We start from the raw sequence: 63,151 nt of genomic DNA, 5'->3' as shown, positions 1-63,151 counted from the left end.
TAAAGCACTGAACTTTGGGCCACAGCATCCCTTAGTTAGAAGTCGATGGCACCTGCTAGAGGTAGGGTAAGGGAGTGTCCTGTGGAACTGAGTTGAATGATACACCTCCAGCAACAGAATGGGAGAGAGAAACAATAATTTCGCTAAATTACATCTATTTTTAAAATTAGCATCAATACTGCTTAAGAATTTATGGGAATTTCTTTTTTGGCACTCAAGGGTCTTTTTTTTTCTGTGCCTATTTAAATGATATATTACTAAATTATTTTGAAGACGGTTGCCTGACAAATTGTAGCAGCTGCACTGCTACCATCTAGTGGACAATTAATGCAATTAATCATTCTTTGGCTTGACAGCTTCCAAACAAATCATTGTGACGTTAATGGATTCTGTTTTTGAATGGAACACTGTTATAGATAATTCAACATATTATGCTAGATATGGAATCTTCTCTTCCTTGAATCTACATGGAAAACAATGAGGTAATGTTTTGTTTTATGATTTTAAAGTAAGCAATGCCCTCAAATTATAATCTAAATACATATTATTATATTTTAAAATTTGAACTTTGCACAGTACTCTCCAACATTACTAGCACGTTCAGTTTTAATTCTGGAAAACTTCAAGTCATGTTTGACATACAAGTCCCTGGTACCTTCTTGTTTCACTTCCAGTCTGCTTTCCACACCGTAGCCTGGCTGGTGTTTAAAAAAACAAAAAACAAACTCTTATCATGTCATTTACAATTTACATCTCCATTGGCTTCTCATTGCTCTTTTTTTATTGAATGAAAGATTCTTTAAATTCTATAGTACTTTACAGTTTTCAGAAGTTTCACACACTTGATTTCATATAATCACATAATAACCCCTTTTTCCCCCATCCCTATATTGCCCCTTCCACATTCCCTCTCCCCACTGGTAACCACTAGTTTGTTCTCTATATCTGTGAATCTGCCTACTTTTTTTTTTTATTCACTAGTTTGTTGTATTTTTTAGATTCCATATATAATGATATTGTACAGTATTTGTCTTTCTCTGTCTGACTTATTTCACTCAGCATAATGCCCTCTAAGTCCGTCCATGTTGCTGCAAATGGCAAAATTTCATTCTTTTTTATGAATGAGTAGTATTCCATTGTATCTATGTACCACATCTTCTTCATCCATTCATCTGTTGATGGACACATGTTGCTTCCATATATTGGCAATTGTAAATAATGCTGCTGTGAACATTGGGGTGCATGTATCATTTCAAATTAGTGTTTAGGGCTTCCCTGGTGGCGCAGTGGTTGCGAATCCTCCTGCCGATGCAGGGGACATGGGTTCATGCCCCGGTCTGGGAAGATCTCACATGCTGCGGAGTGGCTGGGCCCGTGAGCCACGGCCGCTGGGCCTGCGCGTCCAGAGCCTGTGCTCCGCAGCGGGAGAGGCCACAGCAGTGAGAGGCCCGCGTACCACAAAAAAAAAAAAAAAAAAAAAAAATTAGTGTTTATATTTTTTTGGATGTATACCCAGGAGTGGAATTGCTGGGTCATATGGTAGTTCCACTTTTAGTTTTTTGATAAACTTCCATACTGTTTTCCACAGTGGCTGCACCAATTTACATTCCCACCAACAGTGTAGGAGGGTTCCCTTTTCTCCACACCCTCACCAGCACTTGTTATTTGTGTTCTTTTTGATGATAGCCATTCTGACAAAGTGTGAGGTGATATCTCGTTGTTATTTTGATTTGCATTTCCCTGATGATTAGTGATGTAGAGCATCTTTTCATGTGCCTGTTGGCCATCTGCATTTTTCCTTTGGGAAAATGTCTATTCAGTTCTTCTGCCCATTTTTTAATCCGGTTGTTTATTTTTTTGATGTTGAGTTGTATGAGCTGTTTATGTAAGTCCGGTATTAACCCCTCATCAGTCAAATCATTTGCAAATATCTTCTCCCATTCAGTAGGTTGCCTTTTTGTTTTGTCAATGGTTTTCTTTGCTGTGCAAAAGCTTTTAAATTTAATTAGGTCCCATTTGTTTATTTTTGCTTTGGTTTCCTTTACTTATTAATCTATGACAAAAGAGGCAAGAATATACAATGGAGAAAAGACAGTCTCTTCAGTAAGTGGTGCTGGGAAAACTGGACAGCCACTTGTAAAAGAATGAAAGTAGAACATTCTCTAATACCATACACAAAAATAAACTCGAAATGGCTTAAAGACCTAAATGTAAGACCGGATACTATAAAACTCCTAGAGGAAACCACAGGCAGGACACTCTGTGACACAAATCGCAGCAATATTTTTTTGGATCCGTCTCCTAAGGCTTCTCATTGTTCTTAGATCAGTTCTTCCAAATCCTTAACATGACCTCTAACCCTGCCTGATATGATCCCCAACTCCCTCCTCGGCCCTTTCACATTCCCGTGTTCCCTCAGTTCTCTGAGGTCCACCCTCTCTTGCTTTCTTCTTACAGCTTCTGCATAGTTACAGGGCCTGGAAGGGGTGCTCCCTTCTTCTAGCTAACTGGGAATCATTCTTCAGGCTTTAGCACTTCCTGAGAAGAGCTTCCTCCTCTACGTCAGATAGGTAATATAAATTAAATCACTAATTATTACATAATTAGTTAAATAATTATTTGTTTCATGTCCATCTTCTCAAGTGGCTTATACAACCATTGAGGGCAGAAATGTTTTCTTTCTTTTTCATTGCTCTGTCCTCAATTGCTTAGCAAAGTGCTTGGCATGTGGTACACAGCTCAGAAAATAACTTGAGTGAGCCGACATGAAAGCTAAACCATGATTGGATCGTTTCACCTATACCACATTTTACAGTCCTGGATTTCCCCTTACATGTCTTCTTCCTCATCAGCACCTCACTATAACCTGTGCATGTCTGCAGTCTGCCAGGGTTGGCAACACTCCAAGGACTTTAACTCCCGTATGGCTGACCTACATCATTGGTTGTACATGGCTTGCCTTAGTCATTCGTTCACATCTTTTTTCCCCCAAAGAAGTAGACAGTCTGTCAGGTTTTTCAATTGTAATGGTTCATTTTTATTATGATCAATATTAAAGACCCAGGTAGTTTAATAGACCCAGAATCTTAAAAGAAAGAGGAGGATCTGGAAAACATCTAGGCAAACAAAAGTCAGAATTCAGGATAGAAAAGAAACAAAGAGTGCGCATTTAAAGATAAGGCTGTTAGTGCTCTGGGCTAGTACAGATGTTCCAGGACATAGCCGGTAATGTATTTGATCGCCAGCATTGTCTCCTCACAGGTTGGCCGGATCTGGGATTCAGGGAGGGCAAAGCCATATCTGCCTTTATCCCGGAGTTCAAAGGTGAAGGAATATTTGATTCCTTGGTCATAAGCCCAGTCATCAGAGCCCCCAGCAGCAGGATCTGAAATGAGCAAAGAGAAGAAAGAAAAATTTTAAATCTAGGAAGGAGATTTTAAAAACCCCACTAGCTTTCTTTTATAATTACAAATGTTTTACTGCACAAAACAGTATAGGTAGGCGAATTTTCTAGTAAACTGGATCACAAAAGCTACGGGGGCTGTTTTAAAAATTTGTCCCGTCTTACCTCTAAGTCTACTTAGTGGGAGTGATGTGTTTAATACCCCAGGAAGTATGTAATTTGTAATATATAAACTTCTCAGAGTGCTTGTATGCTGAGGTAAACTGTGCTATGTAGTGTGTAATCTGTTTACAAAATATATACAGTTTCTGGGAAAAGGATGTGTATCTCCTAGAAAAATAAGGAAAACTGCATGATGACTGGTAAGAGGAGAGGACTCCAAACCCTGCTGAAACTGTGCTGAGTGATGAAACTGGAGCAGTTGAGGGCAGGGCTGTGCCTTCATTTTTGTTTCTTCAGGGTCTAGCATATGGCCTGGCACAGTTTAGGCATTCCTTCAGTTATTCATTTGGTGACAGTTATGATGTCATTCATTTATTCAATCACTCATTTGTTCATTCATTCATTCAGTCAACAATTGTACAGCTCTCACTTAGTAGTAGGCCATGTGCTCAATCAACTCTGGAGATGCTAGGACAAAGGAAAGACATGGCCCCTGCCCTCCAGGGGCTTACACTGTAATGGAAAGAGAAACCTCATTGAACTTGCCTGAAGAAAACCTACAAGAAGTTCACCATATGTGAATAGGTGCAATGTCACTGTGGGTTATTTCTGATAGAACCCCCTTAAGAAAATAGTATACCCCATCTGATACAGAGAAGTTTAATAAAGGACAAGAATACAGGAGACTGTATTCTACATGAAGCTTTTAGAAACCCTTCAGGATTGGAGCCTCTCCAACTGCATTGAAGCCCCCTTGATGATGGGACTGGCCTTTTTTCCTTGTATTTCTGGTCCTTTAAGACCTGGGGCAGAAAGAAATCGTGCAAAGGCAAATATATGTAGAAATTGAAAATGGGGCCTGCAGAATGCGCCTTCCCAGCAAATCCGAACTGCAGCCCCAAGGCTCTGGGGTCTAGCCGCTATCTAACGCTTTTGCCACTTGCTTGCATCCCTTGCAAATAGTTTGAGCCTGAAGTAGCCTTTCGAAACTGCCATCTGTTTAGCCAGGAAAACCTTCCCTCTACTGCTTTCCTCCAGCAATTGTCCTTCCAGATAAAGCTTCTGTGTCATCATCCTGGGAACTTATTCCTGATACTGTGGAGTGGGGTGGTTAGTCTTTGGGCGTGCTCTTTTCTTAGACATCCTTCTGTCGCAGCACTTAGCTCCTGTATGACAATTAATGTTTACTCTTCCCGCTTCCCTGCTGTGGGTTCTTTGAAGATTGCTCCAGCCCTCCTCCTTCCTTCCCCCTTCCCTCTTGCCTTCTCTCCATCCTTCTTTCCTTTCTCTCCTAGCATCTGTTGAGGGCCTGGCAAGTGGTAGACGCTCAATAGATGTTTACGGAGAGCAAATGTTTCCGTGGGCTGAAAGGGATATTTCTCCTCCTTTTTTCTGAACAGGAAACTGATTACATATTTTTTTAAAAAATTCACTGTCAGGCAAAAGTCACATGCTTTAAATGATAGAAAGGAAAGACGCTGGGAACCATTTGTTGCCTTTGAAGCACGTGGGTTCTTTGCACAGTTCTGACGCCAAGACTTACAGATTGTTGAAGCTCCTGGGCCATATTTGTACTTGGTCCTGTACAGTGTGGCAAGTTCTTCCATGGCACCTTTAGCCATGCTATTCTGCAAAAGAGCCAGCAGTAAGTGAGTGAAGAAATAAAAGCACACACTGACAAAAAACCAAACATCTGTACATTATTTTTAAGACGTTGAAGACATGTAAGTCACAGTTCGGGTTAGTGTTTTAAACTTATTCAGTGCGCATCCCCATTTTCCAGCGAACTTTGTCATATGATCCAAGTGATTCTTGTGGAAGGATGTCTTCCCTAATGCCCTCCTCAAGCACTCACTCTGAGCTTCTCTTTGTCACACACAGAGTTGTGTCATATTGTGTCAATACCATTAGCTGCCCTCTGAGTTCTCAGTGACTTTTTCTGTCCTTTATCTCCGTGTCCCCAGGGCCTAGCCCAGGGTTCGTTACTTAGTGGTTACTCAGTAAATGTTTGTTGAAGCTCTGAGATGGTTAGCACTCTTCTTACCCTATTATTTGAGAATTAGGTCCTTACATTTATTTTAAATGATCGTTGCAGTAAAATCTGGGTCCTAGCTGTAAACTCTGTTGTATTCAGAGTTTATTCTTTTACTTTGTTTTCTTTTTTATTTACATAGAATTTAGTTGCTCTGTTTTTTTCCTGGAATTCTTATTTAGGCTTGTTAAACATTTTTTTTTAAACCTTAGTTCAGGCTGGAGAAATGAGGCTATAGTGATTTGTAACTGTCCCAGATACCACATTTATTGACATAGTAAAATGTCACTGTGTATGAAGAATTAGGTTATATCTAAGGATTAGTCTGGCAAATCTATCTTGTCTCTGGAGCTTGTGAGAGAAAAGCAGGAGGCAAGGAGGTCTTTGTGGTTGTGCAAAGAGATTGTCTACCTATTAGAGGCAAACAAAAATCAAAAACGTACAAAATAATTCCAAACAAAACAATGCAAAAACCACCTGGAAATAGGGCAGGTTATAAAGTGAAGATTAAGTCATGGCAGGATTATGTGAGTTGGGGTAGGAGTGTTAAAAACCACTCAAAAGAATGATTGGATAGTCGGTGCAACCTTGAGTGATAGTGTAAAAATGTTTAAGAATGGACAGTTCCAAGGAAGAGTGGTAGTTCCAGCATGGAAGATTTTTTAGACCGAAAAATGAGAGAACATTTATTTTATTTCAAAAGGCAGAACATTTGAATTCCAGAATTAAAAAAAGTAGCAAGTATTAACTTATGTTTTTTTTTTTTTTTTTTAAGAAGCAGCATCACCTTCTCATCAGACCCACTGCCCTCCCGCCCCTACACCCAGCCCCTCAGGGAGAAGGGCTGTGCACTCAGCTCCTCCCTGCACAGTAAACTCTCCAGTGTCCACTGACAAATTGTCTATTTAACTGAATCACTTTGAAAGCAAGCTTTACTTTTCTGTCTGGAGAACACAGATTTGTGAATCTGATTGTTACTACAGGAGAATTAGCCATAACTCATTCTGGCTATGAAACTAGCTATATTTCTTACTTTGGCATCATAATTGTCTTGTACATATGCCTGGAAAACTGTTGAAGTTGGTGATGACATCAGAATATTTCTGTTTCTACAAAATAGCAGCTTCCCTTAATCCTTGTTCTAATATTAAAACCAGTTCAGTCAAGTCTTAAGTCAAACTGATGAGGGCATGGCTGTAAGACTTCAAGAATTTCAGCTCCCAAAGCATCAATGCTTCATCGAAACAAGTGGTAAATTTGGAAATTTAAAAGGAATTATAAAACTTAAATCATGACTTTCTGGTCTGAAATGATGCAATCAGTTTCTTGGAACTAACTTATTATTCTTAGAGTTTTGGGACAGTAATTTGAACATTTTAGGGTTTCATTTCCCTTTTTCCCAAACTGGTAAACTAATATGTGCTTTGTCATACTGTATGGAATCTTTACTGTTGTGATCTAAAGGTATTGTTTCTGTTGTTTAATCTTATTCTAACCAACATACTAGAGTTAGGTCTTCTCTCCATCCTTTAGTATAAGGCCTGTTGCCAGTTGAAATCAGAAATAATGTGTAAACATTGCACAATGCTCAGAATACATTTAAAACCATCTTTTAGAGATGGGAAACATGGTGAGGTACTTGTTCTTTTGGTAGGCAAACAACATGTTTCCTACTGTTCTACAATTTCTTTAACTTGCGATTCATCCAAGGAAATTTCTAGTTACTTATTTTTCTGTAAGGCAGAACCTCTAATCCTAAAGAACTCTTATTCCTTCCCTAGCTACCTTCCTCAGGCTTTTCTTCTGTTCTGCTTTTTTTCCCCCTTAAACCTTGAATTCTTACTTTTAGTTAGTAGAAATAAGATTCTAATAAATTCCAGGCATGTAATGTACAGCAGGGGTCCCCAACCCCTGGGCCGTGGACCAGTACTAGTCCGTGGCCTGTTAGGAGCCGGGCCGCACAGCAGGAGGTGAGTGGTGGGTGAGTGAGCGAAGCTCTGTCGGCCGCCCCCCCATCGCTCGTATTACTGCCTGAACCATCCCCCTGCCCCACCCCCGGTCCATGGAAAAATTGTCTTCCATGAAACCGGTCCCTGGTGCCAAAAAGGTTGGGGACCGATGCTGTATAGCACTGTGACTATAGTTAACAATACTGCGTCGTATACTTAAAGATGCTGATGAGAATAAAGCTTTAATGTTCTCACCGTAACAACAAAATGACAATTATGTGAGGTAGAGGGTGTGTAAACTAATGTGGTAAACATTTTACAGTATATACGTGTATCAAATCATCACATTGTGCACCTTAAATTTACACAGTGTTATATGTCAATTACATACCAGTAAAGCTGTAAAAAAAGGAAATTCTTCAGGATTAGTTCCAAATGTGAGAAGTTATGATGACTATAGACAATTTAAGACAAGATCATTGTCTTTATCTCTTGACCTCCTGTGTGTCGGATGACCTTCAAGTCTCTCAAAATTTTTATTGGTGTAACATAAGAATTGAGTTATCTCGCAAAATTGAAGGGGCTTACTTGTGATCTGTTATTGCTTCTGATTTATCAACTTATCCATTTAGTCATAACTACCCTTAGGGCCACACAAAAATGTTTAGTTTGCCTTTCCTTAGAGCAATAACCAAGTGCTTCCTAAGCCTTCAGAGGCATCTTTTGGAAACAGTTGCTCTGCCTGTGATGCTGAGGCAATATCTAAGATTGATGTTAACTTAAAATGGCTGTTATTTTGTTCCTGTCACGGGTACCCACTGAAGGAACATCTAGTCTGTGTCTCAGCCTTGGTTCTCCTTGTCCTAAGTTGCTCTCTCATCTTGATGTCTACCTCATCACTTGTCCTCTGACCATCACCTCATCATCACATCCTTCAATGGCTCTCTCACCTTCTGTTGAAGTCTGGCTTCCTTTCTTGACATAAAGAGCCTTTGTGAGCTTGTCCCTCTCTTCTCTCTCAGGCTGCATCACTTGCCGTGCATCCCCATGTTCCTTCCGAGCCAGGTTTCCCTGAACTACTTTCCGTACCCTTCCCCGCCTCTCCTTACCTCCATGACATTGGGTGTCGTTCTCGCTTTGTAGGAAATCTCTTTCCCTCTTTGTTCACAAGGAGGCTTGCTATTGTTCTTCCAAATTCAGTCTAAATGTCATCTTCTTTGCAAAGCTGCCCCCAACTCTCTTAGGGAGCAATGAGCACCCCTTCTTTGTGAGGGCTCACATGTCTCTATCAGAGTTCCTATCACTCTGTGCTGTGATCATTTGTTTTTGCATGTTTGTCCCCTAGGTGAGCTTTTTGTGGGGGGAGGATTCTTGGCTATTCATCTTGTGTCCTCAGCGGATTGCATTAACACCTAGCACATTGTTGGTTGGTTGATTTAGTCTCTTCCTAGGGCTTCAGGTGAGCCTGATTTGGATGGGGGTGCAGAGTGCTGAGCTCTACAAAGGCTGGACTGTGACCCCCCTGAGTGGAGATTGAGGATGCTTGTGGGGAGAGTGGTGGTACCACGCAGTGATGGTTGATGGGTTACCACATTTAGACATTGACCTCTGCTGGGCACTTAACTTATTTCCTTTGATTAAAAAAAAAGTGAAGTCTGTAGACCCTTTCTCTCAGCCCCTCTGAGGCCAAGGGACAAAAAAGTCAGAGCAGACGTTAATCAACCAAAATATCATATTTTAAGTTCCAAGTATTGTAACAAAAATCCCTGGAATCAGTGTGGGTCTTTTCTTTTTTTTTTAAGAGTTCAAATACTTTTACAAATGTTGCTCATTTATCTTCCTAACATTATCTGTCCACATTCATCAACACAGAATTTTCTAGCAGAATGGAATGCCATGGGGGCAGCACGCTTGGTGGGAATGTTCCAACCAAGCTGGGTGACTGACCCCTGCCAGAAATGGTAGAGAGAGGGGTGATTCCTGAATTTGCTAAAATATTAGAGAGGTAACTCCTTTTCCTTGTATGTTTCTGTGAAAAGGGACTAAGACAGCTGACAAAAGACTGGCAGAAACAATAGTACATCAGAGAGCATGATCCATGTCTTGAAACTCTAATTAATGACATTTTCTATATAACCTGTCATTTGAGGGAGATCTTACATCCTTGCTCAGTGGGTTCAAAATAAGAACTAACATTTACATAAAACCTTAGACTTTGACAAAGAGCTCTTGATAAGAGCTAGATATTTTTATCCCCATTTTACAGATAAAAGAACTGAAACTCAGAGAGGATAAAAGAACTTGCCCAAGGGCATGCAGCCCCATAAGTGGCTGACTTGAGCTAGGTTCTTCTTGCTTTAAATCCTGTGCTCTTTTTCACTTCTCCTTGTGGCCTTGGAATACTTCAAAAGAAGTGTTGCTAGAGCTGGTTTTACCAGTTGTAAAGAACAGAAGGAAGCTAAATATAAATCAGCCTCAGAGAAAACTTTGCTTTCAGTCAAGGCCAAACATGGCCAGCCTTTATTAATCCTTAGATATGAGTTTCCTACCACGTCTTATGCATGTTCTCTTTTGTCACCTGTTTTCTTAAAAAGAGGCCTTGGTCATAGAGCAAAAGACAGAGAGAGTCTAAAATGTCACATCTAACTCAAAGCCCAAGAGACAAAGGACCAACTAGTGTAACGTTTCCCCAGGCTCTGAGCTCCAGGGGGCTGGTGAGATGAATAAGGCGAGGGTGTTCTTTTCCACTGACCTGCATTCCTAAGGAACATGTGATCAGGAAGCCCCGTCTCGTGACTGTGCTCATGGTCGTCATTGCAACCTCTACGTACACCGTCAAGTGTCATGACAGTGGGGTCTCGCCTCTTCTAATCTTCCACTGGTCCATCATTACCGTACAAGAAAACGAAAGCCCCAAACTGACGGTGGGGTATATACCAATTCAAAGGGAATTTTCTTCAGAACTTTGCTTCTAACTTGAAGTTCTGAGTTATAACCATCCCTCTGGGTGAATACGTGTGATAATGGAAGCGTCAAAATGATCTTTAGCAGCAGTTTCCTTCCTTCTGTCCTGTGATAATGGGTAGCTTACACCAAGGGACCAATGAGGAATTGAACTTTTATAAGTTTGGTGCAAAAGGAGAAGCCTCCAAGGCCTACTGAGGCAGGGACTGAGGAGAAAGCCTTTGAAACAAATATTTTTCTGAGAAAAAGGAGGAGAGTAAACAAGTGCAGGCTCTGGTTGCAAAGCCTTGAGATGAAGAAAAGGCAAGGAGTGTGGGAAGGCCTGCTTTAGAGAGCAGGGCCTGTCTGTTCTGGCAGACTCCATGGGGAGCGGGGCAATGCTTTCACTGATGGAAACCAAATTCTTTCTTTGCCTGATCTGAATACATATTTTTAAGCTCTTTAAAATTCAGGTAAAATGTGAAGCATGAGTCAGCTGAAGTTGCAAAGTCCAGAATTCCCCCCCCCCCCCCCCCCCCCCCGCCGCCGTGGCGGTGGTGCTTCTTCCAAATAAATGTTAAAAAATAAATGCCGTATGATGGGAATGTAGTCTCCCACACTTGAGATTTGCAGAAAATTGTAAGCTCTTTGTGAGGAGGTGTAGGATCCTGAAAGCCAGGGACCTTTGGCCAGGAATGAGACTTTTCTTACCTTTGCTTAAAGCAGGGTTTCTCCACCTTGGCACTTGTGACCCGTGGGCTGGATAATCCTTTGCTGTGGAGGCTTGTCCTGAGCTTTGTAGGGTGTTTATCAGTCTCCCCTGGCCTCCACCCAAGGCATGCCGGGAGCATTCCCACAGTGACAACAATCAAAAAGGCCCCCCACCCCCACCCCCGCCAGATGTCCTCTGGGGGAAGGGAAGGAGGCAAAATTAGCGTAAAGGAAAGTCAGATAAAAGATGTAATTATGTTAAAGAAGAAAGTATTTTAGAGAGAAAAACTGAAAAAGAAGACAGCTGGTTTTAAAGGTGCTCTGAATGCCTTGTTTTCCTCTGCTGACGATAGTACAAGTGTCTCCGAAGCGCCGCTGCTAGGTCACACCTGCCAAAATCACACTTTACCTGCAGGGTTGCCAGATTTAGCCAAAAATACAGGATACCCGGTTAAATTTAAATTTCAGGTAAACAATGAATGCTTTTCCGGTATAAGTCTGTCCCATGCGATATTTGTAGCATACTTAAACACTAAAAATTATTTGTTGTTTATCTGAAATCAGATCTAACTGGGAGTTCTGTATTTGACGTGGCCATTCTGTTTACCAGGTTACTGGCTCCAGGGCCCGCTGTGACACAGGAGTCATCCTGACATTAAAGTCCCTCGGTAACCTGGTTACCTCACTCCCACTCTTCCTTCGAGAGAACATTCACAACAGGCTGACCCCCTCTGCTCCCTTCCTCATGGCAGGAGCCAGGGTTTATGCTGAGCACTTAATAGGTGCTCAGTGGAATTTCTGGTAATTGCCTGATGAGTCATGTACTGACCAGGCCCTGCAGGAGAATTTTAACAGGCCAGAAAGCCACTTAAAATGTATAATGGTAAATCAGCACCCGGTCTCTCTAATCAAAGAAATTCTGCAGTTGTCATTTAAAATTTCTTTGGTCTTATAAGTGAGATTAGAAATTCTGAGAAAATTCCTGAAGCAAATGTTCTGTGCCTCCAGTCCTGCCTAAGCTGCTGGCAGCCTGCCTGACACAGGGACTGTGACCCGGTTGCTCTTGTTATTAGGCAAGGACGTGGTGACAGCAGTGATGGAGTGTGCGCATGACCCTGCAGTTGTCCACCTCCTAATCACAATATTTCTTCCCCCCTGATTTTTGTGTTTATCTCTAATCATAGTCCCGGCTTATGCTCACGTGCTTGGGTGGAGCAGTGGGTTTCTGTTTTGGCGGCTCACTAACTAAAGCTTTAATTAAGAGGTAGTGAGGTGTCTCTGGACTAGAAGGTGTTAGATTTTAGAAATGGATTTCTATCTTTTGGTCAAGTTTAATAATTTTTCAGAAATATTTACACTGTCATATTTCTCCTGGTTAATGTACGTATACTCATGCAAGTACTGGCCAGAATCATGAAGACTGGGCCCTGAGAAGTCAGGGATCTTACTTGACCAGTGTAAATCCTTAGCAATGTCCGGGGTCAGAGGTAATAATGATATATTTGCGGGATAAAAGACTTTATTTAATGAATGGTCTTTTGCAAACCGGCTGCATGGAGCACCACCATAGAACACGGCCACACAAATATGTGTTGGAAGTTGAGGCAGCTTAAGAAATTCTTCAGCATCCACTAGCTCCATGCCCAGGGCTGCCTCTACTACTGGTGTTGGCTTAACCGAGCCTTCATTGTCTAAGCTAGAAAATGAGAAAGCAGAACCAGAGAAATTCCAGGATTTCCGCCTGTGAAATCCTGTGCTTCTAATGTAGAAATGTAATGATAGACGCGTGCCCTGGATCGGCATATTTGTGTGGTATACATCAGCTTTCCATTTGGTCAGTCTGGGAAACGGGTGAAGATACTTAGTTGATTGGTATTATTCTGGGTTTCTGCTTTTGAATTTAGTACTAGTGTTATAGTAATAATTATTATTAACAGAGCCATGTGTGCCTCTTTGGGGGGAAGGTAGACCAAAGATTGGGAGCTTTTCCATGCTCAATAAATGCAAAGATATGGATAGGTTTGGGAGCCTTTTCAATTATGTCTCCTAGTTTTTATTTCCTCTGATGATGAAGAGGTCATTATAACTCAATATTTCATTACCCTTTAGAATTTTGGAAATGTAAAGATATTCTTTTTCTGGATCTTAAAACTTCCTTTGAAGATAGTGATGGCTTTATACTGAAGAAGTCAACGCTGAGGGACTGGACGTTTATGAAGTCATTGGAAGCTCACAGTGCATTTTGTATTCTTTCTTTAAATAATATATGTGTGTAAAAACAGTTTGCAGTCAGGAAAGCATTATGCATGTAAGACACTCTTATGTTTCCTCAAACTTTTTTTACTCATCTGCTGAAGATGTATTTTTTGGTAGCCTTTGTAATCCAGGCTATTACTTCTGTACTTTTACTTCATTGGTCTTTTGCATTCCCATCTCTGCCTTTCTTCCCTCTGAAGGTTGTCTCCTGATATAAGTAATTGTCAGGTAATCTACATGTAAGATCTTTCAGAAATGAAGCCGTACACATTTTCATCACGACTCAAATGTCAAAGGATTGGTACTTACGGTATGTTCTAAATTTGAACTGAGAGAGTGCTAATGTTTCTATACAGAATAATTCCCTTCCAATTATTTCACTGAAGCATTTTTTTAGCTACAAATATGATCTTATATACATGCATATATATATGCTAAAATCTGTATAAGACAAAGTCTGCTTTGTAGTCCTGTAAGAAAATTCTGAGTTATCTATAATGTGGTATGGTGCCAATAATTCATCTTATTAGTCTTTTACTATCTTTTGTTTTCTACAGTGGGGTCACATTTTTCTAGTTGAGAATTAATATGGAGGCACTAGATTTGGGTGGAACATTCATCTTTCTAGGTCAAGACTTTTAGTTTTTTAAAGTGATATCCTCATTACAAATAAAAACCATGGAAAAGCCAATATCTTTCTTCTTGGGAGACTCAAATTCTCTTTTGGCTATACATGTATTTGTGATAACACTATAGTTATGAGTTGTTCTAGCAAAATGTTCTTAGGAAGTCAGTGAATTGGATTTATACAAACTAAGAAAAAGACTGAAGGGATTTCTAGTTAACTATTCAAATGATTTAAATTGTTTTGGGGTGTCAAACTAAATTCAGATCTCAAATGAATCAAATAATCAAATAATATGCATCTTAGATTTTACTGATGGCATTTAAATATCTCTTTTAAGATACTAGGCAAAATTTTAATCACAGAAAAGATTATTGGAAATTAAAGTAACTTTTAAATCAATGTGTGTGATATAAGTGCAAAGAATTTTTGTATTTTATTCACCTATCTTATGCTCTAGAAAACATAAGAAGTAACATGTCCTTTTCCTTGAATTTATTAGATTTGTGGGTATAAATTTAAACAAGGTAAGATTATTTTGTGGTTTATGCTTGTTTGAGAATTGATTATGAATATTTTACTTTGATATAGTTCTGTTTCACTTCTTTCTTAATTAGAATTTAAAAACAATTTTGGAGGATGGAATTTCTAATATGTATATATATATATTTTACTATTACCTCTCTTTCCTTGATTTTAAATGAAGAAGTGATTCTTAGAGGAAAGTATCAGTGGATCACATTCTCTGGAATGGTTTCACACCATTTGGGGCACATATTGAATTGGCCCACTAAACTCACTTTGAGTCTTGGGTCTTTTCCTGGAGAAACCACAGGAAGTAGCAAGAATTATTCATGAGATTCTAAAGGTAGAACTTACTTGATTCTTTTTTTTCAAGGAAAGTTTGTAGACTTCTAGAGCAGTCAGGTACTACGTTATTGTATGGAGCCAGTGGGGCAACAAAGTTTTCAACGCTAAAAGGGCTTAAACTTATTCCCCAAGTAAGAAAAAGTATTGAAACTTTGTGCAGCAGCTCAATTCCAAAGAACACTTTAAGCTTTTCTGTTAGCATTAGTCTTTTAGTGTTTATGTTTAAAACTAGTTATTAAGCAAATTGGATATATTGGTTGTTACATTTAATATGGTTTATAATTTTAGTTTTAATATTTTACTTACTAACTCATTCGTGCTTAGTTTGTATGGCTTTGTCTTTTTCTCTTTTGATGTGGTACAGCTTAAGCATATTCACATGAGTTAAGCAAACAACATACCCCCACCTCCTCTCCTCTGGTGGCCCTGGAAATCGAGGACTGAAATGAGGAACTGACCACACCCATCTCTGGGACAGCAGGCCTGTGAGCGCCCACTGCTGGGAACACTTACAGACTGAGCCTAATTGGAAAACTGAAATACTGAATGGTTCCAACTAATGATGTCCTCTTTTGTTTTTTGGCTACAGATAGGGAAAATGGGAAGATTTTCCTGAAATGAAATGAAATGAAAAATAGCATTTTTTTTTTTTTTTTAAAGAACAGGACCTGGCTAACTATTAGCTATCAGTTTTCTAAGAAGCTGAGTTATTTTTCCATTTTGCTCTTCACAAAATATTTACAGCATTACATGTTTTATTTGGTCTCTGAAAGACTGAATCTGAAAGTACAAAACAGTTTCCAGTTGATAAAGTTACTGGGTCTTTGAATTTATGCATTTAGGTAAGCCAAATATCTATGTCATTGTCTAGGTGGAATTCTTTTTTTTTTGGCATAACTCAAATGCTTTAAATCTTACACTTGTTCTTTCAGATCATTGGTCCCAACTTCTGGCAGCCAGATGTTCATAAATTAAAAAAAAAGTTGTTTGAAGGATTCAAACCTGCTTATTTTAAAAAATTATACATTGATGTACCGTATTGGTTAATTTGAATAGTATAAAACTCTTATATTATTTAACTTTTCATGTGGTTGTATCTTGATTCTACAACAAGATTGCTAATTTTTTGAGTCAGGGATAGTTCATTTTCTTTGCAATATTTCTCATATGTAGTAAGGACCCATTCACATCATTTGTTCATTGATTGATTTACATCTGTGTCTCACCTAATCCAACAATTTAGAAATAAGCAATATTAGGATCTTATCACTTAACCATATATCAACCAAATGTGCAAATTCCTAACGACATCTGCCATACTCTGCCTGTGCATGTCAAATCCAGCTCAAGGCAACTTGATAAAATTGACTTTCTGATTAAGATTATGTATGAGGTGAAGGAACTTTGTTGATTACCTCAGATGCGTCTGAAATCATCATGTGTGTCAGTGCTGTGGTGAAGCAGGAGGAAGTGGAACTGTTGTCATTTTGAAGATTAGTGAATTAACTGCATTTTGGCGATCATTCCCTACATCAAAATCACATTTCTTCTAGCCAATGTATGTAGCCAATTTCAGATGCCTTGTAAATTTGTGTTGGTAAGTTTTTTGCTTCTATTACTGAAAATCAAGAATGGAACTTCCCGAAATTTTTTGTATATATATATATTTTTTTTCCAGGAATAGAATTTAAAAATCTCAACAGTGAAATACTATATCTACTACCATGACTACTTACCAACTCAGCATTGTTCTCGGGGAGTTTGTAATCATAGGAGTAAGGGTAGAGTATCATCTGGGAGTATGAGTGGATCGTCAGATATGCTTTGATGGAAGAGAGGTTGTTGCGGATGAAATTAGCCAGGGCCTTGGTCTCTTTTTCAGACTCTGCAGCAGATCCACAGTAAGTTTCATCACAGGGGTTTTTAGAGGCTCCGATAGCTGGAAAAACGTATTGTTGTTAATGGCAAATGGTCATCTGCTGACGTTCCCACAGGTCATGTTTCAAAATTTCAAATTAGAGAGTTAGAGAGTTAGAAAATAAGTTGTTTTCACAGGAGTTTTTATAATCATCCTCATGTATGTGTACATTATAAAGTATGCATACATTTAGTCACAAGAGTAGGGTGTTTTTAAGCTAACAGGCTAAAAAGTTGCATGTGAAATCACCAATATGTCCCTGTGTAGTGCTAAATAATGAGATCAATATAGTGTAAGAAGACTAATAAGTAGGGACAAACTAATATCCGTGAGAAATTTCTGTATTAGTATAATCATTTACTGAGAGTTGAATCACAAAATTATAATCACAATTTTATTTAAATAATTGTTTAAATAATTATTTAATGATGGTCTCCTCTAGATTTTACATTCCACAAGTAGTAGGATTATGTCTGGTTTGTTCAGTCTTATGTTTCCAGCGTCTAGCACAGCTGGGAACATAATAGAATAAGCAATACATTTTTATTGACTGAATAAACAAGCTGTTTATTGTCTGTGCTTTCAGAAAGTTAGAACTCTAAAAGATAAAATTTTATATTTTTTTCTTATTTTAGACACTATTGTGTTTTCCTGTTACTTTCTTCCTATGCTTTTCAAAAGATGCGTGCAAAATGGTCAGCCAGATACTTACTGCACCAACCAGCATCAAAATTTCTGTTGGGGTCTGTGCCAATGCAGGTGGATCCAGCGTTGGTGGAGCGGGTCTTTCTCCACATTCGGTACTGAAAAGTGCAGTTTATGGTTAGGACAAGTATAGTAGAAAGTGGTTGGTTTTAATTTCATTAGCCCCTCTCAGTATTGGTTCATATACCTTGGTCCAGGTATAGATGTAGCCATCGATATTGACCACAGGCAAGACATAAAAGTCTAGCTTGTCGAGAAATTCTGTCATGTTTCTGTCATGTCCATAGGTGCGAACAGCCTGTGTATAAATTACAAAGCAGAATTTCATGGAAAAATGGAATGCATTATGCTGCTAAAATTTACATAGACGAGATGAATGTTGACTTTGGTAACAAAAGTGGCATCCCCTTTTGAAGTAGATATTATTAATATTTAAAAAGCAAATAGCAAAATATTACTGACAGTTTTGTTTAAAATAGTTTCTAGTTCTTACCTTTTTCTAGGATACTCTGTCTCAGTGGTCCCCAACCTTTTTGGCACCAGGCACTGGTTTCGTGGAAGACAATTTTTCCACGGATGGGGGTGGGGGGTGTTCAGGCGGTAACCTGAGTGATGGTTCAGGCGGTAACGCGAGCGCTGGGGAGCGGCAGATGAAGCTTCACTCACTTACCCGCCACTCACCTCCTGCTGTGCGGCCCAGTTCTTGACAGGCCGTGGACAGGTACCAGTCCACAGCCCGGGCGTTGGGGACCCCTGCTCTATTTCATCCATATATACCTCATATAATTATTACTTTTTATTTTAACTATTTACTTTAAAGATGAACGAAAATTCAATAAAATTAAAGACTTAGAGAACGTGAATACTCATTTCCTTTGAAATAGTAACTGTAATAACTTTTTTTCAAAGTTAGTAGGATATGAGGGTAAGAACTTTTTTTCAAAGTTAGTAGGCTATGAGGGTATTCCTAGTAAGTAAGGAATGTCTGTGGATGGCTCTGCATGTTCCTAATACTGTCATCTAGAAATTTGTTTAATTTTGGTGAGACCTCCTGTAGATGGTCTCAGTAGAGGAAGAAGAATGAAAAAGGCTCCCACTAGGAAGTGAGATCACACTGATGGATTTTGGAGAGGCTTTCATCAAGTCTCAAGTTGCATAATGATGAAAGTCTTCTTATTCCTCTTAATTGAGAAGGGAACTCTGTTAAGGGTCTAGCTCTCCCTGCTAAGTGATGTGGATACCTATCTATGAATGAAGGACCTCATACCCATTTATTATGTTCTCTTAGTCACAGTTCTTCAGCCCCAGGATTATATTAAATTTACATTCAACTCTTCCCTAGGCTTGCTTGAAGAGATTTTTAAGGTATTTATGGTTTCTGTGTAGTAACAGTTTTTATATATTCTTCATGGCTTTATACATGTATGTTTACTAAAATAACACATGGTAAAGCATGTGCTTTTTATGTTGGAAGAGCTATAGAACCATGTTCTGTTAGTGGTCTGTGATTAGAGGTAACCAAAGTAATGATGAAAGTCTTTCTTTCTAGAGGGCAGATAGTGAGATACTCACTTAAATTAAATGGTGCCAATTGGACACATAACATGTCTAGAAACCAGGAGCCTAAAGAATAGATACAGAAGGGCTTTACCCAAAAGAAATTATCTTGTATATAATAATAGTCTTACATTTTTAAAGTATTTCAATATTTTAAACTTTACTTTTGAAATAATTTTAGACTTATAGAAGAGTTGCAGATACAGGGAGTTCTCATATACCTTTTACCCAGCTTCCCCGCATTGTAGTTGGTCGTCACGTCTCCTCTTATCTGTGACAATTTCTCAGACTTTCCTTTGTGACTTTGACACAGGTGTTGTTCACCTTGATCACTTGGTTAAGGTAGTTTCTGCTAGGCTTCTCCACTGTAAATTTTGCCTTTGTAATGTAATACATATTTTTTAAGAGATACTTTGCTGCTGCAAATAACCTAGTTCTCTTTAAACTTTTACCCACTAATCCTTATATCCATCTGTAGATTTTCATGAAGTAGTTATTACTGTGGTGTTCTAATGGTAACTTTCTATTTTGCTCATTTGTACATCTATTAGTTGTAATTCTTCTATAAGAAAGAGTTGTTCCTTCTCTCCCTTTTTTTAATTTATTGAATCTATATCATTATGGACTCATGGATATTTAAAAGGGTTTCTACATATATCTTACCATTAGAATTATAAAGGAGTGGAAAACAGTATCATTTAGAATAGGGACCACTACATATTGTTTTCTTTTACTCTGAAGTATACATTGATTATTCTAGGAGATAATGATCAAGTTAGTGGTTTTTCCACAATCATTAACTTTTAAATGACCTATCCACGATATTTACTACCTGTTAGCCTTTCTACCAAAGGGGGGTAAGAAAGTTAAGATGAGTGAAATACAAATAAATACCATTTGCTAGCTGTTTAAAAATTTTGCCTTATCAAGTTCCTTGGTGACCTTTATAGCTTGGACCTTGGAATTATGAATTTTTTCTATGCTATTATTCTCTTTTATTATAGTTAGATTACAAGGGATTGATTGAAATAAAAAAAAATACTTTCTACTTTCCTCTGCCAGTAATCATTCTACATACTGACCTCTCTCACAAACCACTGGCAAAATGCCGGGGAAATCCACTCTCTGGCATGGAAACCGCAGTCCATGAAAATGGCAGGCTTATTTGGTCCAGGTCTGCCAACCTATTACAAACAAAAGGAAAAGGGAAACTGTGATTCATCATATTCAGGGGTTAACATTCACTACCCATCTGGGCTTTGGACTCAACAGGTGAAACCTGACAGCAGCAAGAGGTACATTCCATGATTAAATTAAAACATAATACTAGCACGGTATGTTCTTGCCTCTAGACACTCACAGTATTTGAGCTAAGGCTTACATGGCTGTTTATTATTTTTATTAAGCTTGACAAGCTCATATTTTTCAGAAGATGCTTGATTACCCTGCTTAATTGTACTCACATGGAGGTTATTTTCTGCTGCTACTATTAGGAGACGTGACCAAGACAACTGGATGAGTAATTAGAAGTAATCATGATTGTTGCTAATCTTGTAAGAAGTTTTCCTTCTCTCCCATTTATTCCATGTCTTTTTATTTTCTTCATTAGAATTGCATGATAAAAATGGCATTAGAGGACGACAGGAACAAATTGTTGATACGCTGTGTACCGTGGTCTGATAGATATGAAGTTTATGAACCTCTTTAGCAAATGGATTTGCAAACAACATCTGGGAGAGGACAATTTCATCAAGGTAGATGATCATTTACATTGCTTACAGGAATGTGGTTAAATTTATAGGACTTCTCTTATTTTATTGCATTTTTTCTTTTGAATAAATCAAAATAATGATTTAAAAATTCACATATGATGAAACAATCTGGGGAATCTGTTTGAGGCAGGGAAAGAGTTATAACTATGTTTGGGATGAATATGTCTGTGAAACAGATGTTAATGTGTTAGAATTCATTGATTTAAAGCCCTCAGACATGGGAAGGTTATGGTTAAAAAGGATTACCTTGAGGAGGTACATAGTGTTTCCTAAAAATGTAGTTCCGATGGCACTGCGAGAGATGAGGTCTGGATTTTCGCTGGCGACTTGTTGAGTCCAAGCCTCTATCTACCAAATGGAACCATTTGTGGGTTAATGTGACATTCTTGGTTCAATTCCCAAAGCAATGTCTGTCTAAATCACGTGCGCATCATACCGTTTCCCAGTTGTTGTACTTCTCGTAATTGTGTCCAGTTGCACGGACCCTGCTATCAAACTGAGCCTCCAGCACAGATCTGAGGTTGCTTATTAATACCCTGTAATAAATCAAAGGGGGTGCTCTGTAAACATAAGCATGTTTCCCAGTCAGCAAAAACCCAGAGTTTCTGCTTTAGCCGATGGTGCAGTACGTTCTCCATGAAGTCATCAGATCTGTCCTCTGATTATGCCTTTCAACTTGAGCTACTCATCACAAAGTAAGTAAATCATTGAGAAGGATACTGGAGACTATGAGCAAGGCAGGCTCTTCTTTGGCCCAAACTTCACCTGTTTGGGGGTCCTTGGACCTTAAACTTGGAAAATGATTTCCCTGGTACCTGGGGCATTATGCATCAGGGCCTTGGGCTCAACACAGAAGCATGCCCTTAAGCCCTATCAGTGGTCTTTCTTCCTTAAGATTTTCCTTGTTTTAGCACTGAAAGTCCCATGTCCCAGGAACCTACTGAATCCCAGTAGTAGTAGATTGGGACAGCCAGTCACCTGAGGCCTTTCTCTAGGTTTTGAGAAAAATATCTTGATGGGTGGAAATTCAGAAATATTGACAAGCTAAAGATTTTTTTAGACCAAAGAATACTGAGTTTAAAGTATTCGTTTCTGCTTGCCTTTCTTTTGGCTGGTTTAAAGTAATGTAAGAATGGTTCTGTAGTAAGGTAATATGACAATTGGTGACAGAAACTTTGAGGCTTGCTTATTTCTAAAAATGATTATTCAGGTGAAAGGTCTTATTATAAGAGGCACGTGTGAAGGTGTGGGTATATATGACTTTGTTTCTCTTTGCTACTTTTGAGTGGAAAGTGTGTTCTGAAGGGACAAAATTTTATGAGCATTAATGTCCTTGATCATAGACTGTAAATATCATGGGCAGTAGTTAGTTTACAGAAACTTCTATTATCCACAGTCAAGCCTTGAAATGTTTTTATCTGACACACAGAGAATTGTAGCCGCATATCAAAAGTCTACTTCTCCTCCGGCTGCCCCAAGGGCATTCTGATGAAGTATGTCAGGGACATCCTCTGAACCTCCCTCCTGCTGTCTCCTTCTTTTGTTTAACTGTGCATGAACTTGTGTCTGTTTATGGAAAATACCATAAATTAATACTAAATGATATTTGTTTCCTAGCAAGAGGCAAATACTGTCTTAAGGGCTTAACTATCTTAAGGTAGTATTAAAAAAAAAAAAGGAAAAGGAGAAGAGTTTAATATTTATTCTGTGGAAAGAACATTTCCCATTAAGCAGCCATCAGTACTTTGTTAGTGCTTTCATTTCTATGGCTGCTATAAGTTACCACAAACTAAGTGGCTTAAAACAATATGAATTTATTATTTTACAGCTTAGAAATCCAACACAGGTCTCACTGGGCTAAGATCAACACGTGAACAGTGAAGTGCTTTCTGGAAGCTCTAGGGGAGAGTCTGATTCCTTGCCCTTTAAAGGCTGCCCACATTCCTTGGCTGTTTGCCCTTCTCCATCTTCAAAGCCAGCAATAGCAGCTCAAGTCCTTCTCATGTTTCATCACTCTGACTTCCTCTTCTGCCTCCTTCTTCCACTTGTAAGGACCCTGTGGTTACTTTGGACTTCTCAGGACAATTTAGGATAATCTACCTATTTTAAGTTCAACTGCTTAGCAAACCTTAATTCCATCTGCAATCCTAACTTCTCTTTGTCATTAGCATATATTCAGATGTTCTAGGGGTTGGGATGTAGACATTTAGGAGGGACAGTCATTCTGCGGGCTATAGTTAGGAACAATGATTATAGTAAGTGCTATAATTAATTATATTCAACACCTAAATTGGATTGTTAGGGAATAGGGTGGAATTAGAAAGAATCTAGAATTAGAAACAAAAGATCAGGGTCATAGTTTTGCCTAACATGTAAATTGGTTTCAGCAAAGTCATTTAATCTCTGGGCCTTATTTCATACTTTGTATAATGGGATATTTATTAGCTGGTATTCAATGTCCTTTTCAGTTCTAAAATGCAATGACTTGACTCAAATTCCTAGGCCTTGGTCATTTACATAGATGTCTTCCAAGGTTTATGAAGAAAAAAAATTAAACTACAGTAAAGTTGCCAGTTACCACCTTCATAAACTCTAGGGAAACATCTAGAATAGAGATAGTTTAGGTAAATGATTGTCAAATACAGCTAAAAACTAAAAACAAAACCAAAACAAGTAAAACAAAAACATTGAAAACTGAAAATCAACAGGCAGAAACCTTTAAGAAAACAACTGTATTCCAAGATTATCAGTTTGAAAGAACAAACTGATAATTCCAAGATTATCAGTTCGAAAGAACAAATCCTGCCTAACAAGGATGAACGTCTCTGACAGAATGGCAAAACTAAAAATCCAAGAGGAAATGGTAAATGACATCTACTTTCCCTTTAACAAGATTTTCCATTGACAGCGAGTAAAATAATCATCTAGGTCACATGGCTTCTTAGTGGCTGCCCAGAGAAAAGAAATCATCAGTTAATTGCTCCCAGGCATTCTACAGCCTCAGGACATTCAGTAGACATTTGTCCCTAAGACCATAACCATAATGATCTCTGACCTACCAGGAACCAGCTCTGAGTAGAGGGGGGAAATAGGCTTCCACAGCATATTGCAATATCCTTCTTTTGTATACAATCCTCAAATTCGAATTGTTTGGGAGAATAAGTGACAATGTGGAGGTTAGTGTTTTGTTTGGTACTAAGAAGAGACAATCTGTTAGAGTTATTATTATGTTAATATTTAAACATTTTCATCAATAATCAGGACAAGGAAGCATAATAAAACCAGTTAGATTTAAGATGACACCCAAAAGTGTCCTCTAGTAACTTGCAAAAGAGTATCAGAATGAGGTTGAAATGTGGTGCTTTTGCCTGAAGGTGGGAAATTGGCCTTAAATGATCCTTTCCAGCCCTATGATTTTATTAGATTTAGAACAAAGTACTACTTTAGCCACATTACAAAATATTATTACTAAATAATGAGCTTCTATTCTAGGAGATTAAAATAATGACTCATAATGTAATAGGGACTGCATTACAGCTCCAAAATACAGAGGCATGTACACTATTTTATACTTTTATATGTTCCTTTTATAGTGCTATCCCACTTCTTTTTTTTTTTTTTTTTTTTAGCATGCAGGCAAATTAGTTAACGGGACTCCCAACAAAGCAAGAAACACAATGTCTGAGGAGTAGAGACATGAGTTAGTTTTCTCCCCCTTTCAGATTCCTGAAAAAGGAGTATTAGGTCAGTCCCCAGACTACACACCCGTTGCTATTGAAGAACATTACTATGTACACATTGTTATCCAAGGACACTTTACTGATCGAATCTGAAATATGCAAAAAAATGTTATAGGCAGATAGCAACCATCAGTCTCTTCCTGCATTGGATAAGGCATAGACCACTTTACTGAAATTTGTAAGAAGGAATTCGGTGAAGGGCCACCCACCGAAAGATTCTGTCAACTTGGCTTCAGAACCATAAGTGGGAGATGTATACCATCCAATTCCTAGTCTTTCTGTACCTAGGGTGTAACATAAGCATTTAAAAATACAGTTATTGGCGGGGGGTGAAGTCAAGATGGCAGTGTGGGAAGATGCAGAGTTCACGTCTCCCCACAACTAGGGTGCCTGCCGGATGCTGGTGGGGGACACCGTTGCCCAAGGAGACGGGAAGAACCCCCAAGCGAACTGGTAGGACGTGAGAGTACGGAGTCTGGACAGGACCGGCGCCCCTGAGAGGTGGCTGAGAGGGACCCTTGGGGACTCAGATCAGGAGGGGAATGGGCCCAGCGTTTCCCCTGCCCAGTCGGCCAGGGAAGTCTGCCCAGCTCTCAAGCCAGGTCCTATGCCCTCAGAGGTCCCCTCCAGGCCGGGTTGGTCCTGGGAGCATAGGAGGGAGCCCAGGAGAGAACAGGAAAGGTAGGTGGGAGGGGTCCTCCAGGACCAGAGGAGTAGAAAGGAGCAGAGGGCGTTTGCTCCACCCACTTGGGCTGGGGGAGCCGGCTGAGCTCCCAAGCCAGTCCCCTGCACTCCAAAGTCCCCTCTAGGCCACGTGGGCCCTGGGGGCCTAGGAGGGAGATCAGGAGAGGCAGGTGAGAGGGGACCTCCAGGAGGAACAGGAGAGGAGTGGAGGAAGCCTGCTGGGCTCCCAGGTGGGGTCCTCTGCCCTCTGAGACCAGAGGTGGGAAGCATACCTGGGCATCTTCTGTTGAGCCTAAGGCTCCCCCACCCTCGGACTTTTCCAGCCCTGTGGGTCCTAAGCAGAGGCCCCGCCCACCACCCAAACCTCACCCCTGCTTAGGCCCTGCCCTCAACAGCCAAGGCCTTTTCCACCTTTTTTTTTCTTCCTTCTCCTCTTTTTTACTATTGTGGCTCTGTTTTGCCTTCCAGTTGTTGTTTCGTCTATATTTTTATTTTTATATGTTTTCTAACATAGCTGTTAGTTTCTAAGTCTGATTTTATTTTTTACTTTGTTATTGTCCTTTTTTTTTTTTTTGGCCATCCTGCACGACTTTCAGGATCTTGGTTTATGAGCCAGGGGTTGGGACGAAGCTCCTGTGGTGGGAGCTCTGAGTCCGAACCACTGGACTAACAGAGAGCCTCACACCTCAGGGAATATTCATTGGAGTGAGGTCTCCTGGAGGTCCTCATCTCAGCACCAAGACCCAGCTCTACCCAACAGCCTACAAACTCCAGTGTTGGAAGCCTCAGGCCCAACAACCAGTAAGACAGGAACACAATGTCACTTATAAAAAAAAAGGAAAAAGAAAATTGAGACGGCAAAATAAAAATGTCACAGATGAAGAAGCAAGGTAAAAATCTACAAGACCAAATAAATGAAGAGGAAGTAGGCAATCTACCTGAAAAAGAATTCAGAGTAATGATAGTAAAGATGATCCAGAATCTCTGAAATAGAATGGAGGCATGGACTGAGAAAATACAAGAAATGTTTAACAAAGATCTAGAAGAACTAAAGAACAAACAAACAGAGATGAAAAACACAGTAACTGAAATGGAAAATACACTAGAAGGAATCAATAACAGAATAACTGAGGCAGAAGAACGAATAAGTGAGCGGGAAGACAAAATGGTGGAAATAACTGCTGAGGAACAGAACAAAGAAAAAAGAATGAAAAGAGTTGAAGACAATCTCAGAGAACTCTGGGACAACACTAAACACACCAACATTCAAATTATAGGGGTCCCAGAAGAAGAAAAAGAAAGGGTCTGAGAAAACATTTGAAGAGATTATAGTGGAAAACTTCCCAAACATGGGAAAGGAAATAGTCACCCAAATCCAGAAAGCACAGAGCATCCCATACAGGATAAACCCTAGGAGAAACACACCAAGACACATATTAATCAAACTAACAAAAATTAAATTCAAAGAAAAAATATTAAAAGAAGCAAGGGAAAACAAAAAATAACATACAAAGGAATCCCCATAAGGTTATCAGCTGATTTTTCAGCAGAAACTCTGCAGGCCAGAAGTGAGTAGCAGGATATACTTAAAGTGATGAAAGAGAAGAACCTACAACCAAGATTGCTCTACCCAGCAATGATCTCATTCAGATTCAACAGAGAAATCAAAAGCTTTTCAGACAAACAAAAGCTAAGAGAATTCATCACCACCAAACCAGCTTTACAACAAATGCTAAAGAAACTTCTCTAGGCGGGAAACACAAGAGAAGGAAAGACCCACAAAAACAAACCCAAAACAATTAAGAAAATGGTAATAGGAACATACATATCAATAATAACCTTGATACAGATGAACCAGTTTGCAGGGCAGAAGTTGAGACACAGATGTAGAGAACAAACGTATGGACACCAAGGGGGGGAAAGCTGCGGGGGGTGGGGATGGTGGTGTGCTGAATTGGGCAATTGGGATTGACATGTATATACTGATGTGTATAAAATTGATGACTAATAAGAACCTGCTGTATAAACAAACAAACAAACAAAAAACAAATAATACTAAACTTTCTTTGGGTTATTTGTATGGAAATATGTTAATATAAATGTTTCAGACATTACATGAAATTCCTAAAAATCTTATATGTTCTGGTATAATGTTATAAGTCATAATTCTAGTTATTTAAAATGTATATCTCAGAAATAACTAAATTTCCTTGTCAATTGCATTATTACGAACTTTCATCAAATCTTTAACCGTGGTCACTTTTAAGTCTTTTGTCATTTACAGATAGTTCTGGGTATACTCTGATGCTTTTGCAAAAATGTTCCTGTAAAAGAGTTTCATCTTCAAGGAATTCATGGAAAAGACTCTGACAAGTACAGGTTTCTGGTAACTATACTGCTGAACTGAATGAATAAGCATTTTCAGAACTCTAATGGAAAACTGATGAATTCATATAAGTGCTAACAAAAGATCAAGTTGAAAAAAATTAATTACATGGGACTGAGTGAACTGATGAGGATGACTATAATTTTTGTGACTTTCTGTTTGAATTAAAAAAAAATCCCACAAGGACTCAGAGGCAAAAAATATACAAATCAGTTTTCACTGCAAAGTAAAGGAGCTGTTACAGTGGAGGATTACAGGACTGAATGTCAATATTATGACATAGTATGAATGTGTTTTGTGTTTGGTAATTGCAATCATTGTTGCTTTTGTTGTGGTCATCCATTTACAATGCTTGGTGTCAGTTTATCTGTTGTAAAAAAAATACAGTGTGTGTGTGTGAAAAGAAAAAAAAATAACCTTGAATGTAAATGGATTAAATGCTCCAACCAAAAGACACAGACTGGCTGAATGATACAGAAACAAGACCCATATATATGCTGTCTACAAGAGACCCACTTCAGACCTAGGGACACATACAGACTGAAAGTGAAGGGATGGAAAATGATATTCCATGCAAATGGAAATCAAAAGAAAGCTGGAGTAGCAAACTCATATCAGATGAAATAGACTTTAAAATAAAGGCTGTTACAAGAGATAAGGAAGGACACTACATAATGATCAAGGGATCAATGCAAGAAGAAGATATAACAATTATAAATGTTTATGCACCCAACATAGGAGCATCTCAATACATAAGGCAAATGCTAACAACCATGAAATGGGAAATCAACAGTAACACAATAAAAACAGGGGACTTTAACACCCCACTTACACCAATTGACAGATCATCCAAATAGAAAATAAATAAGGAAACACAAGCTTTAAATGACACAATAGACCAGATAGATTTAATTGATATTTATAGGACGTTCCACCTGAAAGTGGCAGAATACACTTTCTTCTCAAGTGCACACGGAACATTCTCCAAGATAGATCGCATCTTGGGTCACAAATCAAGCCTCAGAAAATTTAAGAAAATTGAAAATCGTATTAAGCATCTTTTCTGACCACAATGCTATGAGACTGGAAATCAATTACAGGGAAAAACCTGTAAAACCCACAAATACATGGAGGCTGAAGTGTACTACTAAATAACCAAGAGATCACTGAAGAAATCAAAGAAGAAAAAAATACATAGAAACAAATGACAACAAAAACATAATGACCCAAAACCTATGGGATGCAGCAAAAGCATTTCTAAGAGGGAAGTTTATAGAAATTCAGTCTCACCTCAAGAAACAAGAAAAATCTCAAATAAACAATCTAACCCTATACCTAAAGCAGCTAGGGAAAGAAGCACAAAGAAAACCAATGTCATTATAGAAGGAAAGAAATCATAAAGATCAGAGCAGAAATAAATGAAATAGAAACGAAGGAAACAATAGCAAAGATTAATAAAACTAAAAGTTGGTTCTTTGAGAAAATAAACAAAACTGATAAACCCTTAGCCAGACTCATTCAGAAAATAAGGGAGAGGATGCAAATCAATAAAATTAGAAATGATAAAGGAAAATCACAACTGACACTACAGAAATACAAAGGATTATAAGAGACTACTACAAACAACTATATGCCAATAAAATGGACAACCACGAAGAAATGGACAAATTCTTGGAAAGGTACAATTTTCCAAGACTGAACCAGGAAGAATTAGAAAATATAAACAGACCTATCACAAGTAATGAAATTGAAAGTGTAATTAAAAATCTTCCAACAAACAAAAGTCCAGGACCAGATGGCTTCACAGGCAAATTCTATCAAATATTTAGAGAAGAGCTAGTACCCATCCTTCTCAAACTCTTCCAAAACATTGCAGATGGAGGAACACTCTCAAATTCATTCTATGAAGCCACCATCACCCTGATACCAAAACCAGAGAGGTATCACAAAAAAAGAAAACTATAGAGCAATATCACTGATGAATATAGATGCAAAAATCCTCAACAAAATACTAGCAAACAGAATCCAACAACATATTAAAAGGATCATACACCATGATCAAGTGGGATTTATCCCAGGGATGCAGGGATTCTTCAATATATGCAAATCAATCAATGTGATACACCATATTAACAAATTGAAGGATAAAAACCATATTATCATCTCAATAGATGCAGAAAAAGCTTTTGTCAAAATTCAACACCCATTTATGTTAAAAAGTCTTCAGAAAATGGTGATAGAGGGAACCTACCACAATATAATAAAGGCCATATATGACAAACCCACAGCAAATACTGTACTCAGTGGTGAAAAACTGAAAGTATTTCCACTAAGATCAGGAAGAAGACAAGGTTGTACCCTCTTACTGCTCTTACTCAACATAGTTTTGGAAGTCCTAGTCATGGCAATCAGAGAAGAAAAAAGAAATAAAAGGGTTACAAAATGGAAAAGAAGAAGTAAAACTGTCACTGTTTGCAGATGACATGATACTATACATAGAAAATCCTAAAGATGCCACCAGAAAACAACTAGAACTAACCAGAGAATTTGGTAAGCTTGCAAGATACAAAATTAATGCACAGAAATCTCTGGCATTCCTATACACTAACAACGAAAAATCAGAAAGAGAAATTAGGGAAACAATCCCATCTACCACTGCAACAAAAAGAATAAAATACCTAGGAATAAACCTACCTAAGGAGACAAAAGACTTGTACTCAGAAAACTATAAAACACTGATGAAAGAAATTAAAGATGGGATAAACAGATGGAGAAATATACCATGTTCTTGGATAGGAAGAATCAACATTGTGAAAATGACTATAGTACCCAAAGAAATCTACAGATTCAATGCAATCCCTTTCAAACTACCAGTGGCATTCTTCACAGAATTAGAACAAAAAATTTTACAATTTGTATGGAAACACAAAAGACCCTGAATAGCCAAAGCAGTCTTGAGGGATAAAAACAGAGCTGGAGGAATCAGGCTCCCCGACTTCAAACTATACTACAAAGCTACAGTAATCAAGACAGTATGGTACTGGCACAAAAACAGAAATATAGATCAGTGGAACAGGATAGAAAGCCCAGAGATAAACCCACACACATATGGTCAACCTAATTTATGACAAAGGAGGCAAGAATATACAATGGAGAAAAGACAGTCTCTTCAATAAGTGGTGCTGGGAAAACTGTACAGCTACATGGAAAAGAATGAAATTAGAACACTCCCTAACACCATACACAAAAATAAACTCAAAGCGGATTAAAGACATAAATATAAGACCAGACAGTATAAAGCTCTTAGAGGAAAACATAGGCAGAACACTCTTTGACATAAACCACAGCAAGATCTTTTTTGACCCACCTCCTAGAGTAATGGAAATAAAAACAAAAATAAACAAATGGGACCTAATGAAACTTCAAAGCTTTTTCACAGCAAAGGAAACCATAAACAAGATGAAAAGACAACCATCAGAATGGGAGAAAATACTTGCAAATGAAATAACAGAGAAAGGATTAATCTCCAAAATATACAAACAGCTCATGGAGCTCAATATCAAAAAAACAATCCAATCCAAAAATGGGCAGAAGACCTAAATAGACATTTCACCGAAGAAAACATACAGATAGCCAAGAGGCACATGAAAAGATGCTCAACATCACTAATTACTAGAGAAATGCAAATCAAAACTACAGTGAGGGGCTTCCCTGGTGGCGCAGTGGTTGAGAATCTGCCTGCTGATGCAGGGGACGCGGGTTCGTGCCCCGGTCCGGGAGGATACCACATGCTGCGGAGCGGCTGGGCCTGTGGGCTATGGCCGCTGGGCCTGTGCGTCTGGGGCCTGTGCTCTGCAGCGGGAGAGGCCACAGCAGTGAGAGGCCCGCGTACAGCCAAAAAAAAAAAAAAAAAAAACTACAGTGAGGTATCACCTCACAGCAGTCAGAATGGCCATTATAAAAAAATCTAGAAACAATAAATAGTGGAAAGGGTGTGGTGAAAAGGGAACCCTCTTGCACTGTTGGTGGGAATGTAAATTTATACAGCCACTATGGAGAACAGTATGGAGGTTCCTTAAAAAACTAAAAATAGAATTACCATATGACCCAGCAATCCCACTACTGGGCATATACGCAGAGAAAACCATAATTCAAAAAGACACAAGAACCCTAATGTTCATTGCAGCACTATTTACAGTAGCCAGGACATAGAAGCAACCTAACTATCCATCGACAGATGAATGGATAAAGAAGATGTGGCACATATATACAATGGAATATTACTCAGCCATAAAAAGAAATGAAATTGAGCTATTTGTAGTGAGATGGATAGACCTAGAGTCTGTCATACAGAGTGAAGTTAAGTCAGAAAGAGAAAAACAAATACCATATGCTAACACATATATATGGAATCTAAAAAAAAAAGAAATGGTACTGATGAACCTAGTGGTGGGGCAGAATAAAGACGTAGACTTAGATAATGGACTTGCAGACATGGGGTGGTGGGGGAAGCTGGGGTGAAGTGAGAGAGTGGCATGGACATTTATACACTACCAATGTAAAATGGGTAGCTAGTGGGAAGCAGCCGCATAGCACAGGGAGATCAGCTCGGTGCTCTGTGACCACCTACAGGGGTGGGATAGGGAGGGTTGGGAGGGAGGCTCAAGAGGGAAGGGATATGGAGATACATTTATGCATATGGCTGATTCACTTTGTTGTACAACAGAAACTAACACAGTATTGTGAAGCAATTACACTCCAATAAAGATCTATTAAAAATTCTGTTATTTTTCTTGGTGCACACATTTTTAATTTTTTCCCATGGTAATTCAGAATCTGATTGAAACTACCAAATGATGAAAGTCTTAGTGAAGAGGGTTGGAACCACTGAAAAATCTGAAAAGCTATTTTGGTAGAACTTGTACAGTAGATGGTTCCTGTTACATAGAAAAAACAACTGCAAATTCTTGCCAGCAGGAAACCATCTAAATACATATTAGTTACCACATGAGGTAATAATGGGATGCACAGGGACTGCTGGCAGCCCCGGCAAGGATATTGCTGGTGTGCTGCTCCAGGATTTCTAGGGAGTTATTATTACTTAATATTTAGGAAATTATATGCCACAAATGTGCTAAGCAAAAATTAACAAGATCTTAGCCTTCAGGGAACATCCTATATTCTACGTGAGACAGCATTTATACACAATTCCCTAAACGTTTACGCATTAAAAAAAGACATGAATTTTCCTCCCGGTAAAAGGAGCTTGTTACCTGACTGGAAGGTGTTTTACTACTTTGTGTTCTGAGTAGAATTAGGATGTCAATTCAGGTGGCTAGGGTTAGCTTATTGTCACCGGTCTTCCTTCTGTTTTTCTTAAAGAACTATAAGGAAACTCATCTTTTTGAATATTATTAAGGGCTCCTATAGGCTAGGATTTTAGAAGTCCTTCCTAGTGTAATAAAAAGAGCAAAATATCACAGACGTGAATCTTAATCACATTTTGAAACTTACTGTATTATATCTTTGTTTTAAAAAGACGGTCAATTCTTAAGGTCACATTTTGACACTTCCCTCAAGCAGAAGCAGATAGCTAAGCTGTGTGAAGCATGATAATGGGGTTAAACAAAACAGTTTCTGTTGACCTTTAAAAGATGTATAATCTACCTCTTTGTACAAGAGTAAACTATAGCAGCATTCACAGCAATAAAAGTATCAGTTGAAGTTTATTTACATATTGTTTTATTTCATCTTCACAACAGCCCTTTGAGAGTGGCATTATACATATCTTCACTTTATGAAGATAAGGTTAGAAGGATTCTTTCCTTATAAAGACAAGGGAAGCTCAGAAAGGTTAAGCAAATTATCGAAGGTCAGACAGCCAGGAAGTTGCAGAGTCAGGATTTAAGCCTTGTCTGTTTTTTCCCAAGGCATTTGCTTGTTGCATTATGCTGTACCACTTCTTCTAATGGAGATGCAGATTTTATAGGTGACAATTCTGATATCTTTACTAGCATAAATACTATTCTGTAGTTTTAGGATGTGAAAAATAAGAGAAAATATCTGTTAAAATTATGTAGGTCACAGTTTCTCAAAATATAATGGAGACTTGAGCTTATGGTAGGGGATTGTTGGATAAACATTTGAATGTTCAAGACTGGAGTGTGAGATTGTCTCTTTGCTCCTTGCTGATCCACTTTCTGGAGGAAAAACTCTGCTTTAGACTAAAGACCTCATTTCCTCCCTCCCTCAAATGCAGATTGAGGGAGGTTCTAAGCCTTAACATATAGTCTGTTCTCTACCTAGACTATGATTTTTCATTGTCTTTGTTTGGCTAACTCCTCGTCTTTTATTTCTCAGCTGAAGCCTCCTTTCCTAGTATGGCCCTCCGTGATCCCTAGACTTGATCTATTCCCCTGCAATTCCAGCTCTTTACTCTTCTTGACATCTGTTACACATATTGTAATTCTTTGTTCATTTTCCTCTGAAGGGGATGGGCCCTATCTATTTTTTCAGCATTTGTTATATGTAGATGCTCACTATCTATTTGTTGCATCAACAGATGGACAACTGTCTCCACTTAGAGGACATTCTCATCTTAAAAGGCTTAGATGGATCAGTGCGGTATTTGGGGAAGATTCATGGAGTGATCAGCTTAGCCAACTCTACTCTAGGCCTTTGGGGAACCACTTTCCTTTCTTTCAGTCCTTCTCTCCATGCCTTCTCCTACCATTAGAGATAGTTGGGGACTTTGGGAGGAAAAAGGAGAGAAGGACCACTCAGTCTGACTCTAGTCTGGTCCTTAATCTAAAGGAGCATGAAGAACCCTCATGGCTCACAATAGGTCTGGTGATCACCTGGCAAGAAGACTTGATATGATTTGGCACTAAAACTGTGTTGGGCTGATAATAGAATATCCATCGGTTTGGCCTTTAGTCTATATATCACTTGTAAACCAGTAGCAGGTCAAATATGTGGCTAAAGAGTTAGGATTCAAGAGTCAAACCTGTTTTTATTAGAGCAATAACTAAACACAAAATCTACCAGACTTGACATCTTAAGACTTGGAATTCAGGGCCAACTCTGCCATGACCTATATTTGTGGGGCCCTGGGGAAGCCATTATCTTGGTCTTATTTTTATCTTCTCAGGCTTTTTTTGGAGACCAGGATGAGAGCATACATGAGAGAGAATTTTCATAACTATAAAACATAAACTTACTCGTATTGTAGTTCATTCTGCTTCAGAAAGTCTTCCACAGTGAAAATATCTTCTGCTTTAACACGGAAGTCAGCTGTACTGTGAGGTTTGATTTGTGTGACAGAATCTGGTTTCCAGAAGTCAATCTGAATAAGGAATAAGATGTATTGTACTGGACGCCTATAATTCAATGGGCGAATTATCACCAGCAAGCACACTATTGCTGTACTCCAGTGAGTTATTTTCAGACTCAAATTATCCATGAAATCTCTTAAAAATCTCTCCCTTGAATGAATAAGAGTTGCGACCAAGCAGTTAGATGTCAATAAAAGTGTTTACACATACATACACAGCATTAATTGATTATGAACAAGCATGAAGAGCATATAATTATCTCCCATAATGCTAGTTAATGGCAGTATTCTATAACTGCTCTCTTCTATTTATTGATTTTCTAGAACAGTTGCTTATTGTGATAGCAATGTTTGTGGTAGTGGATGCATGTGCTGAATGAATGATGCTGAATTAACTGGAGCCACAAAATTTAAAAGCGAGAAATTGAGCTTTCTCTTACTTTTTAATGGACTCATTTTATGAGTTTATCTTGGAACTCAGTGCTATACAAGTCATAGTAATGTGTGGAGCCAAGAACATCCCTGACCTGTGGGGGATCCATCAGGGAGGAAAAATGTATCTTTCCACAGTGGTTATGTTGGAACCATGGCCAGAAACAAAATATTCTTGAGGATCCAATAATGTGCTGACATTTTCATTTGTTCAATTATTCATCAGCTATTACTGAGGACCTACTATGTGCTAGGCTCTGTGCCTGAGACTAGGAATACACTAGTGAGCAAATCAGACATGGGGAGATTTTAGAGGAAATTGTGCACAAAAGTAGTATGACATATTTGATAATTCTAATGTTTTTCTTTGTGGATGTGTGGTTTCAGATCTCCTTTTCCCTTGGGAAAATATTAACCAATGACATTCCGCCTCTCACAGGTCTCTGTTTTTCTGTTCTTTGCTTGAGCTGAGTAAAGGCCTAGAAACCTGAGGTGACCCTGACATTGGATCTTTCTCTGCCCTGTTTCTCACTCAATACCTGTTTAGATATTTATGAGCTAGTCTCAGGATGGAGATATGACAGGTGGTGGTACTTAGGACCATTGCTTTGGAACTTAGAAGGGAGTTTGGGCACACTTAGAGGTTGTGAAATAGAAACTGATGATGTAAGATAATAAGATGACTCAATTTTAGATATACCTGTGGAGAATCCAGGTGCCTATATCCTGTCCTGGTAATCTTCAAACCTCTGTAGATGTCTAGAGGGTACTGAATCATGAGTCAGGGTCATAGGGAAGGTCAGGGGAATGGGAGGCAGGGACATTAGGATTACACAGGAGGGATTCCAGAAAAAATAGTGTGAGTATGGTTGTCACTAAGGTATTGGAAAGAGAGAGTACTGATAATTTGACAAGGATTGGCTGCAGAATGTGATCTATTGAGTCAAAGATGAGAGGATAAAGGTGAGAGGTTAAAAGATAGTGGAGGGGGACTTCCCTGGTGGTCCAGTGGTTGAGAATCTGCCTGCCAGTGCAGGGCACGTGGGTTTGATCCCTGGTTGGGGAACTAAGATCTCACATGCCAAGGAGCAACTAAACCTGCATGCTCTAGAAGCCCGCATGCCTCAGCTACAGAGAAGCCTGCACGCTGCAATGAAGAGCCCGTGAACACAGCGAAGATCCTGCGTGCTGCAACTAAGACCCAACACAGCCAAATAAATAAATAGATAAATATTAAAAAAAAAAAAAGGAGTGGAGGAAGTATAAAGGCTTATCATGATAAAGACAGAGAAAGCAAGGGCTGGTGATGAATTCTAGTTAGCCAGCATTGTAAAGAGAAGGGCCATGAAGACAAGCACATTATAGGAGAAAGCATATTTTTAAAAGTTAACTCTGAATTTGTGTTCTTAATAAATGCCTGTCATTCCACGGTGGGATGGGAGAGGGAGGTGTATCTTTATTACAGACACAGAGGTTTAGAATTGGTAAAGCACATAAAGTCCTCCAAGCATCTGTAGGCAACTTGACAGCGCCCCACTCATACTTAACACTGGAGCCTTTTAGCGTGCTCAGGAGACTCCCCACTGCCAAGATGTGCATCTCTGTGCTTGAAAACTCCCCCAAACTGGAAAAAGCCTAACAGCTCGCAGCAGGCAGGAGGTGCCAAAGAAATAACTCTTTCCAGAGAAGTGCTTAACCAATGACCCTAGCAAGTTGATGTCTAAATATTCCAAATCTGTCATTTCTCAGGTGGGATAATTTTGATGCCTGTGGTTTGCACCCTTTCCTGGAATTTCTCTGTAGGATTAAGCTCTAGTCATCCTCTGTGATAGCTGGCTTAATAGTGCCCCTTTTGTTTGCTGCCCTCCCTTCTTTGTATCACTCCTCACTTGTCTACCCAGGCTCCCTGTACTTTCCAAATGAAATCTTTGCCCTTGAATCTTTGTCTAAGGGCCTGCTCTGGAAGAACCTACATTAAGATGGTAGCTTCCCACTTAGAGTGACAAATACCTGCACAATATCCTTGGTGATGGTTCTGATACAATCCTGAGTATATCTAGTACTGCTTCAGAACAGCCTAATTGCCTTTTGATGGTTTTCCTTCTGATATTAAGTTGAAAGTTGCCTTCCCTAATCGTCTAACCTCTTGTACAAACGTTTGTCCTGGTTCTGCCAAATATTGGGAGAAATATATATATATGTAATTTCTCAACCCCATTTAAGAATATATATATATATATTTTTAAATGGGGTAGAGAAATCTCATAAGCATGTTTGACAGAAGACTTGCAGACCTAACCTGAGGTCCTGTAAAAACTCTCCTTTGACAAGGAGAAAATTGGTCAGCAAACATACCAACATCCAACACTATGGAGTCCGGCAAATATGATGCAGACTTAGTAACCTGGAGTTAGTCCCCAGTTCTTAGGAGAAACGGAGCCAAAAATCAGGAGCAACATTATAGCCTTATAGATGTTTACAATGCATTAAGTATGGTCACAAATAATGAACTTAAAATATTGGTACAGGGAGATAAATATAAATTTTGGTAATTACCAACACTTTGTGAATGAGATCTATGTTTAAAATATGGAAGTGGAGTAAAATATGTGATATGAGATATGGGGAATTGAATTATTATATGTAAAGGAGTTATAAAACTAAGGTTATAAAATTATAAATCCAGGAACCTGAGTGACAACCATTTGTTGGAAGATAAAGGAATATCTTTAAGTGATACCACTGTGGGAATGTCAACTTAATCAGCAAGCTGGCTAATATTTAAAGAGTCTTTCCTAAAATATATTACAAAACCAGCACAAAAGCAAGTAGTGTATTCACCTTAAATTCTTTTGGGAAAAAGAAGGATTCATAAAAGAATAAATATTTGTGTTGGGGAATTTTGGTTCTTCACAAATTTACACAAATTTGTTTCTTCACGTTACGTTTGACTATGAGTTGAGCATATGATAGACTCTTCCTTTATCTTGATGGAATTTTCCTTTCTTGTTGGAAGAGGAAATGACTTCTACTCTAGGCCTAGTTCCAGACAGCAGGGAGAAGCTTACAATCATAATGGAAGTGTTGGGAACATTGGAAGACTGTAACCAAGTTACCTTGGGCATGCACCTGAAACTACAGAAACAGAGTTCAAGAAAGTACTGCGAAAAGAGAATAGGTTTTGTGGGGAATGTCTCCAATAAAGGAACAAGGAGATAAAAATGAAACCCTTCCTATACAATTACATATGGAAAGAGGGAGGCTGCTAGAGTCCATTGTGGTCACAGGTCTCTCCAATACATTCAACTTTTAAAAGGACATGTTCAAAAGCAGGGAGGAAGGACACACGGCCAAGGATGAATACAAAGACTAGATGCCCTTGTAATGATCTTATCAGGAAGGCTACAGTCCAGAATATGCTGCACTTGCAAGATTGCTAAGGAGAGTAAAACTTCCTTTTTTTTTTTAACATCTTTATTGGAGTATAATTGCTTTACAATGTTGTGTTAGTTTCTGCTTTATAACAAAGTGAATCAGCTATATGTGTACATATATCCCCATATGTCCTCCCTCTTGCATCTCCCTCCCACCCTCCCTATCCCACCCCTCTAGGTGGTCACAAAGCACCGAGCTGATCTCCCTGTGCTATGCGGCTGCTTCCCACTAGCTATCTATTTTATATTTGGTAGTATATATTAGTCCACGCCACTCTCTCACTTCGTCCCAGCTTATCTTTCCCCCTCCCCGTGTCCTCAAGTCCATTCTCCACCTCTACGTCTTTATTCCTGTCTTGCCCCTAAGTTCTTCAGAACCATTTTTTTTTTAAATTCCATATATATGTGTTAGCATACGGTATTTGTTTTTCTCTTTCTGACTTACTTCACTCTGTATGACAGACTCTAAGTCCATCCACCTCACTACAAATAACTCAATTTCGTTTCTTTTTATGGCTGAGTAATATTCCGTTGTATATATGTGCCACACCTTCTTTATCCGTTCATCTGTCGATTAAAAATCTCTTTTTCAATCATGTTGGAAATAAAATGAATAAAGAAGAAACACGCAGTCTCACTGCTTGGAGCTAAAGTATGTTTGCAGCTGGAAGAGAGGAAGTAGCCAGATTGACCTCTTGTTTGGCTTTTGTCTTTTCTAAGGAGTTTTATACTATCTCTTGTTTTTTCTACTTCTACTGAGAGATGAAATTACCATAAGTAAAGAAATTTTCAAATATTATGATTTTAGCAGAAAAACCTTCTTTGGAAAGAGAACATTGAGGCCCAGGATAGATAAGCAGAGAGGGGATTAGTCTGGTAATGTAAATTGCATTCAAAATCCTGGATCTAATGACAGTAATGATAACAAACGCTTACATAGTTTTTACTGTGTAAGTTCTTTCTGAGTACTTATATTAATTCTTTTAAATCTCACAACAATCCTGTAAGGTAAATGCTCTTATTCTCCTTATTTGACAAATGAGAAAGTTGAGACCCGGAGAGGCATCCAAGGTCCAGCTAGCAAGTGGTAGAGCCAGGAATCGAACCCAGGAAGTCTGAGTCCGGATTCTCTGCTCTTGGCCACCAGAAAATGCTGAATTTTAGGTAACTAAAAAAATACTGAGGATGTGATTGCAGAACTTTCTCAGCAATCTTGGAGGAATCAGAGCTTGAAGGGATCACTGAGGAGTGGAGGGGGCATGTCTTGGATTTCGTGAACAGGAAGACACGTGAATACCAGGAGCGGGAGCTCCAGGGGCCTGGCATGGATACTGGCAAAGTAAACTGGAAGCAGATGGACTGTGAATATTCAGAAAAGGAAACCATGATCCTTGGGAGCCAGCACGGTTTAAAGCAAGAATAAGTCAAGCCAAAAAAAAGAAAAAAAAAAAAATAAGTCAAGCCCAATTAACTTCATGTTATCCTTGAAAGAGACCACTAGCCTGATAGGATGCTGAATCTGGATCTTAGCAAAGCTTTTGACCAAGTCTGTGCATTTATATTCTTCTTTACAAGCTGGAAAGCACAGTGTTAGCTGTAGGTAACACCACAGTAACTTGGGTAGTAGAGCAAACTCATCCAAGGAGAGTTGGTTAATGAACCACTTTCAGTGCTTACTTAACACTGTGTCTGGCATATTGGAGCCTCATGATAAATAGGTATTAAATGAACGAACCATGAAGGGTGCCTCTAATTCTGTGCTGACCCCTGACTTACTTAATGTTTTTCCTTTATCAGTGACAAAGATAAAAGTCAAGAAGGCATGTTTATCAAACTTGCTGGTGATACAAACTTAGGGCAAAGAATTATTTGGATGAGTGAGTTAATTTTTAAAACTGTCTCAATATGCTATCAAGATAATTTTTAACAGGGTAAATCTAAAATCCTGCATTTAGGTTAAAAAATCAATTAGGCAAGTATAGAAGGAAGAATACCTTGCTTGAGGGTGATTCATGTGAGAAAAAAATAGCCTAATAGTTTTGATCGGCAATAGGTGTTCTGTAAGCTAAGAGCATTCTAACTGTTCAAGGTGCTAAAAAGAATCTTAGGCCCCATTAATAAGTGTCTGCTTTACAAATGAAAGCAGGCAATGGTCCTACAGTATGTATTAATCAGAGCACACCTGGAGGTCCATTGTCAATTCTGAGAGCTGCATTTTAAAAAAGAAATATAGACAGAAAGATTGAGCTATATTCAGAGGTGACCAGAATGATCAAGTGTCTGTAAACCAGTGCTAAGAGAAATGATGGAAGGCCTGGAAAAGATAAATCTTAGAAGTGAGACAGTATTTGACTCAGCTAGGTCCAATGGGTCAAAGATAGAGAAGGTAGCTTTCAGCTCAGTATAACGATTAAAATCATTTGTAAGGGCTTCCCTGGTGGCGCAGTGGTTGAGAGTCCGCCTGCCAATGCAGGGGACACGGGTTTGTGCCCCGGTCCAGGAAGATCCCACATGCCGTGGAGCGGCTGGGCCCGTGAGCCATGGCCGCTGAGCCTGCATGTCTGGAGCCTGTGCTCCGCAACGGGAGAGGCCACAACAGTGAGAGGCCCGCGTACCGCCAAAAAAAAAAAAAAAAAGATTTGTAAGGCAAATTTGCTACCTTGAAAAAGCAGTATTCCTACTATTCTTGGAAATACTCAAACAGTTTTTATCAGGGCTAGTAACCAGGGATGCTGTTTCCACTGAGGAAGTTCAAATTTGAGTGGAAGGCTGCAGTAGATGACTTTATATTATCTTTCAATTCTAACCTTCTGAATTTGTTTCAGATTATGACACTCTTTACCTTCTTTTTTCCTCCACACCTTAAAAGCTAAAAAGATAACTATAGAAAGATAGATGGTTGGATGGATAGATAGATACTTAGGAGCTAGTAGAATATTTTGGTTTCTGTATTCATGAAAAGATAGCATTAGATCAAGTAAACTATTGTGGTCAGCAATAGCTTCCTGACACACTATATATATAAAATTAAAACTGTCAGTTTTCATCCCATATACAGTGAATTTTTTAAAATAAAGTAGCCTAGAGATTTTGGTTTCTTGAAAGTAAAATATGAAAATCACTCCTGGCTTTTTACCTTCTTTACCTCCTTCATGCCATATCATTAAGAGGGCCTGAATCAAGGTCATGAAAACTCAAGCTGTTTGATTTGGAATGAAAGAAAATCAAAGAGAACAGATGATACATGGGATGTGGAAATGAATATCAAGTTGGACAAAAGCCCAGTTTTTCTGTAATATCCAAGCTCATCATTTTTCTCTTTTGCCTTAGAAGGGAAGTTACTGTACATTAAATGTTCTATGACCTTTGCAACAGTTTCAGCTCATTCAGTTGTCATGCTCTGGAAGCTGTTTAAAAGTTACCCTGGATTTATAATAGGGCTTATGGCAATCTAATTTAGGCAGAAAAAGAAGGCATGGGGGCACTAAATGTTTTTCAAGTTTTTATTTCTTGCTACAAAAGCGCTATAGTTAATATTTCATGTCATTCTTCCTTTGATGGAATCATAGTGTAATCTAAGATTTTAAAATAAGTGTGAAGGAAACCCTATAGCATAGAATTGTTATTTACCTGCCTGGTGCTGGCCAACTCACGGAGTAAGTTGATGTCATTTTCATTTTCAACACTGACACGGAACACCTTCTCCCTGAATGGTGAAATACAGAAGAAGGAGAGAAAATTTAAAATTGGGTAATGTGTTCAAATTTTTTGGCTAGCAAAGAAGTGCTTCTCATTTAAGGTGTCAGTCACTTACCCTTCAAAGTGCTCACCAGAATTGTGAGCAGAGGCTAGGGTCACAGTCACGAGAATCAAGAACGCCAGCATTGTGCCTGATTAGGTCTTTTGGTGGGTTTCACCTGCTTTTATAATTGGGGTGTTCTTTGTTTACTTCTCCGGATTGCAAATAGGCACTATCAAGTCTTGATTAAAGGTTTTCCTGGCATTGTTGCCCTGGTAGCTGCGTAAAGTCTGCGAGTATATCTCTCTTAACACCTGTGGAAACAGCAAATAATCTGAAGTTCAGCCTGTCTGATTTGGATGTCAGACCTAGAATAGTCTGGAGGTAAAGGAGTTTTAAATAAAATCTATTTTATAGCCTTTAACAGTTTTTTGATTTGAGAATTATATAGAACAAAGTCTGTAGAATTTGACATCCCAGTCAAGGTGTAGAACATTTTCATCAGCCTAAGAAGTTCCTTTGAGCATCTCTCCAGTCTATTTCTGTACTCCCCTCAGGCAACCACCATTCCCATTTCTAGCTGCATGTGTTAATTTTGTCTGTACTAAAACTTCATATAAATGAGGTCATATGGTATATAGTTCTTTGTGTCTGGCTTCATTCATTCCAGATAACACTTTTGAGATTTATTAGTGTTTTGTTTGTATTATTGGTTTGTTCCTTTTTATTAACGAGTGGTATTCTATTGTATACCCCAGTTTATTTTCCTGTTGGTGGATATCTGATTGTTTCCAGTTTTGTGTCATCATGAATAAAGCTGCAATAAACCTTGTATACAAGACCTTTTGTAGATACATGTTTTCATTTTGGAGGGAGGTCAATATAAGAATGGAATTGCTAAATAATAATGTAGGAGGGTTTCACACTATTAAGATTCTGCCAAACATTTTTCCACAGTTGTTGTATCATTTTAAGTTTCCCCCAGTATCCAGTTGCTCTGCATTCTCCCTAACATGTTGGTGTTATAGTCTTTAATTTTGGTAATTTTAGTGAGTGTGCAGTGGTATCTAACTGTGGTTTTAATTCATATTTCCCTGATGCCAATGACATTAAACATCTTGTAATGAATTCTTTGGCCATTTGTAAGTCCTCTTTTGTGAAGCATCTATTGAAGTCTTTTGCCTTTTAAAAGAAGTTACTTGTTTGCCTTTTTATTATTTTTCTTTTATAACTTGGGTCTTTTACATTTTTTCCCAAGAAGTCTTTGACTATCCCAAGGCCTCAAACATATTTGCCTATGTTTTCTTATGGGAGCTTTGTAGTTTAGGTCATTATGCACAATGTAAGTTACGGATCAACACATTTAAAAAAACATGGGTATCCAGTAGATCCAGTACTATTGGTTGAGAAGGCTTTTCTTTCCCCATTGAATTACAGTCGATGTCTGTGTCAAATTCATTTGGCCGTATATATGCGGGGTAATTTCTGGATTTCATATTGCGTTCCATTGATCTATTTCTCTAATTTCATACAACTTTCACAATGTCTTAATTACTATATAGTAAGTCTTAAGGTCAGAGAGTATATAAATCCTTCAGCTTCTTTTCCAAGATTGCTTTGGCTACTCTAAGTACTTTACATTTCCATATATATTTCAGTGTCCACTTGTCAATTTCTATGAAAATAGAAAAATCCTGCTGGAATTTTGATTGGTGTTGCACTGATCTATAGGTCAGTTTGGGGAGAATTGATATAATTATACTTTTGAGTCTGCCAAATTATAAGCCTGTTATCTCTGTACATTAATCTGGGTCTTTGTCAAAAAGTGTGAAGGGTCTGAGATACTATCCTACATACAAGATAAAACGTTATCCAGCCACAGTTTCATAGATGCTGGCAGAAGACAAAACTCCTGGATCAAAATTGAAGGACTTTATTATGCAAGCACAGCAGACAGCATAAGCTTTATGTTTGTTTCAGTCCTTTTACTCCCCAGTCCTATGAGGATGATGTGGAGGTGGGCCCAGGTAGATGCTGGGTGCAAAGGTTTGTGTCACAATTGAGGTATACCAAGTTTAGGAACCTCTCAATCTTATAAGGGAGCTGCTAGCCAATCTGCCCAACTTTTACCCCAGAGGAGACATTAGCTTTAATATCCTGAATGGCAAACAGAACTTTCCTTTGCCCTGGAGGGGGATGTCATTTCTGTCTTTCAAGTTGTTTGCTGTACAAACATCTTTGAAAAGATAGTCCAAGATAAAAGCTGTCCCAAGACATGCAGAAACAGAGGGATCCATGAAGACTTGTCTCTCAACAGTTCCTACCTCTTTCTATACACTCTTGACTTCTGGTGAATTTTTCCGTGAGTGTGCTACTCTGTTGGTCACTCTTACTAATCTGACTGAGAGGGACTGGGACCAAATCCATTCAATTTGCCTAATATGGCATTTAATTAAGGTTAATATCAACAGGACTCCCAACAGTATGAGGAAACTAATCTGCAGTATTGACCTCAGCCATGCCTCCCCTAGGGTACCAGATCTAACCAGCTGAAGAAATTCCATAAAACATCAGTGTCTGCTTTAGAAAGTCAGGTAGCTTTTTTCTTAAATTTCAGTATTGACTGTTCCACTGTGACAACAATACAGTTACAACAGGAAATATTAGCTATTGTATAAACTCCACCATCGCCTGAAAGAAGGGAGTCTAGAGCAACTCTGTCATGTGTGACAACTTAGAGTAGGGGTTCGGATCTGGATGGCTAAAAAAAAGAATGACATAATCATTTGTGGATGACTTGTGGTATCGTACTTGGGATGGTAAACATGCTAGAGAATTTATTTCAATTGGTGCTTTGTGAATCCAAGTGGAGGGCAATTAGGATTTTCTGTTAGTAATTAACATTTGTTTTTGTTAGTTGCAATAATTTTTCATAGATATGAAAATTGCTGCTTCCCATCTCATGTTTATATATTTAAATTCTTCTTTTTTATGCACAGCTTTGGTGATTAATAAGCCAGGAGGCACCTTTGTGTCTGTTTGTGTTTCATGTAACAGCATGAGATTTGGGAGAGGCTGTAAACTGCCCCATGGAGTTATGATTCATCCTATGTGATGTCTCACTTTCTGGAAGAGCACTTCCCCAAGCATATTCCATGGTGTTAAATAGGAAAGGGTTCTAAGGTCAAACATGTTTGCTTTAAACTAAAGTAAACAAACTCATTTAGTGTAGGGCTTTTTAGAGTTGTTAATATGTATCGTAAATTATCAAAAAGGGGCTCTGATACAGCATTTCCCAAACTTATCTCACAGTAGAGTGCCAGGTTGGTTAAGTCCAGCTAAATTAGAAGGTTTAGGACTATTGCTAGATCATTGTGTTTGGTTGTGGAACGTTTTCCTCAAAAGCATCACTTAGGACCAGTGATTTTGGGAACACATTTTGGGAAACTCTAGACTGAGTTAACAAAGGGAATGACATTAACTTGTGGATTCTTGGTCTGTTTTGTTCAAGGCCAAAAAGTTTATTGTGACTTCAGTGTTAAGTTCAGTGGGCTAAGTGCTATCGGTGTGATTGTAAAATACTAAGAATATATTCAGAAGAATGTTTACAGGCATGTTTTGAACACCTACCTTGGATTATAAGTTATACTGTTTAGATGGAAGTTCAGTGAATATATACAAATGTATATATAGTTACATTTGATTACATTTAATTATATGATTTATGATACTGAAGTATAACTTGTTTTTGGAGCTGTATAAATAAAGCTTCACTGAAGGATAGACAGGTCCAAGAGAAGGAGAGATGGACCTGCACTCTCTATGTTTCTAAACAGTACCCTGCCTCCAGGATGATGTTGTCATGGATGTCAGGCTCTCCCAAGTTTCACTAGGCAGATAAGTCACTCCTCCTCTCAGGAGGGGCAAGTACTGATCACCCCTCCTGGGAGGAGTGACTCAAAGTGACTCTGAGTGTTCAGATATGAAAAGGGCTTGATTTCTGCTCTTCAAGCCCTGCTGTGCCAGGTATATTAGTGGTTAGACACAAATTTTAAGGAAGTAGTTTTCTTGACATCTTTCTTATTTTTTGTAGAGTGTGGGTTTAACAATTGGGTCAATTGATGATTCTGGGCAAACCATTCTCTCAACTTGAGTGCTACCTAGAACTGATGGGTGAGAAGTAAATAGAGGGCACTTTACTGTTAAAGGACCAGATGATTCAAGGGAAGAGAGATAAATCAGGGAATGTGCAATTTCTGTTAAGTCAGAGAAAACAGTTCTAATGACTTGGAGGAGTTCAGTTACTTTATACATATATTTGTGTCTATTGGATATTGAATAGGAAACATTTTATATAAAAATTATTCTCTCAGAAACCCAGTATCATCATCATTGTTGTCGTCATCACCATCATATTCTATCATCAGTTGCTAGACCATTTACTATGAAAGAGGAACATTATTACTTCAATTCTGATGTTTAAAACATGATAGGATTTTAGGTGATAGAAGAGGGAAGTTCCTAAATGGGAAGTTATTTTTGAAAAAAGTTAGCTTTTGTTTCTGTTTGCATCCAGTCAAAATAACTGATTGTCAGTCAATGCAATGAAAATTCTGCTCACGTTTTGAAAAAAGTTAGCTTTTGTTTCTGTTTGCATTTTTTTTAACTTTTTTGCATTTCATTTAACTTTTTGAAAAAAGTTAGCTTTTGTTTCTGTTTGCATCCAGTCAAAATAACTGATTGTCAGTCAATGCAATGAAAATTCTGCTCACGTTTTATCATAACTGAACTGTCCAGTTGTTTGTGAGGCAGCCAGAATTTCCATGTAATTTGAGTGGTATAACTGATTGATGTGGTATGCCTCCAAGGAGGTATGCCTGTGGTATGCCTCCAAGGAGGGCAAAAACGACCTGAAAATGTTATCCAGGTGTACCAATGGCCTGTTAGCTTTGTGTAATTATATTTAATATTCAGATAGACTGCCTTTTTATGGATGTGAAGAGGGAGGCTAGTAAACATTTTCTTGGAGGCTTTTCTCTCTGGCATCTACTGCTTTTGGTACATGCATGTATTTTTTTAAACATGTCATCATCATTAATGGGCATAGTCTGCATATCTCTGGTGGGAATGTTGTTTTGTTACTGAATTGCAGACCAGTATTTTTGAAAGCTGGGAGATAAACAGGACAACTTCATCCCATAAATCTTGCCACCTGACTCATCAATTTGAGGTTCCTTATTGAAACAAGGAAAACATCTTTAATCATGCAAATATTTGGAAACTGCAAGCATATCTCTATTAGGAATTTGGGACATAATTAAAATGGACAAGTTACGATTGATTAACTTATGAAGAATGGGTTAGTTAAAAGGCTGTTGGTTCTTGTTTTATCCTTATATCAACACCCCATCAATAGGAATTAAGAAAACAGCATAACTAGGTTACAGCTCCTTGCTGAGGGCAATTAATCAGGACAGAAGAGTAGGGAGGTAAATTGGAATGATGCCAAATAAATCAACCTGTTTTTGGATCTACAAAACATTTATCTTTGTTAATTCTTATAGACCATCTTAATATTTTGATCTTTGATTTGTGTATTGGATGATAGATTTTAGGGAAAGATTCGAGGTATTTTGAATTTTTAAATTAACAAATGACCTTTTTTTATTTCCATCTTAACAGCTTTGGAAACAAACTTGTAAGAAGGTGTACATTTCCACCTTTAATTCAAATAGAAATATTTGTTTTATTCTAGTTTGTAAGATAATGGCGAGCTATTTTTATCTTAAAATGCTGTAACAGAACATTCAAACTCCTTAAAACCTTTTGAGGAAAGGGCAGTGTTTTAATAAATAAATGTTAATAATATAAAATGCCATATGGGTAGAAAAATAAAAGCATAAAATCAATTCTGAAAAGAAAATGTCAATATTCTCTGACAACCTGTTTACTCTTTACCTGATACGAATCTTCAAAAAGGTCTGTGTTCTACTTTGCATGGCTCCAGTTCAATTTCAATTTATTCTTAAAATTAGTTTGGAAGGGAAGCCTCCAGGCACACAGATAATGCAGCTGATGCTGTCATTTGGCAATCTGGTTCTAACTACCAGATTGGTTTTTTTCTCTTCCCAGGTTCTAAGTCATTGAGACTCTTGTGTTTCTTTTATATTATTATGAGGTAATTTTATAGCCAAATACTATGACGCCCACTCAGGTTGACACTTGAGAGTAACAGGTTAACAACAGATTCTTCTGTAGTTGTTTGAAAAAGTTAACATTTGAGTGCTCAGAAAGATGGTCAGTACAATGGGTGTTAGCACTTGGATTTTCACCCTTTAGGAGTGGTGTATATTTTAATGTTGGAATGTTTTCAGGTCCCTTTGGAGGACTAGGTATTATATCACCATACTTTTAAATAATAAAATTCTTCCGAAGAACTCTGAGAATTAAATAGCTAAATTGACACCTTTATTGAGATTTAAAAGAAGATTCCAGAATCTTGGATTGTTCAGTTTTTTTTTTTTTAACTTCAGAGTTTTTTGGTCTCCAAATGCAAGCAGGGGTGAGCTTGCTTCACAATTAATGACCTAATTTTGTAGCACTGCATGCTGCTCCCCAGCATTGATCTGACTGGGAGGCAAGTCTGTTAAACATGATGTCAGCAGGAATTATTTTGACAGCTGCCAGAAGCAGTAACGTAAGTCTCAAAAAGTATTCATTTTAGAGTGTGGTGGTCTAGAATATTGGTCTGATGTATACATACTAATGGGCAATCAAAGACAGTAGCACAGTATTCAAGAGAAGAACCCATAAGGAAAAGCAATAACATTAATGGAACGTTGGGAGATAAGGCCGAAACACACAAAAATATCCTCTTTAATTTCAAATTAGAACAGCAGAATCAAAGCACGTTCTTCTTGATGGTCTCTGGTATTGCTTTACTGTCATGAGAAGTGATTCCACACTGTATGAAATGCCATCCCTGATACATGGAGTATTGGCTGTTGATAATACTGTTAATTACTCTTGATATTGGTCCCTCTTAATCTGAAGAGAGTGCCTCTGTGGATGGCTACTGTTTTCATTCTCAGGATTGATGATCCAGCATCAGATTACATGATAAACTTGCTCAAAGCATGGTCTTGTGTTTTCTAACAGTGTTAGATAAACATTCACTGTCTGCATTTCAGAGTGGTAACACAAGGATGAGTCAAATAGCAAATTAAATTTAGGTATGCCATCTGCTGCCTTTATTTTATGAATTCCAGCCCATAGGACATTGACTGGGCATGAATGTATAAGCCATTGTCTTTTATTGTTGGACTTACTACAAACATTGGATAAATGTTCACCCATGCTGTCGGTCTTCTTAGAAAGAGTAAAATTCAGCAAAAATGATTTTTTTTTAGTTGTTGTAAGTTTTTTGTTTTAATAAAAATAAACCTCAACAGAAGAAAAACAGCATGTACTCGTTTCTCTGAGTGCCACATCTCAGCAGGCTTCAGGAACTCATCCACAAGGGGTAAATTGTTTAACGTGTAATTGTAAGCAGAACTGTAAAAAGCCGTATTAGGCTTCCATGATTTTATTCTCCTCTTCTGGTAAAAGATCATTACTTCTCCCTGGGCCCCTCGTGGTTAAGCCTTTTATAACTTTTCCAAGAAAGTTCTTGATTTCTTCTGATGGTGACTCTTATGCTGTGTCTTTCCTTCACAGTGGTTTCTTTAAGAAATCATGTTTTCCCAAATGTTTCTGAGGCATTTTTCTTATTTTCTTTCAAAACTTAAATTATAAAAAGTCTCCATTTTGGAAGGACAATAGGTACATTTTCTTTGAGCAGTTTAATGTAAAGTATGAGTTTATAGACATGAAATTACAGTTTGGTGCTATCATTTAGAGGCATTCTTATCTTTCAATATCTGTTCCCAGTCTGGCTCTTTAAGAGCATCTGCTCAGATGCAGTGGTTACCAGGACCATTAAGAACTGCTTTTCAAGGACTTTTGTAGATTTTTAGCTAACACCATAAAATGAGCTCTCCATTTCCGAGGCTAATAAAAGTCTTAATGATATGTGCATCCAACAGATGGGACAGAGGGCTATTTTGGCAGTGGGCAGTTGAAATCTGCCCTCAGTTGTTTGTATAAGGCTCTCACTAAAGTCAATAAAAGGTAATTTTCACACACAATTTAGTTCAGAGTATAAAATGTGGGAAAGAGTGGCTGGTTTAAGTCCAATGGGCATAAGGGTAGCAGCTGGTAAAAGTTTAGTTTGATGGCAAATTCTAACCGACAGACTGACAAGTTGATCAAGAATAATACAGGACCAAGTCACAAACTGTGGACAATGGCAGCGCTTCAGAAGCTGAGAGAAGGATGTAGCTGAAGTAATTATCCCCAACATCTCTGGCATAAGCCTTGATGATTCCTTTTTCTGAAAAGCTCTTTCTCTCACTCTTTTTCTGTTCCCAGTCTTCTTTCTTTTTCACTCTCTAACTCATACCCATTTTTAAACTCATTCATTTGCTTATTTCTGCTTAGCATTTTGTCCATCAAATGGAATGTTTATATATATTAATACCTCAGTGAGAGTATCATAATGGCATCAGGCAGATGCAGAATATAATGTACATTCCTGCCCTGCAGGGTCAGGTGTGTGGCTCAAATCTGCTGATATGAAAGATGGACTCCATGTATTCTTCCTGGTTATGGTAGGGGATATTATGTTTAAGGCAGGTAAGACTTGAATGGGGATGAGAAAGAGTCTAGAGACAGGTTCATAAGTGAAAATGATGCATAGAAACTGTCAGGAGTTTGCTCTTTCATGCACTTATTAAATGAATTGTTAATGATTTATGCATATTAATAGCTTCATGTATTTTGGAAATTAAAAAAACGAGTTAATGTTTTCGGCATGCATTATTTTATCTGATGCCGGTGATCTCTGAATATGGTTTAAATGTATGCATGGTAGGTATGCAGAACAGTTTCGTATTCTAGTTCAATCTTCGAAGGCAAGTACTGTAACTCTGTACTCCAAAAATACATGACAAATGAGAAATGAGCTTAAAGTCATGGAATTAATGATATTTCGTTAGGCTACTGCAGGGTTTCTTAATCTTAACATTATAGAAATTTTGGTCTGGTAATTCTTTGCTTGGGGGTTGTCCTGTGCATTTTAGTCTGTTTAGCAGCATCCCTGGACCCTACCAATTAGATGTCGGTAGTAACCCCTTTATGCCCTCTGAGTTGTGACGACTAGAAGTGTCTTCAGACTTTGCTGAATGTTCCCTCAGGGCTAAACCTGTCCTGTTGAGAACCACTGCTCCACTGGTAGGATTAGCTTGCTTCCAAGTCACGCTAAGGCTTCTGAACTTCAGTAAGACTGTAGACCCAGATGGAGAGGCAAATCAGGAAGAAGGTATACGTGTAGTATGTTTAGATTAGACGTCAGTCATGCCTTTTATGGCTCCATCATCATCCATAAGAACCTATTAGAGCATTACATCACGAGACAACATCAGCGACAATGCGGTACTTACATGCCAGCATGAAAACGATGCTTGCTCCAATAGATTATTTCCTGGAACTGAGCAGTGCAGAGAGGTTGGTGGCCTTGTAGGCAGCTGCGGTTTTGTGAGGTGAAGTGGAACAACTGTACCCAGGGCAAAAGAAGCCTTGAAACATGGCCTGAGGAGTAGAAGCTCAGATGTGACAAGTTGGAACACAGCAGCCGTTGCCTACAAAGAGGGTGGCAGTTACTGAGTGTGGGAGGCTTTTCTTGACTAGAGGTAACTTGAATTCTTTAACATTCCTTGGCATTTGTTTCTTCTGAACATCTGCAAGCACTTCGAGTCCCCCAGAGGAACTTGAGTTCCATGCACAGTCCAGCTGGGCCTAGAGCCTGTGACCACAGTAAACAGACTGATGCTTTCTCACTCTTCCCTGTATTTCTTGGGCTTGATTCCTTCTACCCTTTCCAGATGAAGACAAGCTGGGGCAGGGGCAACTAGGAGCTGAGTACTTCTAATTTCTTTCTGTTTTAGTTATGATACTGCTGCCCCAGAATGAAGTAAAGAAGAGGGGCCCATTTCTTGTTAATTCTTGTCTCCATGATCCAATTAAACGATGTTTGTTATCCTTGACATTTCCCCATAGCACATTCTGAACTTCAGCCTACCTAATGCTGTTAGTTAAAATCTGTGTAAGCACCAGACATCCTTCCTTATTTATGTTTTTTAATTTTACATTGAACACATATTTTTTTAAGTTTTAAAGGTGTATTCTGTTTATTTAGAATTCTAAAGAACCAGTGTAATTTGCTGATTTCTAAGTTATAGAATTCTTAAAAACGTGTAGCTGCTCACTAGGTGATTTAAAAGAGGGTGGTTTCAAGACTGAAGTGAATGGTGCATCTTCTTTTGAAGTGAGATTGTGCTTCAGTGAGAGTTTGAATGTGGATGCTGAGTACATTTCAGGGGTAGGGGATTATGGGTGATTGTTGAAAGCCTGCTTAGTTGCTCAGATCTTTTTGATAACAGGCTGTTTCAAGTTAGTTTTGGTCTTTCCAGGTGCCGTAGTTGCCCAAACACACCAGGCATTTTCAGACACCCATGCGTTTGCTTGTGCTCTGCCAGCTGCTTGAAATAGCTTTCTTTCTGAAGCCAAGCTGAGAAAATTCTTCACCTCCTTCCCACAATTCTTTGAATCCAAGGCACAGTGTCCCCCTCCCCATTTTTTTTTTTTTTTTTTTAATTTCGGCCAAACCACGCAGCTTTCGGGATCTCAATTCCCTGACCAGGGATTGAAAGCAGGCCATGGCAGTGAAAGCGCCACATCCTAATCACTGGACCACCAGGGAACTCTCCCTGTGTTAATGTGTCCTAATTTGCTGTGATTCTTACAATGAATAGCATATCATAATCAAATTGGTGACTTTTCTTCTTAATGGTATGTAAAGTAATGGTTTATTTTGTAACTGATGGTGACTTAGATTTGATGAAATACAATATATGAATCTACACTGCCAATGTGTTATCCAAGTAGAAATGTGCAGTAGGCAGTTGGAAGTGATTGTCTGGACCTTTGGAAAGGTGAAGGTACAAAATACATTCACCCATCCCAACATTCCTCAAAGTCTCAGTCCTTTACAGCATCAACTCTAAGGCGGAAAAGCACACTCCTGAGAGATCATGTAATCTGGGGATTGATGAGAAACCAATGAGGATGTAAATTTATACAGCTGTGTAACTATCACCAAAATCCAAATTTTAGGATCTTTCTATCACCCCAAATAGATCTCTCAGGCCCCTGTGCAGTTAATCACTGCTCCCATCCCCGGTTCCAAGCAATCACTGATCTGCTCTCTATGTCCATAGATTTTTTTCTGGGCATTGCATATAAATTGAATGACCTGGATTATTTCATTTAGCATAATGCTTTTTGAGGTTCATCCATGTTGTAGTATTTATCAGTAGTTCATTCCTTTTATTGCTGAATAATATTTCATTGTCTAGATGGACCACATTTTGTTTATCCATTTACCAGTTCATGGGTGTTTTTGGTATTATGAATAATAATAATAACATTCACATATAAGTCTTTGTGTGGATATATGTTTTCATTTCTCTTGGGTAGATACAGAATAATATCTTGATTAAACTATGTGTTCTTGTCTCAAGAGCAGGATATTCTATAGACATCTTTGCAATTTTTGTTTTTTTTGTGTGTGGCCTCTCCCGTTGCGGAGCACAGGCTCCGGACGCGCAGGCTCAGCGGCCACGGCTCATGGGCCCAGCCGCTCCGCGGCATGTGGGATCTTCCCAGACCGTGGCACGAACCCGTGTCCCCTGCATCGGCAGGTGGACTGTCAACCACTGTGCCACCAGGGAAGCCCCTGCAATTTTCGTTTTTACATGGGGTTGTATTGAAATCTTGAGTTATATACCTAAAAATTAAAATACTAATGAGTATGTGAATATGAGAAGTGCAGCTAAAAGGCTGTTAAAATTTACTTGGCATCTGGTACAATTTACTGTCATTCACTAGTAACTACCTCCAGTCTTCCTGTCTGGAATAAAAATGACATACATTATATTTACTACTCTGCTAATACCACCAAAAAGCCTAGCAATTTTCATTTCCAGACTGCTCTGAGGCAATGTAGCAATCTAATTCTTTAAAACTGTGTCCTTGAATGTATCATTTCACCTCCTCCCTTTTTTGTTCCTTTATGTTTGAAGGACATTTTACATTTGACAACTGGGATTTAATTGATTCTTAAAGGGGCTAAGAGGAAAAATGTTATTTGTTTTAAAACCTTTTCAAATCCAGAACAACATGCAAGATAGCTTATTAATTTGCCAGAGAACTTAAGAGGTTAGAAAATTTCCCCTACCTTGATTTGCTCTGTTCTCTGCCTTCTTACAACTGCAGAGCAATCTAGAGTCCAGTTCTACGTTTGCATATTTTTGACAGTATGAATAGGGAAAATGTGATGATGATGAATGTTAAAGTAATGTTAACAATAACACTTCTCAGGACATTTCAGCTAAGTTGGTAGTGATAGAATAAGACTTATAATATGGTCATTCATTCATTGATTGATTCATCTATTCATTAAACTAGACTTTTATTATTTCTACACGTATTTATTTAGCATCTTCCCAGTGCTTGACACTGGGCTAGGCACCCTGATTACAACTGTGAACAGCAGTTTAAATTGTACATAGTAAAGAAAGAAACTATTTAGCATATGGCTTTCCCAACTAATTAAAAAAAGAGTTAATTTGCTTTGGAAGAAGAAATTTGCAACTTTGAGTTACTTGGTTTAAAGATCCTTGGGGCTTCCCTTCAGCTCTTTGATATAATAGCTTGGTCGGCATTTTTCCTAAATCACCTATGAATTTGGTACTGAGCAGCTTCTAAGATCAGGCAACACATGACCAAGGACAAGAAGAATCATTCTCTAAATTGAAAATTCCAAGACCTCCAAGATGAGGCCTTCTGAACCCTGTGTCTCTTGTTGAAACCTAGGGAGAAAGATATAAATATTGTTCAAAAATAAAAATGCAAGATTAATTACAGGCATCTCAACACAGAATAAAAATGTGCTGTGTTCTATTCATCTAAAATTCTTGCACATTTCTTTACACTGTTGATCTTGTACAAGATGCTTAATGTTTGCTTCAGTTGAGTGTGACACAATAGATCCTTGGTTAAAAATGACTGCTCTCTTGGGTACCAGATTCCCAGATTAATTTCCAGATGAAGCATGATTTAATTTTTAAATTCAAACTTTTCTGCATCAAAATGAGCACTCATCAGGGACATCTAGGGAGTGAAACTTCTTATAAACTAGAGAAAATGCTATCCTAAGTTTTGGGAAGAAAGCCTAGAAACTAATGATGCTGTCATCTAAGAGAAAAATCATTTTCAACACAGGCATGTATCAAGTTACACTTCAAATTTATTAAATTCTAATTCATAGGGATATGGAGTTGTCCAGTGACCCTACAAAGACAATCTCACTGTAGTCCAACATCTATACTACATTTTCCAAAGTGTGGACATCCATAATACTGGTTGAGTCATACCGGGGTCACTCTAGTTTCTCTCTAGACTTTTCTTATATAACATTAACAAAACATTGAGTTCCAGTATTGTGACGTTGTGATTTATAATAAGAAATATATATTTGGTTTTTGTCCCCATTCCTAGCACAGAGCTCCTAAAACCCTTGGAATTTCCTAAGTGATAAGAGCCATAAAGGCGTCTTGATTTTCATAATAAACCCCTTTCAACCACATCTGAGTGTATGTTAATAAGGTGACTTTTGGAAAGCACATAAGTATGGGGGCTGGTTGCCGGGAGAACTAACTGTGTCATTAGATGGTTGGAACTTTCAGTCCCACTTGCCTGCCGTTGGGGAGGGAAGAGGAGTGGAGGTTGAATCAGTCACTGATGGCCAGTGGTTTAATCAATTGTGCCTGTGTAATGAAGTCTTCACAAAACTCCAAAAGGATGGGGTTTGGAGTTTCTGGGTTGGTGAAAGCACGAAGATTCAGGGAGAGTGCTGCACCCAGAGAACATGGAAGCTTCCAGCCCCTTCCCACATAGCTTGCCCTATGCATCTCTTCCATCTGGCTGTTCCTGAGCTATATCCTTTTATAATAAAGCAGTAATCTAGTAAATAAAGTGTTTCTCTGAGTTCTTTGAGCCACTCTAGCAAATTAATTGGGTGGTGGGAGCCTCTGTTCTACAGCTGGTCAGTCAGAAACACAGGTGATAATCTGGACTTGTGATTGGCATCTTGAAGCAGTGGAGGCGGGGTGAGCAAGGCTTGTGGGTCTGAACCCTTAACGTGTGGGATCTGATGCTATCTCCAGGTAGATAGTGTTAGAATTGAGTTATTTCTGCTGGTGTCGCAGAAGTTGCTTGGTGGTATTAAACACACGCACACACACACCCCCCCCCCCCCCAGAAGTATCAACCAGTGCCAAATTAGTAAGTGCAATTTAAAGATTCTCTATATGTTAGTGCAATAGCTTTTTTTTTTTTTTGCGGTATGCGGGCCTCTCACTGTTGTGGCCTCTCCCGTTGCGGAGCACAGGCTCTGGACGCGCAGGCTCAGCGGCCATGGCTCACGGGCCCAGCCGATCCACGGCATGTGGGATCTTCCCGGACCGGGGCACGAACCCGTGTCCCCTGCATTGGCAGGCAGACTCTCAACCACTGCGACACCAGGGAAGCCCAGTGCAATAGCTTTTAAGTAGAAAAAACTGTGTTTGGTTTTGAACTATCAGAATAGGAATACAACCTATGTTTATTGTCTGCCAGAATTAGATCAGAGATGATCTGAGTTCCACAAATATGCCTTCACTACCACAGGCCCACAGGAGAAAGTGGGGATTTTGACTATCCAAGGAAGCATGCCCTAAGGAACACTCAGCCTCCTGTTTTCTCCTGGTATTATGCATATGCGGATGGTGGCCAGGTGGAGGGTTTGGCTAGCCCCGCTAATTGCTTTTATCTGGAGGAACAAGCGAATAGTGCAGTAACAGTGTGCTACCCCTAGGTACAAATTAAACAGCACTAAAGTGCACTTAGAAGAAATTAGCCAAGCTCCAGAATGGAAAGTGACTTTAAAAAATTCATTCTCTTTTTATTTCAATTTTACGATTAATGGGAAATGAATAAATGAAAAGACCAAGCACAGAGAGGAAATGGTAAGGGATTAATACAACACAAAGCTTTTATAGATATATTTGAATGGACTGAATAAAGGAGATGGATTTGTAATCATTTTCCTAGTTTTAAAGATCATTATTACTTAAAAAAATTATTATTTTGGAAATCCCCAGGCTAAGCCAGTGTACTTTGGATTTCAGAGTACAGAAATCACAAAATTTTTATTTGTTCTCCCGAATAGAAGCAATGCTATAGCTGTCCTCTCTCTCTGTCTAGGCAGATGTGAGTTTTCTTTATGTTGTATCAAGGCAGAAGACTTAGTCCCAGGCATAATATGAGCTGCTTACACTTGAAGTTAAAATTATACTTCTAACAACTTTGGAGTGTAAAAAATGGTACAGCATTGGCACACCATTGGTATATGTTTCACAAAATATAAGGAGAACAAATAGATTCCTAAACAGGTAAAAGGCATTCCACAGTATACAAAATTCAACTGTTCTTCCTCCCCCTAGTTTGAAATATTATCTGATCAGTTGGATGGATCAGTTTATATATTATTGTATTGTATCACTGTATTATTGTATTATTTATGAAGACCTTACTCTGTGCCAGGCTCAGTACTAACAACTTACCATAGATTGTCTATTTTGGTTTTCATATTTGTTCTATGAATTATACCTATATTATATTTGAAGAAACTGGGACTTAGAAAAAAGTAATTGTTCAAGGTCACACGATTGGTCAGGGAGCCCAGAACTGAATCAGAGACATTATGTTTATTTGTACTTGAAAGAACAGGAAGGCAGACCTTTGTAAGTCTGGAAAGGGGAGAGTCATCTGAAAAAAAAAAAAGTGTGAACAGGTGTGGCTTTCACACAGATGCTTCCACCTGCCTCTTGATTGAGTCTTCTCCATGGTGAATTAAGAACAAAATAACACAAAAACTTCATGTCAGAATATTGAAGTAATTGGAATAGATCTCATTTTCTTTGGCTAGACAACGTAGTATTAAGTGCTTTCTCCCAACTGGCATTCTTATAAATTATCATTATTTTTTTCAGACAGTTTTCTACACAGGTGGCTTGAGTTTTTTGTTGCAGAATTAGTTCACATGGTCTCACAAAAATATGTTAAATGTTGTTACATGTGCTTTACTGAAATGAAATATTTAACATTTAATGAATTCCCTTTCCTCACTGGTAAGTCTAATCTATCTGGCACAATTTAAAAATAAATTTTATTTATGAGTCTCTTGTTTTCCTGTTGTTTCCATATTTATTCAGTATCTTTTATTAACTACTTCCTCGGGGATTTAACTATCTTCTGGATTAGTCAGCCGTGGTCCAGAAGGCCAACCAGAAAATTCATTGGTCTCTAAGAGAATAATCATGTAAGATGCTTCTAGAATATTATTTGAGGAGGAGGGTGATAAGTGTGTGTGTGTAGTATTGTTACACTTTTGAGTGCTGTGTATTTGAGGTATGTGAATAACAATTTTAAATGCTTGAATTTCCTTACAATCTTCTTGAGTATCCAGAAATATTTTTAGGGTTTTGTTAATACTAATTTCTGTAACAATATGGGATTAACTAATGTAACCTTAGTTTCTATAGGAAGAACTTGATATTTAAATGATAAAAATTATGTCAAATATTCTACTTTGGAGACTGGATGACTTTTGTGACTGTATATGGACTAAAGTTAGCAAATAATTGCCCATTTTCATTCTGAGCTGTGGAGACTACTTTCTTTCTTTCACTTGTGACAGAGCAGCCCGGCCTGGACCAAGCTGCATCCATCTCATACCTTGGCCTCACTTCATGATGCATTTCCCTCTGTGCCCAAACCTCCACTGTGTGCCATGGACGGACCAATTCAAGGGCCTGTCCTGATAGGCCTGCTCATGTGCTCAGTGTGTCAAGAGGGGGACTCCGGAAAGTGAGAAAAGAGAATGAAGTGAAGAAAGAGAATGGGAGGAGGAAGTAAGGAAAGAGTGAAGGAAAGACAGATACAGGAAGAAATAGCGAGAAACCGCAGGAAAAGGGGACGGGAAAGGGGTTAAGAGATTTAGGACAAGTCTGGGGAAAGGGAGGAATACAAAGCAGCAGAGAAGACTCTTTTTCCTGTAGCTTTCTTCTCTTAAAGCAGGCTTCTCAGTGTGAGATACATAGAGAAAAACCAGGGAGTTTGTGAGTTGGGATTTGACAAAATTACATGATTATTTCCTCTCACTTCTAACCACAAGTTGACATATCCCTCAACTATGAATTTAAGCCACAAACCACTGTCATATTAGCAACACCCATGACTTTGTCTTTAATAGAAATAACAAATGTTTTCATGTTACAGTGTAATTGTTGCAGATATCTTGAAATATTAACTATCCTCACAACTACTTTGAAATTATGGTCGTTACTAGACTTGTCACTAGATCTTCTTATTTCATGCTTTAATAAAAAAAGCACATATACTATACTACATATACTATATTTGGTTTTTAAATATTTTAAACTGTTTCAGTATAATCAGTTTTCTTTTTAATCTTATGAATTTTATTTTATGCATTTAAAAATATTATTCTGAGAAGGGATCCATAGGCGTCACCAGATATTAAAGGGGGTCAGTGGCACAAAAAAGGTTAAGATCCTCTGCTGAACAGCAAAGCTTCCCACGTGAACAGCTTACAGTATATCTGAGATATTTATGCTCTTATTTCAGGGAAAGTGAGGGTTGATTACAGAGGGGAGGAAGAGCTTAGAGTAGCAAGAAGCTTTATGAACTAGCAGGCTTGAGTTCGTGGGGGAGAACCCCTCAGACAAGAGCAAGGTCACTCACCAGGGAAAATGGAGGCCCATTAAAGGGACTCTTTTTGGCTTCTTCCGTGGAACAGGGGAAGATGGTACATGGATTCTTCCTAAGAAATGTACTACCCCTGAGTTCCAGAGACTCTCTTCTATTTGTTTGGGCATAAAGTTCAAATGACTTTGATCTTGCCCACATTCATATCTGACCTGCAAAATTTTAATTCATTAAATTTCATCTCATAGAGCATAATGCTAACAGTGTCTTTAAATATGGGTAGCTGTAAAAGGATTAATTTCTCCTCAGTGCCCAGACTTCTCAATGCCCAGAGGTTTGACTGATGACTTTTCCTTCATGTAGTCATTTTCTTCCTTTTAAGTAATATATAAGGTCAAATTCTAATAAATCCAGAGTCATACTCCATATGTCATTTGGTACTCTCCAATCTAAAATCTGTATACATGCCAATTTCTCCTCAGTTTTTGAACAATAAAATTATTAGAATAAAGGGCATTGTCGTTGATTGGATGGTTGCTTCTTTGCATGGACTCCTGAAGTTTTCTCTGCATCACTTGCTGAGTTCCCAACTTTGCAGTAAAAGGCTTCAAAGTAAATGGAGTCCTTTCCTTTTTAAACTGTAACAAACAGTGATGGTCCAAGGACTATACAGAAAGTGTCACACTCAGATGAGCAGTACTGAAGTGCAGAATAATATCACTAACTGGCCATCGGTGACATATTCCGTTTCTTGGTATCCAGGAGACTGAAAATCACTTGGTTTTCTTTATCTAGGCTACAGCTGTCTTGGGCCTGATTCCAATCATTTTGATCTGGTGAGGATTCTTGTTGGCAACATAAATGCAGTTGAGGAGGGGCTGTAATGACATGGTGGTGACAGCTGAAATGTGTTTCCTCATTTTGATCTAGGTGCATGTTCTCAGTAGTATTGCTGGAGACCATATGCTTATTCCTCTCACACATCTAGGAGAAGATTTTTTAAAGAGACCAAAAGGTATTTTTTTCCTCCATTAAACTCTGGACAGAGAGCAGTTGTGAGCCAGTGTTGGTTAATCTATCATATTATAAAGTATGAAAATCCATAAACAGAAAAAACACACATAAGTACCCCTGTGTGCCCACTTGGTCTCAAAGGAATTCATTCGTCAGGAGAGGTGGCATCACAGCAGCTTTGTTAGCCTAATTATGATGTATTTCCTTTTAACTAGTTTGTATACGATAATTGATCAAAAGTCTTCATAGCAGTCTTCCCAGAGCAATTCATTAGTTCAGTAAAACAATGTAATAGTTGGAACATGCTTGCTTCATAATCATTTTGTTAGGGAAAAAAAAAAAGAACAGCAGCTGTAGTTCAGCGTAGAGGGCCATCTGAAACAGTTGATTTATCAAAATGAATTGACCTTGGCAGTTTCCATTCTGGGGCTTAGATAGAGAAACAAAATTAGAATTCAGTGCTGCTCACATTGCCAGAACAAAGTAACGGTGGCTTATTTTCCACTAACATTATGGGTTACACCATGGATAGAAAATGCAGAATTTATCCAGCCGTACAGATTAAGCCGCACGTCTAAGTGACCAATAAATGGAGTAAAAGCATTCCCTGCTCTCCCTCCATAGGAAAATGGCAGGCCAATACCTTCTTTTAAACTTGGACCTACTGTCTTATCCCAGAGCACAGACAACCAAGGTAATATAACACATTCTAGCATACCAGGAAAACAATGGACTGAGAGAGTTAAAGGTGAGCTTGCAACATGATTACTCCCGCCTCCCCCTTCCCCGCTCCGCCGACCACACAGTAAAATGGACCATCCCTCTGACTTCCATAGGGTTGCACTTTGGGAAAATCCACAGCTGTATACATTCAAAACTTTTATCCTTTTCCAATCCACCCTCTCTTCTTAAAAACTGTGGCTTAATTCATTTGGTTTAGCAGCTGCCTCCTTAGAGCACGTGCCTCCCAGATACACAGATTACATCGGTAACTGACCATCTGTGCTCTACAGTCACCCGTATCAGCTCCAGATCTTTTTGGCTTCTCTCTCCAAGCTCTCAGTGGGATACTTGACCCTCAGGTACTGGGATGCAGTCAGAGATGCAAAGAGGTTTGGATTACACACAAGGGATGTAGAGCTGAATGATTCCATGAAAGTAGCCTGTATATGACTGTGAACATTTTTTTTTTAATACAGGGAGATTCTGCAAATACCTAAACTTATTTTCCCCTTACCTACCTTATCTTGCCTAAAAGGAAGTAGATTTTTCCAGGCCAGTGCTCATTTGTTGTTGCCACTTAGCTTTTAAGGTCCTGAATCAGGCTCTCGCTCACACTGCCAGGAAGAATGCTCAGCTGAATATATCATCAGCTTCCAACATTTTCTCATTCTGGAGACTTTGTGGCCTGCCTAGCTATGTTGCCTTGGGCGCCAAGTCTGTTCTGTGGGGACCAATTGGGGAGCTCGGCAGAGAGACAGTGCACTCGCTCACACAC

General features: G+C 38.6%; 1 protein-coding gene across 1 annotated transcript; it reads right to left on the bottom strand.

The window, feature by feature from the left end:
- Positions 1–3,139: 3,139 nt before the first annotated feature.
- CPB1 (carboxypeptidase B1) lies at positions 3,140–42,797 on the bottom strand. Its single transcript, XM_060010081.1, has 11 exons — positions 42,727–42,797; positions 42,543–42,618; positions 34,934–35,058; positions 21,340–21,439; positions 21,150–21,251; positions 20,214–20,315; positions 17,762–17,872; positions 17,582–17,672; positions 16,688–16,890; positions 5,109–5,193; positions 3,140–3,385 (listed from the first exon to the last, which is right to left on the bottom strand). The coding sequence occupies exons 1-11, from the start codon at positions 42,795–42,797 to the stop codon at positions 3,198–3,200; spliced, it is 1,254 nt and encodes a 417-aa protein (XP_059866064.1). The 3' UTR covers positions 3,140–3,197.
- Between the last annotated feature and the right edge of the window lie 20,354 nt (positions 42,798–63,151).

Source organism: Delphinus delphis, chromosome 4 (assembly GCF_949987515.2).
Source record: "Delphinus delphis chromosome 4, mDelDel1.2, whole genome shotgun sequence".
Classification (NCBI taxonomy): Eukaryota; Metazoa; Chordata; class Mammalia; order Artiodactyla; family Delphinidae; genus Delphinus; species Delphinus delphis.
The sequence above is the reverse complement of the archived record's forward strand: the minus strand, read 5'-3'. Positions and strand labels throughout refer to the sequence as shown.

What these genes read in the sequence shown, in the direction of transcription:
- CPB1 (XM_060010081.1), bottom strand. Translation starts at nt 42,797, where the DNA reads ATGCTGGCGTTCTTGATTCTCGTGACTGTGACCCTAGCCTCTGCTCAC. An exon ending in GCCAGTGGTTTGTGAGAGAG is followed by an intron (nt 17,873 to 20,213) that starts GTCAGTATGTAG and finishes ATTTATACACAG; the next exon opens with GCTGTTCGCACCTATGGACA. An exon ending in CCCAGGAGCTTCAACAATCT is followed by an intron (nt 3,386 to 5,108) that starts GTAAGTCTTGGC and finishes TGCTCATTTCAG; the next exon opens with ATCCTGCTGCTGGGGGCTCT.